At 36.8% G+C, this 72,089-nt stretch overlaps 2 protein-coding genes across 2 annotated transcripts; one reads left to right on the forward strand and one right to left on the reverse strand.

Moving 5' to 3' along the window:
• Positions 1-9,281: 9,281 nt before the first annotated feature.
• LOC150089327 (lysosomal alpha-glucosidase-like) lies at positions 9,282-23,984 on the forward strand. The gene is made up of 2 exons (XM_090389948.1): positions 9,282-9,493; positions 21,392-23,984. The coding sequence occupies exons 1-2, from the start codon at positions 9,282-9,284 to the stop codon at positions 23,982-23,984; spliced, it is 2,805 nt and encodes a 934-aa protein (XP_090246074.1).
• Positions 23,985-27,025: 3,041 nt separating this feature from the next.
• LOC150089328 (lysosomal alpha-glucosidase-like) lies at positions 27,026-52,910 on the reverse strand. The gene is made up of 2 exons (XM_090389949.1): positions 52,843-52,910; positions 27,026-29,669 (listed from the first exon to the last, which is right to left on the reverse strand). Exons 1-2 carry the CDS (start codon positions 52,908-52,910, stop codon positions 27,026-27,028), a joined length of 2,712 nt encoding a protein of 903 aa, XP_090246075.1.
• Between the last annotated feature and the right edge of the window lie 19,179 nt (positions 52,911-72,089).

Below are 72,089 nucleotides of genomic sequence, written 5' to 3' on the forward strand. Positions count from 1 at the left end.
CTGTTTTCCTACCCCATTGTCTACCGGTTCCCCTTCCAACACTTTCTCCTTACACAGTGTATTGCCCCCCGAGTCTAAATTTAAATAACATCAAAATTGCTGCCCGACCTTTTAGGCTTTTAGAATTTATCATTTTAGCGTACAACTCCGTCTGGTGTTTATAATAACTACTTATTAAAAAAAAAAAAAAAAAAAAAACCCAACCGCGATCATTTTATCTTTATTTTATTTTATTTAGGTCCTAGCCACCGAAATCTAAGGAAAATAGATGGCGGGACCTGCCAGAGTAGTATATTGACAACTGGTACACCTGACTAGCGTCCCCGTGGCGAAGTATGGAAACGCTGGGTCTCACTAGGGGCCCGGCGGCTAATAAGTCGGACGAACACTGGGCACAGCATACTACACAACACATGATCAATACACTTTTAAATATCTGGCTGTGACAGCGTACTGTCCTCGATACAATGAACATACGCGCAGATGGGAGAAGTCCCTGGTGCCGTTAGACCCGAAAATACTTCATACTTCATTGTGAAAACCTTCACAACGAGTTGCCATGATACTGCACTACTCGAATAAGTAATGCCTCACCAATGGAGAAGATCACTGTTACTTATTCTCGGCGGATACCACGGCAGACGAAAGGGTATGGGATAAAATCTCTGTTATCCACATCTCTGTTCCTATCAGACATAGGATAGCAAAAAGGTAGAGGAAAGTGATAGCAGGAGAGGAAGAAGAAGAAGAAATACCTATGAAAGAGGAAAGGGGCAGTTACTCCTCAACCTCGCACTCACTCAACTAGATCAATCATAAATCCCTCAAATAGGCAACACTTTCCCATTAGGGAAGACTGTTGTTACCTATTTTCGGTAACTCCGGGTAGCACCAAGCTCCCCCAGACGGCACCGTTTCAAGGCCCATTGGTCGCCCTTTCAGTTGCCGGGTAGGTTCCCTGGTTTTGCAATAGTGACAACCCAGTTATGAAGTATAACTCCACCAATATGAGAGATGCCTGAAGGTGTGCAATAGTATAGACTAAGGCAATTTTTGGGACTAAAGCCTCAAACTACGTGGAAGTTTGAGTCTTCTTCATTGCTGAAGTGCTACTTTTTCGAGGTAATGCAATATTATGGCAACTCGTTGTGAAGGTTTTCACAATATGAGCTGTAATTAAAAAACGTTGCCAATTTATATACTTCGGTAGTTCACTACGTACAAAAATGATGCAATGGCATTAATCTGTTCAATTCTTTCATTTTATATAGCAGCGTTCAATGAATGAGGGTAAAGTTTTCTAACGTTCAGATAATGTCACAATGTCTTAATGTCACCATAGTAACTTAATAGACTGGTCTGACATGATCTCTCCCTTAACGAACCTATGTTGGGATTTATGCAATATATTCAAGTCACAAAGGAGATTAGGCAAGCGAAGGCAGATTACGAGAAATCTTTGGCAAAGGATGCTAAGAAAAACAGCAAGGACTTCTTCACTTATATAAACTCAAGAAGGAGGGGGTGAATCAGATTGGTCCACTTGATATCGATAGTTCGATTGTTGATGATCCTATTTTATATAGCTGATAATCTGAATGAGTATTTTTCATCTACAGTCACACATGAGGAGTTATTAATAGAGGGAAAATGCCGGAAGTTTATCAAACTCTAACAGGGTGCTTAATGATTTTGTAATAATTGAGAGCAAAGTGAAGGAGGAATTGTTGAAGTTAAACATAAGAAAGGCACTTGGAGTGGATGAGATCTATACAGGGTGATTGACTACCAGTGCGACAAACTTGCAGAAGGTGTAGGGGGCACAAAGACGAATCGGAATCACTTAGCATTGCAGGGTCCGAAATGCCTTCGTCATGCGGTAGAGGACGTTGAACGGGAGGTCGCGTGAACAGCGATCTCGCTGGAAGTCAGCATTTGCGAACCGTTTCTGTTGAAGAAACCAAGTAGCAAAAGTCCTCCGGAGTGGATAATCCGCAGGCTCCAATGACTGGACGCGTTGCAGATGGTATGAACTCATTTGGTTTGTTGACAGTATCCTCCATACAGTGGATTGGGAAATACCCAATCGTTGGTCTATCGCTCGAGTACTCGTACTCGGATTGCCTTCTGCAAGACGTAGGACATTCTCCTCATTGTCTGGTGCCCTCGTCGTTCGCTCTCGATTCATGGTACCTCTCGTGAAACAACCAGTCTCACGTAACCTTCTGTGCACACGTGCGAAAATCGTATGATGAGGAGCACGCCTGTGCGGGAAACCTTCCTGGTACAAGCGCAGAGCGGCGTGCCCGGTACAGTCGGCAGCCCATATGCGAGGTGCATGTTGGCCAGTTCAACGTTTGAATACTCGTCCATCCTACTGCCTCGGGAACCGGTTCGCAAATGCTGACTTCCAGCGGGATCGCTGTTCACGCGACCTCCCGTTCAACGTCCTCTACCTCATGACGAAGGCATTTCGCACCCTGCAATGCTATGTGATTCCTATTCATCTTTGTGCCCCTACACCTCCTGCAAGTTTGTCGCACTGGTAGTGAATCACCCTGTATATATATATATATATATATATATATATATATATATATATATATATATATATTAAGTAAGATAGCCTAACCTGTTATAGGGCAAGAATAACTAGTAGAATTGTTATAGTATGCCTATGTTGTTCACCAAGAGGAGGCAAACCCAATGATATAACCAGATTAGAATCTGCTGGTATAATGTTTGACCTGTCTTCACTCTGAGAAGTATTTGTAGATATTATAATTACGAAATTTATAATAAGTATTATATGTACTTATATATATATTATGGCATGTATTAAAGCTGTTTCAAAGGTATTAGAGTTGTTTGTCATTATTCATAGACTCAGACGCTGGCTTGCGGACATAATTAGGTTCTATCAAGACCGAAGGAAATCACAAGCCCTCTGGACCGGAAAAATTCTGATTTAGTTATTGAAGTCAGGTAGCGTAAGTGGGTATCAGAGGTTCAGAGCACTTCACTTTATTACTGTTTATCTCATGTAATTGAGTAAGCAAACCAATAGAGAATACAATAATAAAGAAAAAAAAATAATACCTCCCCCCCCACATCTCCATTTCACAAAGGGGGATCTAAGGGTGACACGAGTAATTACAGACCAGTTAGTTAAACTTCCGTTCCGGGAAAATAATGGAGTCACTGGTTAAAGATGCATTGCAGGATCATCTAGACAAGACTGCAGTAATAATTCAGACACAGCATGGGTTTGTTAAGGGAAAGTCTTGTCTGACAAATTTGATAGGATATTATGATGTGGTTACAAAGGAACTGGATGCAAAAATAATTTTGATATCGTATACTTGGATTTCAGGAAAGCTATTGATACTGTTGCACAGAGAAAACTGCTGTACAAATTGGATAGGTATGGCATTAAGGGTAAGTTGCTACAATGGATAAAAGGGTGGTTGAGTGGAAGAAGACTGAGAGTGTTAATCAATGGACGCTGCTCTTTGTGATTATTAGTGGAGTACCCAAAGTTCGATATTGAGCCTACTTTTGTTTCGTATATTTATCAGTGATATTGATGAAGGTTGTTATTGGCAATGGTTGTTAATGGCAGAAATGGCAGTGTGCTACTGCAACAGGATCTATAAAATTTGGGCAGATGGGCTGAGAAGTGGCAACTGAAGTTTAACATTGACAAATGCAAAGTAATGCAAATGGGTAGAAATAACCCCCAGAGAAACGTATTAACTGTGTGGTACTGCACTTAGGGTGGTAGAAAATGAAAAACATCTGGGAGTAATTGTGCAGTCAGATATGAAGTTTTCTGAGCAATGCAGACAGGTGCCAGAGCAGGTCATGGGGTACTGTCAATGATATACAGGAATTCAATAGAAATAAATAAATAATAAATTCTTGACTGTTGTGACTTAATCTGGTTTTCCCATCTCAATTATGTAATAAACAAATTAGAAAATTTTTAGCTCAAATTTTTAAAATATCTCTGCTTTCGCACCCACCTAATTCACCATCGTGCTGGCTACTTGACTCTGTAAGAGATTTGTTTTGCTACCATTATTGTCAGTAGACATACCATGGGCTCTATTTTTAAATAATGATCTTCATTGCAAAATAAACATTCCTCATGTGTTTTTCTCTCTCTTTCTCTCTCGCAGTTATTTCACTCAGGAGTTAATTAACGTAGATATATTAAATTTTGTCCCCCGTTCTACTCTTTAGTTACAAAGTTCTATCATTTGCAATGCACTGCTTATTAACAGTTATGATATTGATGTCTTAATATCATTTTAGCCTTTTAAAAAATTTGCCAGTGAAGTGTTTCTTAATAGTTTTTACGAGGGTGATCATTTAATTCTCATACTGGTGCAAGATCTTATCTTAATTGTCATCATCTGAATCTTCTGTGGATTTCTTCTTCTCGAAATAATAGGCTCTCCCTTGAACTTTGCACTCTTTCGCCACCGTCGTACCCACGTATTAAATTCTGCTTGCAAGCCATTTTTCGAAAACGTGAGAAATGCTTCTGTTGTGGCTCTGCGAGCATCGCTGTGTCGGATGCGAAACGCTTGCCTTTCAGAGCTTTCTTCAGACGCGGAAACAGGAAGAAGTCATAAAGGGCTAAGTCCGATGAATAAGGGAAGATGTAGCAGAACTTCGGTACCTATGGCAGTGATCACTGCCTGCACAATATTAGCCGTATGGGGCCTGGCATTTTCTTGTTGGGAAAACCACTTCACACCGGAAAGTTCTCGACGTTTCTCACGAATAGCGTCGAAGCATATTCTGAGAAACTCAGAGTATGCTTCTTTATTTATAATTTTTCCACAAGGCACAAAGTGTGTAACAAGAATACCTTTTATGTCAAAAACAACTCACTGAACTCATAGTATCAGACCGACCGAGATTGGCCTGTTGAAGATGTAGCCCTGTGGGAACTGGGTCTTTCTTACTTCTATATTATTTATTTTGCTTTATAATATCCCCAGCTTACCTTGGAACCTCAATAGGCTGTTGCTGTACATTTAAATTCTAGAACAGGGATCCTCACTTCCTTTCAAGGTCCACAAGCTATCTGCTGTTCAATAAATTTATTTTAATTACCTTTTTCAATATCAGAAGATTCCATGTAATGAGGATTTTCTTTTATTTTCCCCCCAAACCAAGAGAAGTCCGGTTATTTACTATAGAGCTGTGTGTATTTCTCTTGAATGATGATACATATATATATATTACCAACATAACAAAGTTTATTTCACCGTTAAGATCATAAAGAAAATACAAACACTAAATAAATCATGATTATACAATTACCCATTGCCTTCTTCTACTTTACAAAATTTCTAAACTGACTTATACCTCTTTCTTTTCTATGCCTTTATAATCCTGTTAAGCGCATGAGCAAAATAATAAAACTACTAAGTTAATCAGCATATACCTTCACTAGATTCATACTTCTTCACAGCAATACTTATGGATAACCTCTCGTACAATCCCTACCCTCACATACACATATATTCATCATATCCACTTTCTTTTATCCCTCCTTCCCCATTTATAAGACAACAAGAGCATTTTCGTTATTTCCTTTCTTAATCAATCCCTTTTTTTAATAATAAAGTGCTTCACAACAAGCCAATAGTGGGAACTTATCCCTCTCTCTCCTTTTACTTATCTTTGACCACTTTTCTAAAGTGTCTTACAACCTAACATATTTTTACACACACACACACACACACACACACACACACACATATATATATATATATATATAATTACATTATATTCCATCTCTCTCTTGATACATGAGAATATCAAATTTGGCATACAACCTTCCCTGGCTCTTCAGAGCCTTCAGTGGGTTATGAACAAACTGGTTGTTCCTTCTGAGCACTGACTATTTGTTAATAACAATAACATCTAATACATTCTTTTACATATGCTTCTACTATAGATGGGTAACTCACTCTCTCTCTTTTCCTCTCTATCTACTATTATTCCTCCCTTTCCTTTAAATTAAAGTATTCAGTTCAATATATTCATTGTCTAACAGTCCTATTCATTTCCCCTGCTTTTTCAGTTAGCATAATCAAAATCTTCAGGACCTACTTTCACTGCCTTTCTCTTTTCTTCGCTCTGTCTCGATGGGTGTTTCAGGCTTCAGGTCTCCTTCCAGCGGTCGTCTCCCTGGCCTTTACTGGTTCACTAGGCGCACATCTCTGGACTGTGTTATTTGTTGATCCTCTCCATAGTACAGAGGCTCTGCTTCTGGGATGCTGCCTTTGGCCATTCCTTAGACTTGCTTACAACTATCTCTGCTACTCGAGCCGATTTTCTTCTGAATCCTTTCCCTCACTCTATTATTATTAATATCCACTGAACTGTGCCGGCCCCGTTCTCACTCTCATCCTATCTGTTTAATATATATAAGAAATTTCAAAAATTTTCCAAAATTTATTATTTCTTTCTGGAGTTGTAAGATTGGGATATTACAGTCCAATTCTACAATGATTACATCCACAAATGTTATTCTTGACAGGCTCTTCCCTAATGACAACCCTTCTGAATACGACCCTGACCATACAGCAATCAAGAAGAGGAACAAAGAATATCTTCCGCAACACAATTCAGAACCATTTACTTTACAGGAGCTGGAATCAGTCTTCAAAAGAATCAACACGAATAAATGCCCAAGTATTAACTGTATTGAGTATGTTTTCGTAATGCGCTTCTGTAGACTTAAACCAGAACACCTATTCCTGCTTTACAATAAGTGTCTCTCTTCCTCATGCTTCCCTAATGACTGGAAGGTGGCACTGATTAAACTCATACCCAAGCCCAATAAACCGCTTATTGATCCGAAGTCGTTCAAGCCTATTGTGCTCTTAGGTAATCTTGACAAAATACTAGAACGCCTAACGGCCTTAACGATCACCACTCTCTTCACTCACAAAGAGCTCATCCCTCTTTCACATTATGTTTTGTTTTGTTTGTTATTTGGTTTTTAGGAGCATTAGCAACTAAGGCCATATTGCTCGGTGAATATGCGGTGGTCATTCCCGACCTTTCCGCATCCTCCGTATTTGGTGGTGACGGGCTCGAACCCCAGTCTAATCAAGAAGCGTATGCTACGCACTGCTGCTCCTTCCCACCTGGCTACGGAGACGCCTCTTTCACAGTATGGCTTCACTCCAGGTAGGTCTTTGAGGAGGCACTTACCGATCTTGTCTTCCACCTAGAAATGTCTCAGTCTAAATACGAATTAGCGATCTTCATCGACTTCGAGGGGGCCTTTGATAATCTATGGTGGGAGAGCGCCCTGGACCGCCTCCGGCTGCTGGATGTTCCCTCAACTTGTACAAATTGTTCAGATCCTATTTCTACAACAGAACAATAATAGTAAAGTCAAGATATCACCAAGTGCAGCGATCCATCTACCGGGGATGTCCCCAAGGTTCCGTCCTGGGGCCCCCTGAGGTACCGTACCCTGGGGCACGGTACTAAGTACCATAGGTTCTAATACCTCTCGAGTTTGGGGTTCACATAAAAAAAAAAAAAAAACCATAAATAAAAAAATAAATGAACTTCTTAGAGGGTTGCTTATATACACGTGCCTTGACTGACCAGGTTTGAAGGCTGTGACTGCTAAATACCGTGCTTGTGGTCTTGGCGCATTATAGCCTTAGTAGCTAATGCGCCAATAAAACCAAAACCAAACCAAACCAAACCGTGCTTGTTTTTTGTATTCTTTCTATCTTGTGAACTCCTCTGAGCGTGTGGTCGTCCAGGAGTATAAACAGATAATTTATTTGTCTTTTAGCATGTGTAAGGGCGCGCACGCGTATATGTGTGTAGGATAAATATCGTAAGGTCTCTGTCACGCCCATTCGTACTTGAGGACAATATTTTAAAGTTTATTTTCAAGTTTTGTGATGCGAACACTTCACGCTGTACAAATCTTATGAACAGTTGATGCGAACCTCAACGGCTCACATCGACCGTAACTATCTTCTTGAGGAAATGTTATATTGAAACGTAGTCATCTAGAAACTAGACTGTTTCATACATTGCGAATTCATCAGATTGCATTTCTTTGGAGGGGAGGAATGATGCGTGTGTTGAAGATAGCAGTAGAGCTTCCTGCTGTTTTTTTTTTTTTTTTTGGGAGGGAGGGTTGGAAAGTTTAATATGAGAATAAATATTAAATGATACTTAAATTCCATTAAAAGTTAAAATATTGTTATGTAGTAGCATTTTATATTGTTATTCTAAATTAATATTTACCTTGTATTCAGAAGAAACAGAGGAAACGAAATATCCAACTGTATTTAGAACTTTAAACTGTGGTATGATAACCTGAAACTTATCGAGAAAGTGGTGATAATATGGCAATCGTAAGATTACAGAATTCGACTAAAGTGCCAAAACCAGGTCATATACTGTACTAACATTAGATCACTGAAATATTAACTACCTACTCTTATGAAATATCTCCTCTTATACAGTATATGACCTGGTTTTGGCACCTTAGTCGCTGATGCGTCACTGAAACCCAAAACAGCAACAGCTAACATAGAAGAGCAATAAGCCAATGGGTTATTTACGATTTGAATTTCTCTGAAAACCTTACTCTACTGGTGATACGTACTTCAAAGTTATAATACTGTAATGACAATTAAAATAAAGGCTTGAGAGCGCCATAGAAGAATGTGATCAAATAAAAGAAGGAATGAATAAATTGTGTTCGCATGAAAGACTTTGCGGAAAAACTTTACTGAATTATCAGAAATGTTTCGGTTCTTATTTTAGAATGTTACGGAAACACAGTTTGTAGAGCTTGCTTTAAAAAAAGCAGAAATAGTGATTTCAGCATCTGAGTACAGCGAAGTGCCCAAACGTGCATAACCTCGATTAATGCATAAATGACATTCAGCACAAATATACCTATTTTATTTAAAATTAATCGAATCGTATAGATTAGTAGATAATGGCTTTACGGTCTGAAAATTTAAGAGATATAGCTGAAAGATATTCTATCCAATGTGTGAAATAAACGATGGTTTAGCCATTGATTGGTTTTAATTCACCGATGATGAAAGAGTGATTTGGTTGCTCATAACTTTCATTTACATAAACAGAAAATATTATCTTATACTTTAATGAATTAAAATTTCTCTGATTTATAATTATAATCCGATGATTTTGCTATATTTACAGGCTGTGTCTGATATTAATTAACGAGACTCTCGATAACAGCTATGCCCAGTGGTAGGTGGAATTTCATTCCTCGTGAAGAGCAGGAACCCAACTGGTGGCAAGTGCTACTTTTTGATTTTCGAATACGGATTATTATATTCCTTGTTTTAGCTACAATAATGGGATTCATTATTCCTCTTGCAATCGACAGCCATTTTCAGAAAAGCACGGGAGACAGCACAGATCCTTCTTGCCCCCGTAACTATGAATTCAGGTAAATATAAATAATGACAATTTTAAACCCTTTACTAATTATTAATTAGCTCTGATAAATAGTTAATCTTAAATTAAATATCAATTAGCATAACTAAACTGTAATCCTTGCTAAATGAACTTTTCAGCAATAGATCTTTCTGAACACAGAAAGAAGACTGAATTAATCAAATTTTTTAATTTATTAGTATTTGAAATGGCACTAGCGGTCATCACGTGATGTTGTGACTCCTGGCTGACTTTGAATTTGCCTTCAAGACACCACTCATCTCTCCTGATGTCATAACTTAGAAATTATCATTCTTAACATGTTCAGCGTGTTCGAATTTTGACTAATGTACCTTACCTTCCAAAAAGACAACTACCACAGTAATTTAACATAATACTTATTTTCTCGTAGAGTAAGTGAGGTGGACTCTACTTATGGGAAGTGGATCCCTCAAGCATAAAGTTTATTCTTTGTGTTGGAGTAGTGCAACAACCACTGCATTCCTCTTAAAAGTTAATTTTTCCACACAGTGAACTCACTCCTATAATATATGCAGGGTATGCAATAGTAAGCTTTCAAGAATGTAATGTTTTCTAGCCCTGCTTTAGAAATCAGCATACGAAGTGAAAGTATTTATCTTTCATAAAATTATTCAAGGAGAATAACAGTATAGTATATAATCTTCAGAAAGAGGAGCAAACATTTTCAGTGTGTTTCCGAAAACAAGAAGTAGACAATGCATGCTGCCAAAAATAAATAAATAAGAAATAAATAACTTATCGTAGGACTTTATAATTAAGGCGAAAATATTTTCAATGCGTTGACTTCAAGCATCAACTGAATTCTTTAGAAAAGCAACGAGATTACACAATTGTAATACCTACCTTAGCTGCCGCTCTTGAGGCTAGCACAATAGTTTCGATCACTGTCCTTCTGCACCTCGTGTGAAAAAGCTAGGGTTCGAGTCCCTTCCAGATGGGAGGAACTTATATGGACTTCTTAGCCAAGTGACCAAGTTAATCGCTTAGATTAGGTTACATTAGAGTTGTATGCCTTAGTTGCTTTAATGCAAAATCAAATAATAACAACAGGATGCTAGGTGACCCATGCAGCCACATTCTTTTCGGATTCCTATTTTATTTGTGATATTCAGTGCTTATTTTCATAATTATTTGTAATAGTTTATTATTTTGTGTTTATTTTAATAAATATTTGTGATATTTGCTTATTTAGATAATTATTTTGTGATATTCAGTGCTTTTTTATTTGTGATTCTTATTAAAATAATATTCTATGATCAATGCTGAATTGCTGTACTCGATGCCTGGTTACTTCGTAACAGTCTGACCTATCAAGTAAGCCTCTTTTTATTTTTTATTCTTATTTATTCTAGCTTCTGACCATTGTATACGACATTAATGCTGCCCCACACGGCCTTCTCTTTCCATGCCAAACTTTGACTTGTCTGACCGACTGCTTAGCTTACTCGTTGTAGCGTTCGTCTGACGTGTAAAAGAAAAGTGGCTATTTGTTGCAAGGGGGAACTAACTTTGGTTGGGGCCGCACAAACCAATAAATAATTGACGTGCGGTTAGTGAAATCGCATCATTTGTATACGTAGCAAACTACCCAAAGTAGGTAAATGGCATCGTTTTAATTATATCTAAAATTGTGAAAACTTTCTCAACGAGTTGCCATGACATTGCACTCCCTCGAATAAGTAACGCTTCACCAATGGAGAAGACTATTGTTACTTATTCTCGACGGATAACACCACCCAGACGGCACCGTTTAAAGGCTTTTTGGCCTCTCTTCGGTGGGTGGGCAGGTATCTTGGTGTTGCATTCGTGACGAGTCAGTTATGAAGTATAACTCAACAATATGAGAAATGCCTGATGGGGTGCTGTAATTTAGACTAAAAAGCATTCTTGGGCAAGGGCCTCGAGCTAAGTAGGGGTTTACTGCCCACTGTACCTGCCCACCACCGAAGAAAGGCCAAAACGCCTTGAAACGGTGCCGTCTGGGTGGTGGTATCCGCCGAGAATAAGTAACAATAGTCTTCACCATTGGTGAAGCGTTACTTATTCGAAGTAGTGCAATATCATAGCAACTAGTTGTGAAAGTTTTCACAATATGAGATATAATTAAAACGATGCCATTTACCTACTTTGGGCAGTTTGCTATATATAAAAATGATGCAATTGCCCCGTACGTCAGTAAACTACTCGTAGCTTGAGGCCCTTGCCCAAGAATGTTTTTTTACCAATAATGTACCTGAATGAAAACGGAGTAGAAAATTTGCCTCACCGTACCTGAATGCTAAAGTGAGGCAAAATTTCTACTCCGTTTTAATTTGAAAGCTTATTGGTAATAAAGTGTTTAAAGTAATGATGAATAAGCAAAACACTTAAAAAGCTCTATTAGAAGTAAATGTGTCTAGTGGCCGTTGGAATATTCTCTGACCGTTTCGACATTAATGGCTGCCTATGCTAATACATAGGGAGCTCAACCTACAACTTTTTGCACTTACATTTTGAATCTGGGGACTTGTAAAATTTTTTTTTGGGGGGGGGGAATTATATTCTTCGTCACTCTGTATTCGTTAGATCTTATGGATGAGAAATTGAAAGATATTGAATTTCTAAATATTTCCATATTTCATATATAAAGTTACGGCAACAATAATTGAACAATTCAAACGTTGGAATGGATGAAGAAGAAACTAGCAGTGCTTCCTCCTTTTGCAGTTATAGAGAAATAAAACATACTATTGTGTTAATTTCATTGACACAATGAAATTAACACAATAGTATGTTTTTTAGGAATACCCCTATATATAACAATAAATTGCTATATATATAGGGGTATTCCAGAGGCGCAGCAAGGGGAGTGCAGAGGGGGGGGAAGTTTTCCCCGGGCGCCGAGCTTGAGAGGCGCAAACCGAAGGACAAGTTCTTATAGGTAAAGAAAATCATCTATAAAAGTATCATACTCAGGGGCGCCAGGAAGACATGTTGCCCCCGGGCAACGATAACCTTAGCTATTGCAGTTGGCCCTGTAACACAGTCACTTATATAGGCTAAAAATTTGGGTGACCATGGAGCCCAATCATAAGCAACAAATGCACAAACAAGGCGAACAGGGGTTCTCTTGGGCGTGCGGGAAAACTTGGATGACATGGCATTCTCACAGCTGGATGAGTTCTTTTCCAGTGGTATCATAGCGGATAATGTTAACCAACAGACTTGTCTGACCAGTCTAACCAGTCTAAGCAACCTTACACTCGGGCAACCAGTCTAAGCGAACGAAAGTTCGCTTAGACTGGTTGCCCGAGTGTAATAATGACCCGGTGGATTTCTTTAGGCCAATGGGGTGGGAGCGAGTGCTTGAACTGGATGCGTTTATGGAGGTGCTCGCTCAGAGGTACAGTAATATGTGGAATGCTTGTCTTGTGGTCTTCACTTGAGAGGACAACGTGCTTCTATGATTACAAACTTTAATTACGCTGAACTGATTTACTTGGCATGTTATGGCGGGTCTCATATTATTTCTGTTGTTAGGACATGACGTATTTGTTGAAGTAGCACTCGTGTGTGGATTTATGACTTGATTAAGCTTCCTCGGACATGAAAAGCAGAACTACATGGTCTTCAATGGTTGAGGGAACCCATTTGAATTATGTACATCCATTTGTTCGCTTGACAGTAGGACCCTGGCCTGGCTCCACATACTAAGGATGGTGACAAACCAGTCGATGTGTAATATATGTGTTAATATTGTTTGTACAGTACTGTAAATAGTGGCGAGGTTGCCAGAAAAGCAGGCTAGGACTGCCTAGTTTAGTAAAAAAAAAAACCTAACGCAAACATGCTATTGTCCGTTCACTTCACATGATTTTATATCTTAGCTGAGCAGCAAAGTAATGGAGAAGAAATTCTCTGTTATTCCAGCAGCAGTAATGTGTGAAAGTTGGCAACAGGTGAGGCTAATCGCTACGTGTCGTGGAGATCGCAACAGAATCCTTTCCAATACTGTTTCATATGCAAATAAGTTTATAATGACCCGTGTCGCTTGTAGATGACAACATAAATCAGAAAAATCTGAAAATTTTCAGCTGCAATGGTGGATGGAATACGACAGCTGACACCCATGAGGTTCAACAGTCCCATTTGTAACATGACTCGTCACGAGGTTGGTCTCATGACAACACGTCGTGTGGAATTAGACATAAGTGAAGTGGATACCAAACTCTCAGATCCTTACACAGAAACATCCATGGAAGCTGAAATCACAAGGATCTCTCTCTCTCTCTCTCTCTCTCTCTCTCACTCAATCTCGAAGACCCGAATATTCTTCCTGAAGTGTATACTGCAAAGGAATTATTACACCACCCCTCAAAAATTAAGTTAAAGTGCAGCCTTGAATACAATCATGATTTCAAAACGTTAAATAGAAATGTAATCTGTCAAACTCAGAATCTACTACTATAACAGATTAGCATGTGTGGTCATCGTGACGTGTTTATATGTTTACAAATTATCCTGAAACAGAAGAATTTTTTCCTACATTAAGCTGCGCATTTGAATCCTAAAGTCCAGTAAATGCACTTCTCTAGATCTGCACTGCCTCTACAGCATACCAAACGGATCTGCTTCTTTTTGCTTCTGCCAGTTTTGAGAATTTTAAAACAAAGCCTGCTACCGAAATATTTGAAGCCTAAAAGCACAGGAGTGCCACTACTCCTGTCTTTTAGGAATAAATCTATCAACTTAACTGTATGTGTACGGCAAAAGTTACATCACTTCTTCGAGGATCGCTTTTATTTTATTTCACACTAAATAAACACTTTACATGATGCTGATCTAGGTGGTACACGTCTGATAGTACCATTTAGATCAGCATGACCAATATACGAAAGTATTAAATACGTGCCCATTTCTTCAGGAATCAGCTTTCAATCATTATGATAACTGAAAGCAGAGCACCATATGCCAACTTCCTTATCTCAGTTCTCTATAATCTCCACAAGCGGTTACATCATCATTGTTATTACAACCAAATGTTACTCCCAATTGGGTCTATTGAAGATCCCACAACCACCTTTTAACACTTACTCCAGTTATATAACCCCAAAGATCTAAGGCTGATATTGTGACAAGTCTTCCTCCGTTAAAAACTTCATTCCTATTCCTTCTGTACCTATTTCACAGATCGTCTCTCAAAAAAATATTTGTAAGCAAAACAGGTATCCAGGCTACAGAACACTGGGGATCGCGATTTCAGGCCAAATCGTCAGAGAACAAGCCCAAAAAGATAAGTATATTCACCCCAAGGCAATCAGCAAATTGTCAGTATTTGAGCTGTTTAGAAACAAAATTAAAATATTGACAGAATGTTATTCAATTTTATCCTATAAAGGGTGAATTATTCATCATTTAGGGCAAAACAGAGTCAACAGAGATTACTAAACCTTATGCAGCTCAAAATATAGCCATGTTTAAGATGCATTCAAATGCAATTAAAAGATCCATGTTTAAGATGCATTCAAATTTAGTAAATGTTTGTATGTTTAGGATAACTTTCATAATTGAGATTCTGATAAAATAAATGATGTATGCTACCCTCCAAAAGATATCTGGATACTTCTGTTTTCGTAGTCATTCCAGTTTTTATTTCAGTTTTTATTTCAGGATAGACAAGTGACTCAGACATATATATATGAGCCACTCAGAGGCCAAACTGATAAACTCCACTTTCTGTAATTTTCTCAATTTTAGTACCAGAGCACATGGTTCGTGCTTAACCTTTCAGAAACCAAACGATTAACCTCGATAATTCTATTTATCACTAGGAGGTCGCAGAACCACGTATGGCTTCTGAATGGCTTCTGAACAGTTAATATATTTCCGAAGCCGTTTCGATTAACTCCTGTTTGGTGTCAACAGTTGCCCATAATCGAGGTTATTGCGAAGTGTTAAACAAGAAACATCATATTAATTTTAAATGTACATTGTTTTATAAAAGAAACAAAATTTATGAGTGTAAAATAAAGATGGCAAATAATTATTATTGAGTAATGAATCAGATAGTGATCCTCCAATACTCGGAAACCCCAATTCAAGGAAACGTTTCCGTATTTATTCGGATTCATCATCAGGTTCAAACAAGGAAAATATTGCCCATAACCTAGCTACCGAACCAAATCGTTCAAATACTGGGTGGAAACGGAGCCGGAATCGTTCAAATACTGGGTGGAAATTAAAAAAAAAAAATAGAAATATTAAAAGTTATAAGTTTATTAAAGTACATTTGCTGCAGAATGCATTGTGCCGAAGTTCGGAGGGACATGGGGGATTAGTGGAGCTGTTTCTTATGAATGGACTAGTGCATTTGATGGTTGTCCGGCTGACCATGAAATTAAATTTTTGGTAAGTGGACATAGTTATTTGCCCAATGATTCAGATTGAGATGGCTCATAAGGACTTTCCACAAAACTATTAGAAGATTCCATCACTAACAGAAAGAAAACAATTACGGGATTATCAGTCAACTGGCTGAATATGCAATGGATTAAATTAGAGAGGTCGAAACCACAAATTATATAATTCAAATGCAAGTTTAACGAAGATATAGGGTTTGATTCAATAAATATTATAAAATCCAGGCAAGTAGACCATGAATACTGAAAAACATAGACCAGCCCTTGTTATATCCTCCGGTAGTTTGTAACAAAAGAAAGGAGAAAAGACATGATGGACCTATTGAAATACATTCCTCCCATTAAACATGACTGTTACAAAATTTTAAAGACAAATCGAGGTTGCATCATCACATTATTCCAGACTGATTTTAAAGATATTATTTATGTTTATAATATAATATAATTAAACAATGATAATAATAAAACAGTTTCTTTATCGATTTTATGTTGAGAGTTCCATAATAAATATGCTATAATGATTTTTGTCGTGTTTATTTTTTCTGCAATTTCCATATTTTCAGTTGCCAAATCGATTAACTCCAAACGTTTATAGAAAATTTTAAAAATATGAACAAATTTTTTGATGTATTTATTTTTATGTAATTTATATCTTGTAATATAAAACCTAGATCTTAAATAATACACTATATAATATTTATTGGTATGTATATTACAAGCTAAATTTAAAAAAAAAAACAATATAAATTCATCAATTTTCTTTACTTTTGATTTCATGCAGTTGGTCAGTTTGACTTTTGAGTGGATCATATAAGGCGTTTGAACGTCTTCCTTATATACAGGTCTGAGTTAAAACACAAGTTACTTGTTCTCTTCATGGCGCGTACCGCCAAGCTGAGTGATTTAGAGAGAGGTGTTATTGTCAAATACCACGTTGCCTGCCTTTTGTTACGTGCAATTGCTGACAGCCTTCACCATCCACAGCCGACGTCGGTGATGTTATCATGAAATGGAGGCATGACGGTATCACCGCCACTGTCCAGCAACGAACAAGATGGTCATGGAAACTCAAAAGGATAACAGTACAATCTTGTCAGACATCACTGCAAAACATCTACCAAGAGTTTAAAACGTCGAGGATTGAGTTCTGTATTAACATAATACTTACGGAGCTTCATACAGACCCCAGTTTTAATTGGAGTGCGGCGGTGCATAAGCCAAACATCACTAACCTCAATAAGCAGTCGCGCCTTGCATAGTGAAATGAACACCATAATTGGCGCACAGAGCTGTATAAATCGGATCTATTCGAGTGACGATTCTCGCTATACCCTATTGTGATCAGATAAACTAGCGACGATGTAGAGGCTGACGCCTGGAGAACATTTGCTGCAGAATGCATTGTGCCGAAGTTCGGAGGGACATGGAGGATTAGTGGAGCTGTTTCTTATGATATGGACTAGTGCATTTGATGGTTGTGCGGCTGACCATGAACGCTGACGAGTTTCTTAACATTTTGGACAATTTCATGCTCTCACGATGTTTCAGTTATTTGCCAGAGATTCATGTTTGTTTCACTCGATAATACCACATGCCATACCGTTCGTCCTGTTTGAGAATGGTTCATGGACATGAATGCGTAAAAAAGCTGGAATGGCCAGAGCAGAGTCTCGATTTGAACGCTGTGACATACCTATGGGATGAACTGGAAAATTCCTTATTTTCCCTGGATGGGGACTAGAACAACACGTCCCACATCGGTATCTCAACTGGTCACTGTTCTGCCGATAAAAGTTTCCACCTACCTTGTTGTGTAGGATTTGTAATGTGTCATAGCGTGTTGCTATTGAAGGGAACAGCAGTGACAGTACTTTGAAACAGACCTGTGCCTTGTTACTTTTTTGGAGGGCAGTTTTTATTTTTTTAAAATTCCATAAATACGAGGTGAGACTATTAAAAAAACAGAATGTGCTTAGAGCGATTTAGAAAACACTGCACTGCGTGACAGGTAAAGATTTTATGATAAATAATTTATACCAATAACTTCTCACGAGAGAGCAGCTATTGGTACAAATTTTTCCCATAAATTAAAAATTTTTGAAATTTGATAATTGTCATGTAATTAACAAAATTAATATTCCCGTTAGCATTAGCAAAGGCACATGATGCAAGAAAGCAAGCTTATATAGCATCAGCTATATAAGCTTGCTTGCATCAGCTATATAAGCTTTCACCCATCCACTCGCTCCAAATGTTTGTCAAATTCTGCCTTGAATATATTTAAGCTATCAACTTCTACAACGACAGATGGAAGTTTGTTCCAGCAATCAATCACCCGCTGGCTAAAGACAACCTTCCACACATCTATCCCACATCTGTCTTTCCTCAATTTGAATTTATGTTCTCTCAGGCGATTATTCTGAGCAAGAGGAAGAATCCCATCAGCATTGAGCATGCTCAAACCATTCAAGGCTTTATACACCTCAATCAGATCACCTCCCAGGTGCCTAGTCTCCAGACACTGTAATTTGCAAAACTTAAGCCTTTCTTCGTAAGAGCAACCCTTTGTTCCATTCACTAATCTTGTTGCCTTTCTCTGTATTCGTTTCAACAGCTCTACATCCTTGAAATGAGGCCTCCAGACCTGTATATAGTACTCAAGGTGTGGTCTGACCATTGCCTTATACAAGAGGATAATTACCTCCTTATCCCTGCTAGACAAAATCCTGTATATCATTGACAAGACACCATGAGCTACTCTTGCAGACCGTCTGCACTGCTCAGAAAACTTCATATCTGACTGCACAATTTCCCCCAGGTTCTTTTTATTTTCTACCACTGTCAGTGTGGTACCACAAAGTTGATACGTTACTCTGGGATTACTGCTTCCCATGTGTAGTACTTTATATTTGTCAATGTTAAACTTCATTTGCCACATCTCAGCCCAACTGCTTAACTTTTCTAGATCCTGTTGCAGCAGTGTATTGTCATTAGTGTCATTGACAACCCTGCCAACCTTCGTATCGTCGGCAAAATTGGACATTAAGCCTGATATACCATCATCAATATCATTTATAAATAATAAAACAACAATGAACCCAACACTGAACCCTGAGGGACTCCACTGATAACATTAGTCCACGAAGAGCAGTGTCCATTGATTTCCACTCTCTGTCTTCTGCCACTCAACCATCCCTTTATCCATAGCAGCAATTTGCCTCCAATGCCACACTGCTCCAATTTGTGCAGCAGTCTTCCATGTGCAACAGTATCAAGGGCCTTTTCTAAGATCTAAATACATGATATCAAAGTTATTCTTTGCATCCAATTACTTTGTGACTACATCATAGTATCCAATCAAATTAATCAGACAAGATGAACTAATTAGACATGTGACAGAGAAGAAAATGCTTCCTTCTAGAGTTGACATAACAAACTCATGCTGTGTCCGAGCTATAACTGAAGTTTTGTCTTGATGATCCTGCAATGCTTCATTAACCAGTGCCTCCATTAATTTTCCTGGAACAGAAGTTAAACTAACAGGTCTGTAATTACCCGTGTCTCCCTTTGATCCTCCATTGTGTATTGGGGTCACATTTGCACATCTACAGTCCATGGGTACCTCCCTTGAGTCCAGGGAAGCTCTCATAATTATGGTTAAGGGTTTGCTTACTTCCTTTGCCGCCTCCTTTAATATAACTGGATAGATTCCGTCCACCTCAGGTGCCTTTCGTGTGTTTATATTCAACAATTTCTCCTCCACTTTACTCTCAGTTATTACAAGATTATCTAGCTTACTGCCAGAGTTGAATACACCTCTGGCATTCCCCTCCCTGAATAACTCCTCATATGTGAATGTCGATGCAAAATATTCATTTAGTTTCTTAGCTACCTGAGCAGGATCATCAACAGTTGAACCATCAATATCAATTGGGTCAATCTGATTGGACCAAACAGAAGAGAGTTCTTTACATAAGTAAAGAACTCTTTGCTGTTTTTCTTTGCATCCTTTTCCAAAGATTTCTCGTAATCTGCCTTCGCCTGCCTAACCTCCTTTGTAACTTGGTTACAGGCCAGCTTATATCTATCATAGGCTTCTGTGTCACATGTTAATTTATATATATATATCACATGCATTTTTCTTTTCTGTCACATATCTAATTAGTTCATCTGACATCCATTTAGGCCTAAATCTTGAACAATATTTCTTTGGTGGTATGAAAAGCCTAGTAGCTTCCAAGATTAATTCTTTGAATGCTTCCCATTTTGAATTTGCTGTTGGTAACATCATTAGTTGGTTCCACCGTATAGAATTTAAATACTGTCTCAGACCACCGTAGTCACGTTTTCGAAAGCAAAAACCCTTCCCTTTACCCCTGATGATAGTTACCTCTTTGAGTAAATTCCACTTCAGCACATTGTGATCACTGCCACCTAGTGGTTCCTTTATCTGCAGATTCTTAATGCATGAAGAATCACTACTGATAACCAGATCAAGAGTATTACTCCCTCCAGTTGCCTCCCCAACATGCTGCTGTAGAAAACAATCATCCAATAAATCCACAAAAGTCTTGCTAGTGTGTGAGTGACCAACCCACAAATTCCAGTCAATCATATTTAAAACACCCACACTAGACGCGCTATCTCGGAGATGGACATGTCTTTACACTTTGCGTCAACAATCATGCCTTTCTGAAAGCTCGTGGTATCGCGGTCTTTTCCTATACTCATCACATGCACGATTAGTACCATCACTGTGCCAGCTGCACCATACCTAAGTAAAGACTACAGTCTACCTTCTCCTGTCCTTTACCCCAGAAACTGTGGTTTTTCGTCCTACAAAACAGACATCGACCATAGAATACACGCAATTAACAGACATAAGACACACTGCACGGCAGATGAATTTAATTATTCGGGTGGCCTAAAAATAATATATTCTCCTGTCCTCGTGGGTAGTACAGTTAGTAAGATCGCCGTCCTCTTCACACAGGGTGGAAAAGACCAGAGTTCGAATCCAGTCGATGACGGGAGGAATATTTATGAGTCCTTTTCACAACGTAGCTCATCAGGTGAGGGTAGCATGGCTTTTTCTCCCGGAAACTCGGATTTTTTGTCCAGAAAACCGAAACCTCAGAACACACACACAATTTACAGACAATATACACGGATCAACATGGCCCTAGTTGCCGATGCTCCTAAAATACAACAACACCTACATTCTCTTGGCCAAGCTTTAATTCCAGTTGTGCAGCCAACTTGTTTTCTTTAGTGTAAGTGGTGCTATTTCAATTTATTTAAGGCTCTTATGTGGGAGACATAATGATTAACATATCATTACATACTAAACCAACATTATTTCAGTTAAGCAATAAATTTGGAAATATGATAAAATCCTTGTTAATTAATGATCTTCCTCGTAGGTTTCAAACTATAGTGTGAATAATAATTACCATCCCTTATTTTCCCAGGCTCGACTGTTTTCCCGGAATTGCGAGTAAGAAAGTGTATAAGGAGTTGTGCATTCTCAGTGGCTGTTGTTGGGATGGTAGTTCAAATTCCGACGTTCCTAAATGTTTCCATAAGCATCCCACAAAATATGGCTATTACGTAAAATATTGGAACTCAAAAAAATTAGGAAAAGAACTGGTCGTGTTGAAGGCAAAGGTCAACAGTACTCCTTTAGATATTTCTATGACCCAACTAATTCATGTTGAAATTGAATTTTGGCAAACTAATCATCTACGTATTAAAATGTACGATCCAATGGTGAACACTTACAATGCTATGCAGTTTTTGGACTATCAGCAGACTATTAAGTTTGACTCAAGCAATGTCTCCTATGCAGTAACATGGCCAGAGCCGGGGAAGGTGTTCAATATTCGTGTCAAAAGGAAATCTTCCTCGACAGACATTTTTAACACTATGTTTGGTCCACTCATATATAGTCAAAATTACATGGAGATTTCAACCGTAATTCCGTCCTTTAACTTGTACGGTTTAGGTCAAGGTTCTAGCCCTACTTTCAGGCATAAACTAAAGCGACCACGTAAATGGAGTCTTGTTAGTCGTTTTGGTTTACTGAATGAGTCATTGTGGTCTAGTGTGTATCCATTTTATTTGGTTATAGAAAACGACGGCAACGCTCATGGTGTGTTGCTAGTTAATAGTCATCCAATGGAAATAGTTACAAGTGGTCTTCCTTCGGTAACTTTCCGTGTTATAGGAGGGATGCTAGACTTTCACATTTTCCTTGGTCCTTCTCCCAGTGATGTTACTCGGCAATTAACAATGTTTGTTGGTCTCCCTGCACTACCTCCCTATTGGGCTTTAGGACACCACTCGTGTAGCGATGCATTAACATTAATTGCCTCTGGAAAATGGTTGAAAGAGCTATCGGCTCGTGGCATACCCATAGAGTCAAACTGTAGACAGTCAGACATCTGGAATCATATGAAGAACGATATAACTGAAATCAAAACTTTGCTAAAGGATATGCAAAGTCGTAACCAAAGGATGATTTTCTTCCAGAAGCCGCATGTTCTAGAGGAGGATTTTAAAACATTCAACCAGAAAAAGATGTACGAAGATACCTTAATAAAATATCCCACCGTCCCAAAGCCTTATGTAGGTCATCTTTTTAATTCTACTAGAGTATTGTATCCTGACTTCTTTCATCCACGTATATCCGAATGGTATAAGGAGCATTACGATATACTTAACGAGAATTATTTTAATTTTACTGGAATTTTTTTAGACATGAACACGCCACTAGATCTTAGGACAGCAACGGCAGATGTCAGGCAATCTTGTACTCTGAATGATTTGAATAACCCACCTTTTGTTCCTGGTGGCAAACATTTAGTTGATGGTACCATATGTATGGACTCGAGGTATATAAACAATACTCCTCATTATCATTTATATAATTTGTACGGTTATGGCCATATGAAATCTGTTAAACTAACTCTCGAAAGGGGCCAAAGAAGAGCTTTTGTTACCAGTCTTTCTACCTTTGTCGGAAGCGGACGTTTTGGTGGTCACTGGGGAGGCAGAAATATAGCTACTTGGGAAATGCTAAAAATAACAGTTATTCAAATGTTGGAATCAAATATGATTGGTATTCCGTTAATAGGTATGCCATACTGCGGTTTTGTTGGTAAATTAGACGAAGAACTTTGTTCTAGATGGATCCAAGTCTCTTCGCTGCAGCCGCTTATGATCACCTATAGGCAGGATGCTGCTGATCCTTTCGATATTAGCCGAAGAACTGAAGCGGTAGCAAAAACTATGCTCCGATTACGTTACTCTCTGCTTTCTTATTACTATACGTTGTTCTACAGAGCTCATTTATATGGTGAAACTGTAATCAGACCTTTAGCTTTTGAATTTCCTAAATATATGAAAACGTATGATATTGATGAGCAGTTTCTAATAGGTGGAGCACTGCTAGTGTCTCCTGTTCTTCGAAGTAAAATTCAAAGTATAATGGCATATTTCCCACCGGGCTGTTGGTATGATTTCTACACAGGAATGTTAAGTAGCAGCAATACGAAAGGTGCGTATAAAGAGTTATCAGCTACAGACAATCACGTGAACCTTCACATACGCGGTGGTTTTATCGTTGTGACTCAGGAATCTGGCATGACAACAACAGAGGTACGTAACAATAGTCTAACAGCAACAGTTGCTATAGGCTTTCATAAACAATTCAATAGTAACAGTGTAAGTCACGATATGATCAGTAGAGGAGAAATATTTATAGATGATGGCGAGTCTGTGGAATCAATTACCAATCAACGTTACCTTCGTGTAGACATTATATTGCAAGGACAAAAATTGAAATTTATCTCTAGCTCAACACATACAGACTTTCTGAAGAACGGCAAAACATCAACGGTTTTAACTTCCATAAAGATTTACGGCTTTCCTGAAAAACCTTTAGCTCTAGTGATTGATGATGAATTCCGCACAGATTTTATATACAACGAAATCATCAGAGTGCTGACAGTTAGAAGGTTGAATTTGGAATTGGAGGCAGATCATATTATTTACTGGCAATAGCACAGGATTTTCCCCGATCGTCACGAGTTATTTGTCACGTGAAAGGTCCATGACAGCAAGAACTCAATCAAACATCCATCTGTTCCTAGCTCTATCAGTCTTCTTCAGACCTTGATTCTCCACAACACTCGTAATTGAAAAAGAAAAAAAAAAAATTATATTCTCTTTATTACTGAATAATAAACATTTTGTTTACTGTCATTGTGATAGTTACTACTTTGAATGTATTTTCCACTAGTTAAAACATTTAATGATGTATCATATTATTAAAAAGATTCTTGTATAACGAATAACCATCATACCACTTTCTTGTATACTCCTATGCCACTGTGACTAAAGAACTAATTAAGAGATCACACAATATACTATTATAAAAATAAGTTGGGACATTATATTGTGTGGAATCTTAATTATTTATTTAATCAGAGTGGCATCGGAATATACAAGAAAGTGATATGATAATAATATATCAGTACACATTTTAGAACCTGAAAAAGAATTCACGCTAAACAGTTAATCTAATACAAAGCGGATAATGAAAAATTCAGCGCTTTTTTCTTATCTAAACTTTGCAGTTTAAATAAAGTTTCTAAGCTAAATTAACCGGAATGAAAATCCCACTCTATATACTTTCTTAAGTGGGGTTGTACAGATGTTTATTGTAGTGAAATAGCTACTATTAAAATCTCAGAACTGGCCACAGCTACATAAAGATCTCAGAACTGGCACAAACAGGAAATTTTTGTCATTTTCCATAAGAAGGATCAATTTAATTTTCTACTTAGTTGTTAGCTTTTTAGAGAGCGGATATGTTTGTTAAATGAATGGCAGCCAAGTACTTCAAGTCGTGAAGCATTGAAGCTTCTTTCTTGGCCGTGAAATTTTTTTTAATATCAAGAAATAACCAGTAACTATATCGCAAAAATATATACTTATATTTATTCTTCTTACTCTTTATTAAGACATCCCTTCAGTAAGACTTTTATACTGTTATAATAAATAACATCGTGTACTGTTTTTAACGATTATTATCAGTAAATATATTTCTGTTCTATTGATCACCAAAAAACAACACAGTGATACCAAAAAAAAACGAGTCTATATTAAAATAAGTACAACTGTTTTTTTTAAATGAATATATACATAATTATATGATTGATACAAATATTTTAAAAAATAGGCATATATGCATACATACAGTGTAATGAAATGTTGCAACTGTCAGGTGATAAAATACATGCGTCATTGATTTCTCTTCTATGTACAAAAATGGTTAAATTATATTTATAGATATTACACTGATTCAATGAATATAAGTTTTGTAATTGATAACAGGAAGTGAGCAAAATAATTTTCTCAACTTACACTAGGAATGTTCTTTAAAACATTAATCACACGAATAATACTTAGCTGACAAAAGTGATATGAGTGATCACAGATGCCCCATTGGGAGGTTAAAAATACACGTGTAATCAATTTAAATCTTATTTAAGAGGGAAAAAGGGTTATACTTTCTTCAGATTAATAAAATTTGAGGTTGTTTTTTTTTTTCTGTTCTCGCACCTTTTTTTCGCACCTTAATTAAAAAAATCCTGCATTAATTCTTGCATACTTTAGTAATTGAAAATCTCTCAGATTTCTTCTTGGAGTATTAAAACTGCCCGGCCTCAACATCTCATTGCGATTCACTTCATGTTTAATAGTTTGTTTAACGGAAATTAGATTAATTTTAGTTCTTCTTCGAAGTGTTTCTGAACTAAGACTATCAATCCGGACCAGGTAATCCTTCTCATTGTAAGCCATTTACGCAACAGTGGTATTTAATTTCAGCCTTCTGCATTTTTTCAATTTAAATTATGATACAAGCAATGTGGAGAGACCAAAACTGGAACCTCATAATTTTAATTTAATAAGAATGCATGAAAGTATTTGACCTTCTAAAGTCCACCAAGGCTCTCAGATACTTAGAGAATAAAATGAAACTCCATAAGTTATGAACAAAAATTGTTAGTTTATTGGGTTAATCTCCTATACAATTTACTTATTTAAATTTGGGGCATACGTGAAATTAGTCACGGGACCCAACTATTTTATACAATCCTGCTCTGTTATTACGTTTCGACACCAACTTTAGGGAATGTTATCAGATCTGTCAAACGAACCGGCATGTACTTGAAGCGACTGCGTTTCCCAGTGTCGGATAGGACAGTCTCATAATGTCTAAAAATGAGCTAAAATGAGGGTTTCTTAACATTAGTTTGTGTTCCAGTGATACGTTTAAATTGGCCTGATGTATAATCCATGATGGTGGAAGGGTTTCTTGGAACTGTTTAACTGTCTAAGGATTCATTATTTTTTTGCAATGAAGAATCCATAAATAACTTTTTCTGGTGAGCGTTAGGGGGCAGGGACCATATTACTAAAGCGCAGTGGGAAAACTGGGGCAGGCATTTCAGGATGTATTGCGACGTATAGTTATCCACTCCCTACTAGCTTTTGCTTAAGGCTCACTTAGTAGCATAGGTTTTGTCCATGACAGCTTTAAAGCCGTCGACCGGGACTGATGAACTCGAACACTGATGAACTGATGGACTGATGAACTCGATAAAAGGTCATAGAAATCTGTCCTTTCGAAACGGGATTCAACCCATATCTTTTACGCGTGGTGTGGAAGAAAGTCCGTTTATAACCATTATGATATCGGGAGGTCTCCAAAACAGGTAAACCGAAGAAATATGGGTTGTTTGTATACACGATACACCTCATGTCCTTAGTTTATCTAGAGGAAATTCTAAACAACCTAACCCAATCCATGTTCATTTCAAGTAAGTTAGATTAATTCATGCACGAAGATATTTAATTCGATTAAAAAATTTGCAAAGTGCCTGTCTTCATAGTCCTCTAGAAATTCTATCGTTTTTCATAAACAAAAAGGAAAATCGTAAATAACAAACTATCAAGTAAAATTTATTACGGTATGCGTGCATCAATCCACATACAGGAAAAAATAATTATGAAGTACGTTCTGAACTGATTGTTCGTCATAATTTCCATGTGAGAGTGATGTGGTTATTTTCTAAGAGATTAAAATTTATATTTATAAAATTAACGGTTTCATATATGCTACTATATGTTATAGTTACATTTTGAGGAACTGAATTAATTCTAAAATCAGATGGGGTTTTCCTCATACCGAATATGCTAATTTGATTAACCTCAGTTGATATGTTTCTCTGAGAAAGAGTATTTAACAGATCTGAAGGACCGGAATGCATAAAATTAATGCTTGTATCTGATGCTATAATTGTCACGATTGTGGAGTTTCCGTTATGTGTTTCACCATCATCAAAATATATTTGCCCTCTTGCGAATGTTTTATGCTTATTACAATCGCCACTTTCCTTTGCTTTATTTGCTGGTTCCTCACATGTCAATGCAATAATCAGATTCAGTGGCTTTTTTCTTGCTTCTTGGACATTGACTACATTTGTGTCATATCTGGGAACGATGAAACCACCCCGAATGTGCAAATTGACGTGGTATTCAATTGCAAGAAGTTCCACTTCTTCTTCTTCTTGTTTAACTCTCTTACCACTATAAAAGTCATACCAACAGCATGACGGAAAATAATTTTTTATAATTCGAATATTATTTTGAAATACTGGTGATACCATAAGAGCTGGTCCAAGTAAAAACTGTTCGTCTATATTATAAGTTTTTTTATCGTTATAAAACTCAAAAAATAGAGGTCTGGCAACAGGGGTTCCGTTTATGTGAGCTTCGTAGAACAATGTATAGAAATAAGGCAAAAGGGAGTATCGTATTTGCAGGGCATTTTTTGCTGCAAACATGGTTCGCTTGCCAGAATGTATAGTGGAAATATTATCACCTCTGTACGTTATCATAAGGGGTTGAAATGCGGCCAGCTGCATCCATCTGGAGCACAAACTTTCTTCAGGCTCTCCCCAGAAGCCACATGCAGGTGACCCTACTAGAGGGATTCCGTATAAGCCGTAATCTAACATACTGACCGCAGAATATTTTAGCATATCCCACGTCGCTACATTTTCTCCTCCCCAGTATCCTCCATAATGGCCACTCCCAATAAAAGTAGACAAACTTATAATAAACGGTCGCTTATTTTTAACTTCACCGGGCATCAAGATATCGTAAAAACTCATCATATGCTTGTGGCCGTATAGATTATGCAGGAAGAAGTGTTCATAAGATTCGGTATGCAACGAGTCCATGCACAAAGTTCCATATGATAGATTACCACCTCCTGGAGAGAATAATGGGTTGTTAAATTTGTTTGGAGAACAGAACCCCCTTAAGTTTCCGGTCATCGTTCGCAAATCCAAAGGCGTATTTTGATCTAATAACACCCCATCAAATGAGAAGTTAGAATCATTCAAGCACCCCTGAAAAGTATCAAATATGTGAATTAGAGTAGAACTTCCGATGAAAAAGTCAAGGTATTCCACTTCCACATTATTTTGTGATAAACCCTGATAATTTTCTTTGCCGCTGGATTTCTTCACAAAAATATCTCCTTCTGGGCGCCTTAAGCATTCATCGGACGACTGAGTTTGGTTAGAGACGAAAGGGGTATGCACCACCATGAAATTTAAAGAGCTCGCACGTAGTTTCCTGGAAATCTTTTCGACTGCTACAACATTCAATGTGTCAAGGCGTGAAAAAGACCAGCTACCACAGTCAGAGTCATATGGAATAAGATGATCTTGCATTAACGTAAGGGATTCGATAGCATCGTCCAAACTGTTTGCCTCGCGACACGTGTGGTGACCCAGAGCCCAGTACGGAGGCATCGACGGTTTTCCTACATAATCGGTTAACTGTCTTATTACATCATTCGGTGAAGGTCCGAAGAAGAAGTGAAATTCTAACTTCGGTTGAGGAGTTGGACCTAATACTCGAAAGGTGACAGATGGTAGACTGCTTGTAACGAATTCCATGGGGTTACTGCTAGCGATAAAAACCCCATGGGCATTTCCATCTTCTTCCAGAATTAAGTAAAAGGGATGTGCTCCATTCCACGAGGATGTTTCGTTTAGTTTACCTGAACGGGAAAATAATGGAACTTTTTGAGTTTCATCTAATTTATGAAGGAAACTTGAACTGTTAGATTTGCCCAAACCATAGAGTTTGTGATTCCATAATAAAGTAGTAGTAATTTCTATAAGCTCTCTGGAAAACAGTAGCGGACCATGTTCGGTATTAAAAATATTTCTCCCTTTTTCTCTTCGCATAATGGTAATTGTAAACTTCTCTCCTATTTCTGGCGTCCGCACTTCATACGCGGTTGAACTCACTGACTTCGAATTGTTATATTGGTATTTCAAGTATTTTTCAAAAGGATCGTGGGTGCTATTATTGGCGAACAGCGTTAATCGCAAATGATAGTTTTTTAAATAACTTATTCTCACCTTGATCGATTTATACAATGAAATAGGCAGCCGTGTTGTATTGGAGTCGTAATTATATGCTAAATGAAAAAGATTTTTATCTTCTGTTATGTTAGTAACAGTGTAAAAATATTCAGAAGGATTCCCATGAAAGCAAGCCGGTACATAATCATAGGAAGAATTATCCCAACAACAATTCTTTGACCTGCAGAAGGTTTCGTTGAGTTCTTGACGGGCCAGGCCTGGAAAGCAGTCAATTCTAAAAGAAAAAAAACAGAAGGAAAACTTGTATATTCTCATGAAAAAGTGTAAACATATAATTTAAAATAACAACCAAAAGACTGAAACCAAAAAAAAAAAAAACAGACAAACCAAAAGTTGATCTATATATATATATATATTACGATATCGCTTCTTATGTGCTGGCTTGGGTTGAGTTTTTCAAACTGAAAGCGCAAAGGCACGTTGTCTGAGCACAAAATATCAGTAGAGTCAACTGTCAATTTTGATGGCTCAATTTAAAGGACGAAAAAAGTGACTGACACCAGAGCGTATTCTGAGGTGCTGATGAAATAGAGGAAAGTGGGAACTCATGAGTCATAAGCAAATGTTCCCGTCTGTTCATGAATAACTCGCTATGATCACCTATGCCCTTTTTTGTTTTTAAATTATAACCTCACTTATTGGTGAAAACAGAAATCGTGCGCATTTGAATGTTGCATAGAAATTAAAGCTGATAGAGAAGTTAAAGTGAAGGGGAAATAGTTATTGTTGAAACCAATTCAATCAATGGTGATGGAAATGGTTAGGGAAATGTTGGTTGGCATTTCACTGAATAGCGAAATACAAACAACTATTATAGCCATCGGTATGCTTAGCTACGCAATTTTGAGATTTTGCTTAAAGTAACTTTCATTTTTTAAGTTTCTTTTTTTTTTTTTTTTTGATTACCAGTTCCTTATTCAACGTTCTTATTTCACATAGTATATCTTATGAAATGTAATAATGTTTTAATTATATGTATAGGAATTCCTTTGCTGAATTCACTACTGTACAATAAGATTACTGGATGAGTGGGTTACAAAATCAAATGCCGCGCACAAACAGAGATGGACTGAAACATAAGAATCAATAATATAGATTAAGTAGGTGTTCAAAAAAATTAACACGCTGATTACGAAAAATTCAGCTACCAGCTTATATAGAATAAACCAAACAACAACTTGTAATATTTTTTTTGTTAAAGGAGAATCGTGAGCATTTTTATTATTCGTAATTATTTAGAAATATTGTATATGTAGCTACCGTGGAAAGTTCGATCTGCTGCATACTGCATACTTAAGTAAGGAGTAGTTATGCAAGACGGTGAGAAGCGTAAGCGTCCTTGCGGAATTCTCTATTAAAACTGTATCCCTGATGAAGCAAGGAGTATTAATAACCCATTGAAGTAACTTTGGCAGGCGGTTGACGTGTGCTACATCATCCTAGATAAATTGAAAAATGAAGAGTCGTCAAACTTTTACCCAAAATATTTCAAAGGGATTTAACCAGCGCTCTTATTATCTGCTGGTATAGCTTCCTCTGAGAGGCGTACACTGAGAGGCCACTTTATTAGGCAGACATACCAATCTTCATGGAGCGCTCCTCCAGTAACAGCATCTCGTATCAGTACCGTGCGATATAAAATGTTCATTCGTACACTAGTGTGCAAAACTTAAGGACCAACTCTAAAGGTTACAAACATAAAATTTTTACTTAAAGTACTCTTTACTGATGAGAGTAGATTCAGTCTCAGCAGCGATTCTGGATTAGCTAATCTGGCGAGAGGTTGGCACGCGGTATCACCCCGCAAACATCACTGAAAGGGATCGATATGGCGGTCGAGGTTTTCTCTTCTGGGGAGACGTTATCTTGGATGGACGTAAACAACTACAGATACTAGAAGGCAGTACTGTAACCGGTGCACGATACTGTACTGAGGTAATCTTTCCCCATGTGGTGCCATTGATCCCGAGTTCGTGTTTATGGATGATAACGCCACACCCCATCGCACTGCAGCTGTTGGTATGCTTTTGGAAAGTGAGGACATTGTTCCCATGGATTGGCCAGCCCGTTTCTGCCGATCTAAATTCCATCGAACACATATGGGACGCTCTGGGGAGACGCCTAGCGGCACGTCCACACCCACCAGAAAATGTTCACCAGCTGAAGATGGCGCTGAGAGAGGAATGGACGATGTTACCGCAAGAACTTATCAACAGCATTGTTTTAAGTATGGACAGGCGGTGCAAAGCCTGCATCGACATTAAGGGTGGCTACATCTCCTACTGGGGGTTACTTCTTCCCTTAGTTCCATCTTTGGCAGTGATGTATCTGTATCATGGCAGCCAGAGCTATGTTGCCATTTTTGAATCAAGTCCCTCTGTACCGTTTTGTTTCCGCTGTTGTTTCCTTCATCATTTTTGTACCCCACGAGATTCTTTTGGTATGCTTTTCCCATATCCAGGCCACTCGTATGAGAAGCTACAGGTGAAAACCTGACTGGTCCTTAAATTTTGCACACCAGTGTACATTTCATGTCCGGAAACTGCGTGTGTTCTCTGAACGGATTGCTTATTTTTCTGGACGAAAAAATGCAGAATTCTGGAAGAAGAAAAAAAAAACTTGCTATCTTCTCTCGAGACCTACAAATTTAGCTACGGTGTGAAATAGGCCCATAAAAGTTCCTCATGTCAATGACGAGATTCGAACCCAGACCGTGTGGAGAGAGCGGCGTTATTAACCACTGTGCTAACCGCCACAGGGACATGATAAATAGTATGCAGTGTGTGTGTGTGTGTGTGTGTGTGTGTGTGTGTGTGTGTGTGTGTGTGTGTGTGTGTGTGTGTGTGTGTGTGTGTGTGTGTGTGTGTGCATGCAATTTAGGGCGGGACTGCGCAAGGCGAAAGATTTAAGTGATTTGAACGTGTCACGGTGGGCGCCAGACGAGACGAGACGATATGAATATTTAGAAAACAGCAATCCTGCTTAGTTTTTCAAGTACGAGTGTCTTGGATGTATCGAGACTGATCCAATAACTAAACAGTATCCAACCAACGGCGATGTTGTTTTAGAAAACAGGACTAATGCCAAATTCATTTTAGGAGCATCAGGACTAATGCCAAATTCTGCAAATTGCGGAAGACTTGTGCAGGCTAACAGAAAGGCTACACTCAGTCAAATAACAACCGACTACAACAATGCACTTCAGAGAGATATTTCGGAACGCACAACTTGTTATTCTTTGTCACGGACGGAGTATCGCAGCCAATAGCAAAACCAGGTTCCGCTTCTATCGCCAAAAAAAGTGGGTACGGTGAGCTCAGCAAAGCAACCCTGGAAAATGGAAGATTGAGAAAACTATTGTCTAGTCTGAAGAATCCCGGTTCTTACTATTTCACGCTATGGGAGGACCAGAATATGGCAAAAATAGCGTGAGTCCAATCTTGCCAGATGTCAACAATGCAGGCTGCTACTGGTGGTGGTGTTATGGTTTACCAAGTGTTTTCGTGGTGTGCTTTGCGATACTTGACACTAATAGTCAATTCTTTGATGCCACAGGTTATTTGGAAATTTTTCCGACCAGTCACAGAATATCATATTGCAGCGTATCCATCTGCGAATGGGCTCTTACACTGTAATACGTTATATCACGAGGACAGCATTGTACAAATTGGCTCCAGAAACATGAAGTTGAATTCATTTGACTGCGGCGGTCTCTCCAGTAATCAGATCTCAGTTCTGAGGACCTGTAGGATGAGGTGAAACGAAAACTTTGGAGCAGTGATCCGCAATTTGAGAGTAGGAGTATGTTTGTTCAAAGAAAAAAATGTATTATAGGGATATAGCAAAACGGTGGAGCATAACGAATAACCATACAGAGAAAAATTGTGGCAAGTAAATCAAAATGCCATTGCAATGGGGGATTTTAATTTTTCCAGATATTGACTGGAACTTGTGGATTGGTCATTTGCACACAAGCAAGACTTTTGTGGATTTATTGGATGATTGTTTTCTACAGCAGCATGTTAGAGGGGTAGCAAGAGAGAGAGAGACTCTTGACCTGATTATAAGATCAAGAGTGTTCCTGGACAAAGAATAGACAAACTTTTGGGGTGAACGGATGGGTGAGATGGGAAATTTTGTTTTTTTTTTTTGGCTGATGCTGCATAAGCTTGCTTTCTTGCATCATATGTCTCTCTACTAATGCTAATCAGCAGCAGTCATTCTTCGTGTATTAAGAATACACAGGTAAAAGCACTATTGGCTGCAGTGATTACAAGTGTATTGATGTAGGATTTACTTAAAGGTGTAAATACCATCAACGGTAAAGAGAAGGGCTTTTGCTTTCGTAAAGATAATTGCTGATGGTCTCAGACAGTTTTTAAATTCTATACAGTGAGACCAATTGAAGATATTATCAACAGCAAATTCTAAATTGAAAGCATTCAGGAATGCAATTATAGAAGCCAATAAGCTTTTGATAGATTGAAGCCTTGAGCAGTATGTAAATGGGTGTCAGTTAAACTAATGGAACTCTTGGTAAAGAATAAATATGCATGGGATGCATAAAACTTATCATGCGATACAGAAGCCTATGGTAGATATAAATAAGTCTGCAATCTAGTCACGGAGGACGTTAGGCTGGCTAAGGCAGATTATGAGAATTCTTTCGCAAAGGATGCACTGAAAGATAACAAAGACTTCTCTAGTTATGTGAAGACTAGAAGACAGAGGATGAATCATATTTGTCCACTAGAAATGAATGGTTTTACTGCAAATGATCCTGCTCAGGTTACTGACAGACTGAATAAGAATTTTGCACTTACCTTCACACATGAGGAATTCTTTAGGGAAGGAAGGGAATGCTAGAAGTTTATTAAATTCTAAGAGGGAGCTAAATGATTTTGTGTTAACTGAGAAAAAAGTGAAAGAAAAATTGTTAAAACTAAACATAAAAAAGGCATCTTGGGTGGATGGAATCTATCCAATTATATTAAGGGACGCAGAAAGGAGACAAGCAAACCGTAAGCCATTACTATGAGAACATCCTTGGATTCAGGAGATGTCCCTATGAACTGGAGATGTGCGAATATATTTCCAGTTCACAAAGGGGGGTGGATCAATGGGTGGCATAAGTAATTCAGAATCATCTAGACAGGAGCAGTTATATTTCAGTCATAGCATGGATTTGTTAAGGAGAGATTTTTTGGATGCTATTATGTAGTAACAAAGGAAATAGATGCAAAAAGTAATTTTTATATCATATAATTGGATTTCAAGAAAGCTTTGGAAAGCGTAGCATTAAAGGCAAGATACTGCTATGGATAAAGAGAAGGTTGAGTAGGAGAAGAGAGAGAATGGTTATCAATGGACACTGTTCTTCGCGGACTAATGATATTACTGGAATCCCCCAGGGTTTATTGGTTTGGCTTATTGTTATTTTCTGTATTTATTTGATGAATGTATGTCAGGCTTAATGTCTACGTTTGCAAATGTTACAAAGGTTTGCAGGATGGTTAATGACAGTAATCAAGGTATGCTGCTACAACATCTAGAAAAATTATGCAGGTGAGCCGAGAAATGGCAGTTGACGTTCAGCATTGACAAATACAAGGTAAGGCATATCGGTAGCAGTAATCTCAGGTTATCATACGAACTGTGTGGTAGTATACTCAGAGCAGTGAAAAATGAAAAAGGCATGGGTCGGGTAACTGTGCAGTCAGATGCTAGCAAGGATCATGAGGAGATTATGCCATCGTACAAGTCGCATCTTGATTACTGCATACAGATCTGGAGTCTCATTTTAGGACGGATGTAGAGCTGAAAGAGAAGAGCAACGAGATTGGCGAAGGGAACAAAGTAGTAAGCCATAATTATTAGAGCTTGATACTCTTGCCAAGAAAGGCTTCAGTTCTGGAAATTGCAACATCTGTAGATTAGAACCTGCGAGTTGATCTGATTGAGGTGTTTAAGGTTTTGAATAGATTGTGCAAGCTGAATGCTAATAGCATTCTTCCTCTTGCTCAGACTATGAACATGAGGGGTCATAAATTCAAATTGCAGGATGGTTGCAGAACAGAGTTCGGATGTTTGTATTCAGCCAGTGGGTGGTTAATTGTTGAAACAAACTTCCATTGTTGTGGAAGTGGATAGTTTGAAAAAAATTGAAGTAAGGACTAGACAAACTACTGGAACCTATTGGAGGGGATGGACCTGTGATGATGTGGGAAGGTTTTTTTGGCCGATGTTGTATAAGCTTGCTTTCTTTCATCATTTCCTAATGCTAATTTGTTAGACCTGTGGAAGAAGTTGAGTCAGCGTGGAGCTGCATTCCTGTTACACGCTTTCGACACCAAGATGAGTCCACGCTGCAATGAATCGAGGCTGAGGGATAAAGGCAAACCAATTCACTATTAGTGAATTGGTTTTAAGAAGTTTGAAAACTGGATACCATATAGGGGGCAAATTTTCGTAGGTAACCTCTCCGTTCTTATCGTGTTAGTTCTTAGTTCTAAAATTTTACCAGAAGTTGAGAAGTTGTGATTTAATGTTTATAATCGTAATATAATCATCGTAATATAAAATCAAATATTATCGGTATTTGATTTTTGTACTTGGTAATATCAATTCTAATATTGTTTGGTTACTGCATATCAAATGAGGACAGGTAAACCTAGTCATATTTTTTCTTGTAATTCTTCCAGTATTGTAAATAATCTCTCTCAAGAAATATTATAATTATAATATAAATTTATATTCTAAAAATTTGTTTGGTAAGTATTCTGTTTTTATGTAAAGAATGATTAATTGCAAACCTGAACTACATGTATATGTAAAAGCTTTATTTGATATCAAATTTACCTGCGTACTAATAAAACTGTACAGAGATGACATCACATTAAACGAAAATAAAAGTACTACGGAAAGCTTTTAAGTATCGGGTTCTCTTGATCAACCTCAAAATAAGGCAGCGAAATACAACAAAGGCAATTCAAGACACATCACAAGATACTGCCCTCTCCCCGTTTTAACGTGATTTGTTTTTGTTAGTTGTGTTCCCCCTACCCCTTGTCATATTTTGTTCCATGCTTCTTTTATGTTTCCTCTGTTCTGGATGCGTGACCTTCCTGTCATCTGTCTTGACTTGTTTACATTCAACTAAATCATTCCCTCTGTGTTTAGGCTGATAAAGAGTACGTTCTGTCTTCGAAAACGGTTTTGCAGCAGTTTTAGTTTCTTTTAATACGGTTTTATATCTAAACAGTTCCATTTATATATAGTAGTGTTACTTTAAATAAAGCCTTTACGCTTTGTGGCTGCAACAATTCATTATTTATGGCCTTATAGTAGCTTTTTCAGTGATTTGTTTTATTTTCAAAATTTGGTCAACCGAACTGAGTAATACAGAAACTGGGGGCAGGTGTAGGAGAATTCATGTACTGTACTTCTAAGTAATTGGATGCTTTTTTGGGATCATTTTATTGATTGAATGGACAGCAATGAGTTTATTTGAGATGAAGAAATAGAAGCCTCGGGTTTTCAAATATAAAAGAAAAAAAGCTACGAGAGAAGTAAAGAGAACATTACAAAGATAAGTTTTAAACCTCTCATTGAAAGACGTCTAAACTTAAGCAGTTCGACATTGGGTAGTGATTAAGTAATATTCCGGCTGGTGAATCCTCTAATGATCTACGCATCCCATTCTGAATAGAAGTCTTATATGCGACGAAAGCTGAAGAACCTACAGTATTCTCTGTCACTTTTATTCAGGTAATAAATACTGCATATGCCATTAAATTATATTAGTTTATATTTGTTATGGGTAATTAAATGTGTTTAAAAATGAAATTTGACTTCATATTGAGAAAGCCCTTAAGTGCACATTTTTATAAGTGTGCAAAGAAAGCTTATAAGTGCAAATTTTATGTAACGATGTTGTGTAATGACTTCTACTCTATTTGTTACACTATATGGCTTACAGTGGCGTATCATCTGGAGCTTGAGCCCTGATTCTATGTATTTATTTATTTTTATGTAATTTTCTCTATTCCTTTTTATTCGACCCTCCCCTCTCCCATGAAGTTGAATGATATCACCACAGAATAAGCCACTGACACACTAACGCCCGTCAAAATTTTTACCTGTGAAATCATGGAAAACATAAGTTCGCTATTGTTCAAGTACAAGTTAATCTAACCCGAGACCGCTTTCAAGTATTGCCTTGCATATGAATTTTTTGAAAAGAATACCAAAATTATAACTATAGTTTTTATTATAATTTTTTTATTAAAGTATTTATAATAGTTATGAGAAAAAAATAATTTTTTTTATTCAATAAATGAAAAGTTTTTTTTTTTTTTTTTTTTTTAAATGAACAATACTGTACCCTCAACGAATGAGTTCCAATTGATTTTGTTATCAACAGCCGCAGCTGAGTGTTGAAATTTGAGGGTACATAGCCGTTTGAGTTGAGTGGTTCAAGCTAGCATAATTGCTAAATATGGCGATGTTCTAATATTCTATTTAATTTTTTAACTCTTCTGACGTTATGGGTCGTCCCAAAGTAGAAACAATTTCTCTTTCGCTAGAATACATTACTTCATATAACCTCATGATAGACAATATTTTAGCTGTTGAATTTTTCTTGGAGGACTGAGTCCACATTGTAATATACATGTGTAAATAGCTGTCCATATACCTCGCCCCCGCTCTCTTCTATCATGCCATATGAGTCGTGTATTTTGAGATTGATTGTTCATGGCATAATTCAACACTTCTTACATTTCTAGGGTACAGTTTGTAAATTGCTTTTGCAGGCCGGCGCTTAGTCCGCTAAACCAAGCCTATTGGTAACTCTTTGGGAGGTATCCGATCATGTAGTGTACAATCTCGCTGCCTTTCGTCTACCAGGTAGTGACTGGAAGGAGTCCGAGTAGTGTGCATACGTGAAAGGCAGTATCGTGAGCACTTTATGTGAAGGAGCTGAGTGTACGCCATATCCAAATATTTCATTAATTCATACGTAGTGTCACTCCCTACTTAGTAGTTTTAATACAGTAGTCACAAATGATGCAAGAAAGAAAGCTTATACAGCATCCAAATATAAAAAAAGAAACTATTTCCCATATCATCTGCCCTTCCTTAGTTTCAATTTATGACTCTACATATGCGTATTCTGAGCAAGAGGAAGGATTCCATTGGCACTGAACTTATTGGAAAAATTCCTGGATATCTTTAACAAAGTCCCAGGGCTGTCCTAGACCTGTTTGCACTGCTCAGAACTTCATGTCTTACTGCCCTTATGGGTAGCACAATTGGTATAATCACCGCCCTCCCCATATAGGGGGGAAATACCTCAGCTCGAATTTTTCGTCAAGCAAACAGCAAATCGACGAACACATGCAATTTACAGATATCCTGAATTTTTTTGTTCTCCACTGCCCAAATTTGGCGTATATCAAATGTGTGGTACCACACACTTGATACGCTAATTTGGGATTGCTGCTACCCATATGAAGTACCTTACATTTATCAATTTTAAACTTCAATTGCCACTTTAAACTCATCTGCCTAGTATTTCTAAATCTTGGTGCAGTAGCATACCCTAATTACTGTCATTCACCTCGTAAACCTTCGTATTATCTGCAAACTTAGACATCAGGCCTAATATGCTTTCAATATCATTTAATAAATACTGAAAACGACAATGGACACATCTGCACATTCATTAGATATGGAAAAAGTAGAGTCCAGCACCGCGTTCATTACTTTACCATATCTAATTTGGATTCAACATGAATAATCAAACGAATAGAACAAACTTCTCTGAAAAGATCTAAACATCGCAAAATCTTCCTCCTTCATTTCACAAATATACGTAGTCTTAGTTTAAATCTAAATGATGACCATTTCCGCTTCGTCTGCCAAGGCCCAATTACTTTTATGGCAGAAATTATCGGTTACCTCAACCATTACTGGTCTCAGTAGCTCTAATTATTTTCTCTGATTCCTTTCGCATCAAAGGTGATACTTGACCCGCCAGAGACTTCTTAATTTGGAATCTCCTCTTTGAGTTTGGCTTTAAGCCAGAGGACTATAAAATCTGTTTAAATTTCTTTACTTGTTCTAATATAATCTCTTGAAATCATTCATCTGTTGCCTCTATCGTGTTCTCAACTCTACAAATCACTCTGAACTCAGTCGTCTCAACCTTTAACCGGTGCACGGTACTAAGAACTATAGACTCCAATACCTTTTTTGCTGGGCTTTTTATAAAAAAAAATCGATTAATAGCAGCTTTATTCTGCTGTGTGTGTGTGTGTGTGTATATATATATATATATATATATATCTGAAAAATAAATATGATATTTAAAATAAAAACATCAGCCAATAGTACGGCAATAATGCGAGCGAAACGAAACGTAAAATAATATAAAATAAACAAACAGGGAAGGGAAAGTAGCGGTAGTAGAACAAAAGGTAGTCGATAATCCCCTGTATAATTTAGTCAATTAAGTCATTAAACCCAATTAATAAAACATGATGTAAATTTAAAATAATGCCAATTATACATAATTTAGCGGAACCCCCTCGAAGGTACCATTTCCAAAAGACGTGAAATATCACCAAAAAAGGGTTAAAGAAACTACCAAAAAATAAAATATCAAAATAAATATCAAAATGTCAATTTGACTTAATTGACTAAATTATACAGGGGATTATCGACTACCTTTTGTTCTACTACCGCTACTTTCCCTTCCCTGTTTGTTTATTTTATATTATTTTACGTTTCGTTTCGCTCGCATTATTGCCGTACTACTGGCTGATGTTTTTATTTTAAATATCATATTTATTTTAATCATCAGATATAATTAGGCATCATGTGGAGGATGTGCATTTGCTGCCTCTAATGATAGCTACATAGCAATATTTATTTATTTTTATCACTTTTGCCTAACTTTTACCTCACATAAAATATATATATATATATATATATATATATAAAGTGTAACCACTTCCTTGTATTAATAAGTGATAATCACTATAAAACAGAAAGTTCAAATTTTCTTTTACACATTTCCTTTGTTTTAATTACTTTTATTATCATGGCAGTCATTTATACATTTAACAATTTTTTGCGCATAACTTTCTATGTTATTTAGTCGGTAAAGTACTCGTTTAAAAATAGTTAAATTCTATAATCATCTGTCATTACCAGCCAGCAAGGAGAATAAGAGATTCTCACCTCATAGCAAATTCCTGGTAGCATCTCAACTCTTTGGAAAATGGGTTCATTTTGTTAAAATAGTTGATCACAATTAATGGGCCTACTGTTCCGAAAACAGTACAAATAAGTACACCTAATCCAACACCAACACGTTTATCAATCAACAACTTTTGCCACCATCGGAGTTCAATTTTTCTGTAAACCATACTGAACTCTTACTTTCCTATTTCTCATCAACACTAAAAATCTGTCAACTTTACTGCTACCATTGTTTCGTATTAACAAAAATGCTTATAGATAAACTTTTGCTTATCGAAAAAATAGTCCTCGTTCTTTCTCTTCCTGGCAACATTCTTTGTGATTCGTTGTACTATCAGTGGAATAACGTTTATCCAAAAAGCTGTTGTGCATATCAGGTAGATTATTAGAAAACTGTTGTTATAGCAACAGGTCCTTTAATTTGATATGTAAGCATATTTTATATGAGCGATAGAAGCGCTATCTTTTCATAATAAAAATGTATATAATCATTTTGAATGCATTCTTATTACTTTCAGTTTTGAATTATAACCTTGATAAACGATTTCGTTAAGGATACGCGTATATTTAGTTGACTGAATCAATCTATTTCCTCCATCTTATCTGCCTGGAAATCTTGTTTTATAAGCAAGTTTTAAAGGTATAAGTTAATTCTTAGAAAATAACTTCACCACTGTATCAGTTACGAATAATACAGCGGCACTATTTCCAAGGGTTCTCCTGGACTAACATACTGCGCATTCAATACATTTCTGAGGATACTGCTTCTCTTACTGGAGATTTAAACTACATTATGTTTAGTTGAGTCACCAGGTGGAGGAGTATTTTGAAACTGTCTTTATTTTACGAGAATAACGACAATTCAACTAAAATCAAGTTTATAATAAAGAAACTAGCAACTGGATATGAACGATACCAAAGTTAAGTATAAATGCATTGACCTGCATTATGGTGTTCAATTACAGAACTGTAAAAGCTGTTGGTGCTGCTTTGTATTGCAGTTGTGCTGCTATTCACAACGAAGAGAACTACTTAATGGATTGGCCGGGCTGTTGGATATTTTTAAATGTTGTCAATGCTTTATAGTGTTAGGGGTATTGAGAAAGGTTGAATAATGTAATGAAGCACTTTTATATTACTGAATAATTTCAAATTAGTTTATTAAGTGATTGTGAGCTAAGTAACCTAGATTTGAAAGAACGGTGACAGTATAAGTTTTTTATGTTATTTAATCTATGGATATCACGACGTATCATCATTCACAAATTACATTTAGATCTAGGTACCCAAGTTTTGTTTCAGACTGGTGTTTATTAAATGCTCTTCATCCAGTTATTAAACTTTAGCATAAAATAATACTAATAATCTGAACCTTAATTACAAAGGTGACCAATATTGATACTCGGATATAGTCAAGGAGGGTCTTTAAAAAAAAAAGAAAGTAAACTGCGGTTATTGCACTCATACTTTGTTATTCGACTCCTTCCTTTAGGCCTTCGTTGGTGGAATCGCCATTCTCCTCACGCCAGTTTTTGGAAAAGAATTGAGTCGAATCCCGTCGATGACGTGAGGAATTTTTGTGGGCCTTTTTCACAACGTTTCTGAGTTGGTCTCAAGAGAGAGGGTAGCATGGTTTTTAAATCCAGGCAACTTGGGGGTTTTCGTCCATCAAATCGAACAAACTTCAAATGTAGCGCCTTGTCAGGAGAACTGACTGAAATCACTCAAAGAACACGGCGGGATTTTGTTTCCGTAACTGGCAGCAAAGCCCTCTGAGATATTGATCATTGCTTGTAAACAGTTTAATGGAACCAGCTATGCGAATTCAGTTTGTGGAAAGAATTGCTATAACTCAGAAACAAGGAGAAATCACTTATGTTTACATTAACTTTTATTGTTTTTAGGTCCTAAATCCATCCCTGAAGTGGGCTCCACATGTTATGATATACCCTGCGCGTTCGTGCGCACGCGCATTATACCCTGGGTGGTTACTTCAGGCCACTTTATTAGGATAGCATTTTCATGAAATGGGTGACGTTTCCATCTCAGAAACACGAAAAATCCGAGTTTGCGGAGATGGGGGGGGGGCTAGAAACCACGAATCCACCATCTGAGACCGATTAGTCACATTGTGAAAAAGCCTATAAGAATTCAGGAGTCAATCATTTATAGAATTCAAAGTCCTGCCTTGTCCTTCCGATGTGGAAGGACAGTGATTTTAATCACTGCGTTACCTACAATACACATTATCAATATAATGCGCTACAGTACACAATATCACAGGTGATATTGTGTACTGGCCTAATAATGTGTAATTTTTATGTTGTGCGATAAAGGTAGTTAAATAAAATCTGGTAAATAAGTTCCAGTTATTTCAACGTTGTTGTATTAGGCTAGAAACGTGTTCCACAATAACAGATAAAAGCATTTTTTCCATTTTCGGTACAGGAGAACAGATTGTTACTGCTACAGGATAAAGTAATAAATTTCCAACGCTATAATTTGTACAGAAAGAAAGAAATACCTGTTACTATACTTTGGCCACTCTTACATTCATTCTTACATAACAAATATACGTAATCGAGTAAAGCTCCAATTGGTTAGTTGCCAAATTACCAGCGACAGTTTTATCCGATGACGTACATTTGTTTATACCAGGATGAGAGCGAAGAGTAGAAGAATTAATGCTCCTACAGTAAATGTTAGGAAATAATAGATATTTCGATTATTCTCAGTAACAATCTGTTCCTGTTTCAGCTTAGTAGCAGTTACAGGAGATACTTCCCATCTTTGGTTCAGAAGCAATATTGATCCCAAGCAACAACTCGGTAGGCTTAAAATACTGACTGACAGGAGCCAAAGCTCCTTGAGATCTTCGGTTACCTCGTGTCGCTAGAGCAAGGATGCGGAAACTTTTTCAATCCGAATTCCACTCTTCATAGCAATTAATAATGGCTCCTTTTGCGATGTAATTCGAATTTGATACAGATTTTGGTTATTTTCCCATAAGAAAACTTCAACGTACATATGAAAATAACTGTTTACGATTTAAAAACTATTAATCATACTATTGTTTATTTATTTAAGAATAAACGGGTTAAACAAACCGATGTGTAGCAAGAATAAAATTAAGTGATAGTTTTTTTAGCCTTTGTAGGAAAAAGAAACTTGTGTAATGGAGAAGACGGTGGTACAATAAAAATATAAATTTAAAGTTTATAAAGCAAATATACATATTTCGCAATATTATACCAACATGTACCGGATAGTGATTTTGAAAATTTATTTCACGAGAAAAAAACATAAATGGATCTAATATATGCAATACATGTATAAATAAAGGGAAAACACCTACTTAACCTGTTACATTAGTCAAGAAAGTTACGTGGCTTTTTTCTGGTAACAAAGTGTACATAAATCTTAACATTGTTGAGCCAACAACATTTACCATGAATTTGGAGGTTGCAACTATCTTAAACTCAATGCATATTCGTTTCAAGTAAGACGTAGTTATTAACTGTTAAGTTAATGCATACTAATTGGTTAAATTCCATAAAATAATCACTCAATCAAATTATCTTGTCACGTATGCGTGGTCAAAGAATGAATTATATGCTTAATCAATAATGAACTATGTGCGTATTTAAATTTTTCTATTCTCCGATTGCCACCTTGTAGATAACGTCCATTTTCTTATCCCTCACGAAGCCTGACAAGCATTTTCAATGGAGTGAGTGAACTAGCACCAGATGTCTTCATTGTCTAATCTAAGCAACGAAGCGTGAGTGTGTTTAATTAATTTAATTTCAAACCTTGTTCGATTAATGATTTGATTGATTAATTTATTTTCTAATCTTGTTTGATTAATAATTAATTTAATTTGAAACTCGAAATTAAAATGGCATATACGCCATAATTTAAAAATAAAGACCCATTATGCACAGCACTATTTTTTCATGCGAATCCAAATCTTATCAATGTCCCTGAGTGCAGGTAACTCTCCTTTATACAGCTATCCTGCGGTAGATATGTTCCAGAGAAAAAATGTAGTAGTAGTGGCATGTGATGCAAGAAAGCAAATGTATGAGCTTATGCAGCATCAGCCAAAAAAAAAAAAAAAATCACACCATTCCCTCCAAATGCCTGTCCAGTTCCTCCTTAAATTTATTCAACCTATCAACTTCCACAACGACAGATGGAAGTTTGTTCCAGCAATTAACCACCCGCTGGCTAAAGGCAAATTTCCGCACATCTAATCTACATCTGTCTTTTCTTAATTTGAATTTATGCCCCCTTAGGTTCGTAATCTGAACAAGTGGAAGGATCCCATCAAAATTCAGCGTGCTAAACCCATTCAAGGCCTTATACACCTCAATCAGATCACCGCGCAGGTGTCTAGTCTCCAGCCACTGCTATTTGCAGAACTTAAGCCTCTCTTTGATAAGAGGATCCCTTCATTCCCCTCACCAATCTTGTTGCCCTTCTCTGTACACGCTCAAGTAAATCTACATCCTTCCTAAAATGAAGCCTCCAGACCTGTACGCAGTACTCAAGGCGTGGCCTGACCATTGCCTTATACAGAGGGATAATCACCTCCTTTTCCCTGCTAGCAAAATTCCTATATATCATTGACAAAACCCCATGACCTGCCCTGGCAGCCTGTCTGCATTGCTCAGAAAACTTCATATCTGCCTGCACAATTACTCCCAGGTCTTTTTCATTTTCTACCACCTTAAGTGTAGTACCACACATTTGGTACGTTTCTCTGGGGTTACTTCTACCCATATGCAGTACTTTGCATTTGTCAAGGTTAAACTTCAGTTGCCACTTCTTAGCCCATCTGCCCAAATTATCTAGATCCTGTTGCAGTAGCACGCTGCCATTACTGTCATTAACAACCAGAGAAACGTTTGTCATCCGTAATTCAGCCGCTAAATTATTATTTTGCGATAACCATATTGAACCCTGAATGTATTAATCCTTACAGAAATCGAAAAATTTAATTAAAAATAGTTAAATAAAAATTAACTGCAAATTAAAGGAATAAAACTGTTCAATACACCAATATGAAGAAATTACTGCATAGATTTAAGTTTGTCCTGGAAGCGGCCTCATCTCGAAAGCGATGACCCCCGTATCAGTGTGTTCTATTAGAGGCATGTTTATGCTTGGTATCGATAATGAACTTTCTCTGAAAATATAACCAACGTATTTTGCTCAGTACGCTATTTCTGCTTCTTCCTATAAAATTTTCATTCAATCGATTAAGTCCCTGAAAACATGCGAACTCCAATTTACTAGGGATTCATCTCTTCAATAATTAACTGAGCCTCCTCAATTAAAGTAAAAACTTATCCTAGTTTCTTCATTGTAATTTGAAGAGGGATTTGTCCTTAAGAGGCTTTTTCGCTTTCATCTTTAGAGGTTGCTATCGTTCTTCCCAATTCAAGCAAGTCTTTATTTGATAGAACTTCAACTCCGCGAATTTAACAGCTCCTTCCTCAATCTCATTGAAACCAACATCTTGTGAAAGTTTAACAATGTCCGTTATTAGAGCTGTTTGTTCATCGAAGCCTTGGAAATTATACACACTTTCGGGTCATTTTTCGCCATAATAAATTCAGTGTTGAACGTTTTATCTCATCCCAAGGTTCTCTCGTATTGTTATTGGCATGCGTGATGCTGTACTACACTATAATTCTTCAATTGTTCACTTTCCTGCACCTTCTGTTCGGTGAATCATTTGGGCTAATGTGTTTTATTTTTAAAGAAAACATTAGCCCAGATGTTTTAAAGAAACTAGTTCGCCTTAAATGTGCAGACTGCGCCTTTATACACAGGTTTGGCTCAAGGTTGTTGCATTTTTCTGTGAGAAATTCAACTCCATTATTACCGGAATTCTCGTTTAAGTTGATTGGATGTCCAGTGTCATTGCGCAGAAGAAACTACGCTTTGTGCGCGACATTTTTTGAAATATTTTTCTATAGCGAAGCAGAAGTAAGAAGTAAACCATTTTTTTTTTTAAATCGGCCGTTACCATCTCCTAATTAATTCGCTACACAACAGGAAGGGAAGTTTTTTGATATCCTTTAAGAGCCATTGGATTCTCTCTGTGATATAATCTAGCATTGGCTTCAACTTAAATTCCCATTCAGAATTTGCTTCTAAAAGAACAGTTAACCTATCATTTGCAGCCTTAAACTTAGGTGTAAACTTTTCCTCTTGGGAAATAAAGGTTCTTCTGGTCATTCTTCAAAAAGAGACTTCTCATGTATTGAAGATTTGACATGGCAAATATCCTCCTTCTGCAATAATTTGTAGAGGTTTACGACACGCTTCTATGCAGCTTCAAAATCACTTCCATCGCCAATTAATTTGAAGTTGTGTAGCTTAGCTCTTAAGAAAATAAAATAAAATGCTCGAACTATCCAGAGCATGCATTGAAACTTTCAGTGGGACTAGTTTCGATTCACTTTTTAAAATTTCAAGGAGACGCCTGGCTTTCTCTTAAATTATTAGTTTAACGGGAATTGTGCTTGGTCTTTAATCCAAATTAACTATTTTCTCTATCGTCAACCTATGTAATTGCTGAAATTCTGCATCTAATGATGGAATTAGATGCTGAATTCCATCATTAGAAGTGCTGTTAAGATGCCGTTAGATGCATCATTAACAGCACTTCTTCATTTGGTCTTTATTTATCCTAATAACATGTACAATAGATTCAGCTAATCCCACTGATTAGCAACATCAGTCACAAGATCACCATTTTTTAAGGCCCCTAACTGCTGCAAGTTTTATTTCTAAATTAATACATTTCCATTTACTAGCACAAGGAGTTGAAGAAGATTTTGTCTTTTTGAAGACTACTTTACTTTCTTCTTGATAGCTATAATGAGGGATAAATTCCTTTAAAATATAATAAAAAATAATTTTTAAAAAATTCACAGAATAGAATTACAATAAGCAATTGACAGCGTGACACACGATAAAAGACTGATTGATATGAAAGCAAGGAAAGATAACACGAGATTTTGTCAATTTTGATTATGAATAGCGTTTTTTTCCTATATTTTAGTATATTTGGCTACTCGTAACTATCACAAACCCACACAGACTACGAAGAGAGCACAGACCACATTGACCACAATGTACACAAAACTCTCCATATTTACAAAAGTATTTGGTTATTATTATAATATTTTTTCATGGCTGAGTATGTTACCAGTGACAAAGCGCAACCTAGCACTTGATCTCGAGCTTAACTAGCTTCGATTGAATTCCTTTAGTGCAACAGTAGTCGTAGTGATGTGCAAATTAATCTTAAGGTTCAGAATAAGCATCTGCAACCATTCACCCGATGTAGTGCATATGAAAAAAAAATAGAGCTACATAAACATTGAGAATAACATAGTAAGGTCCTTGGCAGGAAAACAGCGCCAAGTGAAATTTTATATAATGATGAACAAAAAAAAAGTTCCTCTTGTGGGGAACAAAAGGGAAGCAAAAGCAGAACGCTTTTGCTTCCCTTTTTTCCAGACCTCCACCCTACTGAGGTCTCAAACAGCCCACAAAACTCAAATCTGACTGCAATTCACAGAAAATTCTAGGGTGTGTAAAGCGGGTGTTAGCAGAACATTAAAGACACATTTATTCAATAAAAATCTCAAAAATTTAATGAACATTGAACATTATATACAGCATTTACACAAACAAAATAATAATTACATGCATACCAATTTCCATATATATATATATATATATATGAACCATACTAGTAGAATACACTATCTCTCCCCCATCAACTATTCTAGATTTACAAATTATTAACACCAGTTTGTATCAGTTGTATGTGACTTATTATGAATCATCAATGATTACTCCATCATTCTCTGCCATTACCAATTTTTATCACTAACATCAGTAAAACCCATTACAACTCCTATTACTCGTTCTGTATACTGTATATATTTTTTCTAGCCTTTAACGCATGAAGTGTATTGCAACTCATGCCCTCTTACCTTAGTAATGTTCACTATAAATCACTCACTCCTACCTTAATTACTCTAGTTATCATCTTAATCATCCCTCTTTACTCATGAGGTTTCTCTATTAATAAAATTTACACCTCATCTGGTATGTAATGTTGTGTTGGCACCGGGCCTAATTTAATGATATAGGTTAACATACCCTTACAGTACCATCCCTATAAATATAATTTCTTTACTAATTCCTTTGTTATTTTCTTTTTATTACCCCTGTACCACCTTTTACGTTATTTCATAATCATTAACATTCATAACAAATTATCTCAACCTTAGTAACTAACTTGCCTATTACAACATGAATGCTTTTTTTTTTTTTTTTTTTTATAAAGGACTATACTCAGTTCCTTACAGGACTAGATTGAGTTCAGGATTCGAGAAAAAAAAAAAAAACAAGAGCAGACTTACGTTCCAAAATGGCCGCTACTTCCAATTTTCTTGCGTTCAGGCTTTCTTCCATTTCTTGGGCACTGTGCTTCCTTACTAGCGGACAGGCATACGTTCACTTCTGGGCACTCCGGTTTTCCTTCGAGACTGACAGGCATGCGTTCACTATTGGGGCACACTTGACATGATATTCACAGGTGTATATACTTGGCTCATTCTCTGCGGTCAGAACTAGAACCCATGAGCAGTTCCTTCGAGTTTTCCTTCAGACTCTTCACAAGGGCCTACATTACTAAGCTCTCCTATCTAACTCTGTCCCCTGCACTCAAAAATAAAACCACAATCCACTCTCTCCCATGTATCTTCAATATCCACTTCAATCCCACGTATCTGCCGGAAAAATGCCGGCATTAATTACTTGATTTAGTACTAAACATGAATAATTGAGGTTAAATAACAAATATATAAAGTAAACTTGTTTTACAATATTTATTACACAAGAATGATTAATATATTTTTATGTAATAAATATTCAAGAATCATTCTTTTCATCCTGTTATATGAATAATTAAATAACTGTTGCTGTTCACAATATTCGAAACAACACAGGTTTTAGGCCAGGAATTCTCAATGGGAGAGAATTTTTGTTTTTGGGAAGGGGGAAAAAAAACATGGGTATTACAATGTTTGTGGCCCTCCAAAGTTCAAGCCTACCCGACGACATCTTATTACTTAATATTTAATTTCTCTCATTGGGTTTTCTTTCCCCTAAGAACTGATTTTTAACATATAGTTATTATCTTATCTTCCTTCATGGATTAAGCGATCCGCCTGTTCCGATCTCGAAGAGGTCTGCCTATCTTTTCTTTGGTCTTCCTCTGTCTCTTTTTCGTTTTGCTCTATATGTATAAGCTAATTTAGGGAATCTATTATCTTCCATTCTTTCTACATGTTTTTTCCATTAATTGAGTAAATCTTTAATTCCTTTTTAATATTTACGTTTGGTATTTTATCTAATTTTGTACATCCTTTAACATATCTTAAATTTCATTTCTGCAGCTTGTATTCTATTAATGTCTCTTTGTTTCGGTATTCATGTTTCAGAACCATTTATGGTTCTGAAACATGGATTCAAGTGTTGGTATTGCCATTACTTGGTAAAATTTCAATTGTTTCTTTCCATGTTTTCTTAACCAGAGTTCTTTTTGTTGTTCCACATATATTTTGAAATTTCGCCAATTTCTGGTTCATATCTTCTTCGGCATCATATGTTATATCACATCCTAGATATTTAAAATGTTTTACTTGTTCTAATATTTCATTGTCTATAACTATTTTTGTTCTCGTCGTATTTTTCCCCTTTAAAAGCCATTGTTCTAGTTTTGATCGTTGATATTTTAACTTTATATTCTTCCGTTATTTGGTTTAATTTAAATACTTCTCTTTGTAAATTATCTTAATAATTACTTGATCATCTGCAAATAACAGTGTATTAATCCTATTCTTTGTATTTAAATATATTCCTCTATTAATTTCTTCTTTCCATTTACATATATCCTCGATTATTTTTGTAAGATGCTTTGGGTATCCTTTATTACTCAATATGCCCCATAGTTTTCGTCTGTTTATTCGATCAAATGCTTTTCATAATCTATAAATGCTAAATGCGTTTCTAAATTAAACTTCTCGTTTTTCTATTATTTGTTTTAATATAAATATTATCTGTACATGATCTTCCTTTTCTGAATCCTGCCTGTTCTTCTATTAATATTTCATCACAGTTAATTTTATTATTTTGCTATGTATTTTATATACTGTATTTAGTATGCTAATTCTTTGTATCATTTCTATTTCCTTTTTTTAAATATTGAAATAATTTTTGCTATCTTCCATTCTTCTGGTATTTTATATTGTTCCCAACATTTATTAAATAAATTTGTATCCTGTCTTTTAAAAAACTTCCTCCATGCTTGATCAGTTCTGCATTTATACCATCCGTTCCTACTGCTTTCCTATTTTTTGTAGCTTTCAATGCCTTTTCCAATTCTTCCTTCGTTATCGGATCTATGTCACTAACTGGGTCTAACTGTATCTCTTCTGTTTGATGTGTTGGGTCTTTCCACAATTCTTCATAATATTTTTTCCATTGTTCTTCCTTTATTATATTTATTCTTGAAGTGTCTTTCTCTGTGCTATTCAAGTTTTTCATCATTTTAATGCCAAATTTGTTCTTCCATGAACATGTTCTACTGTGCTTATAAATTTATCCCATGACTCTGCTTTAGCCTTCCTTATTATATCTTTAGTTTTATTGCGTTCTTGTTTATATATTTCTTCATTCTCGCTTGTCCTGGTTTGTATATATTTATCTTGTACTGTTTTAGCTATTTCTTCATTCCATATCTTTACCCCCCCTCTTTTTATAGTTTTTCCTGAATTGTCCTAGTGTCTCTTTTGCTATCTTTTGAATTATATTTCGTATGTTATTCCATTCTTCTATTTGTTCTCTCCCCGATGTTTTACTTATTTCGGCTTTAATCCTTTTTTTTTCATATAAATTTTGTATACTTCTTGAAGTAGATATAGTTTATAACCCAACTCCTCCTTCCCCTGTTTAAAAGCTTTTTCTCTTCTTCCATTTAGCCCATAACTCTATTTTTGAAGCCACTAAAAATGATCTGAATTAATATCATATCCTCTAAACACCCTAATATCTCGACACTGTTTTGCTAATTTTTGATTTACTATTACATAGTCTTGTACCCCTTGCCGACCATGTATATTTATATATATCACGTTTTCTAAAAAAATGTATTTATCTTTAAATTGTTAAATGTTGCAAAATCTCTTAATTTATATCCATTTACTTTATTTTCTCCATAATATTTTTATTGGCTTATTCCCTACCCGAGCATCATAATCTCCCAAAATAACTACGTGGTCCTTTTTTATATTCTTATCTAGTTCTTTTTGTAGCTCTAAATGAAATTTATCTGTTTCTTCCTCTTTTCCATCTTCTCGAGCATAAATTCCAATTATACAAAAATAACCTCTGTCTATTTTAAATCTTACTGTTATTATTCTATTATTTATAAATGTGTAGCTCTGTATTTTGGTTTTCCATTTCTGATCTATTAATATTGCTACCTCTTTCCTTTCGATCTACTCCATTGTATAAAAATCATAATCTTTCGTACCCTTTTTAATTTTTTCTTTGTTTCTGTTATTACTGCTACATTTACTTTCTTCTGTTTTAAATGTTTAAGTAGTTAGACTTCTTTATATCCTAATCCTCCTCTTATGTTCCTTGTTACAATATTTAAAATGTCCGTTATTCCTTTTCGTTTCCTTTTTCCAGTCCGAGTCGCATCCCTTTGTCCGTCCGGTTTTCCTTTTTGAGTTATTTTTTTTTTTACATGGGGAGGGAACCAGCCTCCCGCACAACCCCCCAACCTGGAGGACCAGTATGTTACTCTTCGTCTGATCCCTACCCTTTGACCTGCCTGGCTAGGGTGGCCCTACCGGTAGTCTACCTACCGTCAAGCATAGCTCTCTGGGTCATCGGGATACTCAAGCCTCCTCACCGCGACAAGGTGGTAACATTTCGGGGAGGACACATAGGTATATTACTATATATTAGGAGTGAGTGAAATTTTTTTACAAGGAAGATAGTGGACGTGATTCAATTACCTGTGAAAGCACTTAGGCATTAAATGCCTAAGTGCTTTCACAGGTAATGTCTCCACAATCCTTGACATTTGCGCCTTTCCGACAGCTGCTACCTTGGTGGTGGGTGGAGTTTATATTGTTTTGTTTTATTGGTCAATACATGAGGCATGGATGGGATGAGGAAATGTTTCAGTGTATTGTTTCTACTTTCTAATCGACAATTAGTATTGTTTTATAGTTTCCATGTGGAAGTTGTTTATTCTTGATCTGCTTTTGTGAGTGAAATGGGCTGTGAGAGTTAAATAAAAGTAGTTTATATTTAATTCTTTGTAGTTATTCGACCCATTGTCAATTGCTGAAAAAAAAGTGTCGACAGTATCTGGATGAATATTTAGCTTGTGGTTTTATTGAAAGCCCATGTCTTATGTGTAACAGTTCTTAAATGATGATTGAGTGTTAGCCAGTAAAATAATTTAATTACAAATAGATACTGAATATCTTTGATTACAAATAGATACTGTAGCTTTCGAGACAAATCGTGCCTCTTTTTCAACAGAAAAATTGGAACTTAATTATTCTTACGGACACAGTTATGCGTGCAGTGAGGCGTGCAAGGGCACGAGGTAGGTCATTCAATCATTAAACTGGTGTTCATTGTTGCTGCACGGACGTCCGCAGTTTTTCTCCAGCGCTTGCCCGGACATAAAACGGTTGTCTCTAAGATGGTGTAGTCTCATGCCTTTGCAGCGGTTCATGGATCTTGAATTGCCTAATATATTGAGTGACTCTAACCAGAGGCGGTGGCGAAAGTGTCGGTAGTGGTCAATTATTTCATAGTCCTTCTTGGGATTGAGGTCGTGGTGGTTGGACCAGAAGTGTTCCGCGATTTCGGACTGGTCGGTCTCAGCAAGGCGAATCGCTCTGTCGTGTTCTGCAAGGCGGTCTTGAAGACGTCTCGAAGTCTCTCCTATGTAGCAGCTGACACAGTCTTTACAGGCTATGCGGTATATTACACTGCTGCGTAAGAGAGGGGTGACAGGGGTCTTTACATAGGAAACGATAGAACGTAAGCTTCTACCAGGCAACTGCCCGCATTTTATGCGGTATTCTCTGAGGATTTTCGAGATCTGGCCCGACATGCTTGGATAGTAGGGAATGTAGGCAGTAGGTATATTGGCCTGAGTTGGTGGTGGTCTCGGGTGGACTGTCAGTTCCTGTGCTTGCAATAAGCACTTGTCTAATACGTGTGTTGGGTAGCCACAATTGATTAAGTCTGTCCTCATTCTAGAAATCTCGTTGCGCCTAGCTTCATCTGTGCTGGAATGGCTCCAAGCTCTGGAGAATAGAGAGCGGGCAGTGCTGTTGTGATGACTGGGAGCATGGCCGGATCTGTAGTTTGTGAACTGTCCACACCACACAGGCTTACGGTATACTGAGGTTTCTAGATATGGGCCCACGCGTTTTACTAGGACATCCAGCAACGGGAGAGATCTGGCTAACACTTAATCATCATTTACCATGGATCCCAGTACAACAGGCCCATTTGTCCTCATGTAATAGTTCTTCAAATGAGGTTATGAAACCATCAAGACTGTTAGATCACTTAAAAAGGAAACATCTTGATAAAGTTAGTAAACATACGAATATTTTAAAAATTTAAAACTGAATTTTGAGCAATGTAACAGTGTTTCTTTCTTTCTTATTTAAGAACACACAAACAAATGACGAAGGAATGATTGCGCCTTATAAAATTGCAGAAATCATTGCAAAAACTGGTAGTGCTCATACAGTTGCCAAGACTGTTATACCACCCTCAATTAGAGACGAATTTCAACAGTGATGCTTCAAAATTCTTCCAGTGTTTTAAAAGCATTCCAACTGAGCAACTATTCAATTTTAAGACGAATCGATGAGATGTCAGTTAACATTGAAGAGCAGCTAATTGACAAATTAAAAACGACAATTTCTATTCAAATTGATGAATCCACAGTCACTGACAATAAGGCCCTTCTGATGGCATGTGTTCCTTATTTCGATGATGATTGTAAATTGCAAGGCGGGATGTTTGTAAAATCTATAGAAACTGACTTACTGGAGCATCCATTTTTGCTTCTGTAAAAACATGATTTGATGAAAAACGAGTACCATTGGAAAATTTGATAATTATCTAAAAAAGCCATTTAGAGGCGATAATTTTATAGTTGAGAGACACTGTTTTAGGCTAAGCGGGAAATAAATGATCAGAATTTGTTCGAATTGTTGCCACTAGATGTCGCGACAATGCGAGAAAGAAAGAACAGCTTCAGCAAGTGATCTGAAAAATTAACATCTTAACAGAAGTGTATATTAATTTCGTAATTCAATATGCATGTGGATTTAAGTAATGGGAGACTGCAGTTTTTTCTTTTTTTTTTAAATGTAAGTTAAATGCTTTGTATAGTATTAAATTTTAAAATGGTAAACTACAAATGGAACACCGATCCGGCACATTTCGAGCACTGAATTGTTAAAAAAAAAAAAAAAAAAAAAAAAAATGCAATTTAACAAAAGCGTATGTAAAGGCTTCTAACCCTAGACGTAGCTAACATCTTTTTAGCGGTCTGCCAAAAAAAAAAAAAAAAACAATTCTTCGGTTGCTTATTCTCTTCCAGTCGATTAATACAGAAGTAAAAATAATAAGCTTTATTGGAAAAAAGTGTATATTGTTTGAAACATTCCAGTACCATTTCGCTTTTTGTTAAAAACAGAAATAAAATTAAAAGCGAAACCTTTTAAATACAGCGAAACCTTTGGTTAAATAGTATTTTTGAATTTCATCGTTATTCATTTAATAAATCCTCAATTAAGCTTGATAATTTTTTGACATTGATAGTACAAATGAATTTTCATCACAGTTTTTATGTACATCGGCATTTTTTTTGTTTTTTTATAAACTTCAATGTTCAAACCGTATTACACAAATTGAAATCATCTGGATCTGCACACGAATAGTCAAGAAAGATCGTGTTTTGTTTCTGGAAATCTTGCTCATGAACAATTTATTAAATCAGTTGAAGTAGGTGATTTTTGAAAATTAGTAATTTTCGAAATTTAGATTTGTTTCGTGTGTGATTTCGAATTTCAAAAATATCCAAGTGAATTTTGGTTGAAAAATTTTTCTATTTCAGTTTTTTAAATGAGTTTTTTAAAATATTAGCATGTTTTCCATTTCATCTTGAAAACGAGACATTGAAAGTAAAATTTTATTTTAAATAATTGTTCGAAATGACTTTAAGTAAAGGGAAGACGACTCTGATGAGTACGACAAAAACCTCTTTTAGGAAAACTAACTCTGCTAGTGAGTGATTATAACTCGAACCTACCTCTTATAAAGGGAACCCTCCGAAGCAACAAAATCCAGAATTGTAAATGGCCATAGGCGCTATGGTTTGCTGGGTCAGGAGAGGCGTACCTTCCAGCAGGCATAGTTGCATGGGCAAATAAGCTGAAAGGCATTACTAATACGTACAAATCATAACTTGTATGGGTTGGTGAAGAGAAGGAGGGTGGAAATTTTTAAAATTTAAAAAAAAGTTTTAATCCTTACAAAGCTCCAGAGACAGGTAGTGTTTACTTTTTATACATTATTTCAAAATGAAAACGAATTCGCAAATTAAACAATTAAATATTTTCCCTCATTATTTATTACCTCTTTCGACCTATTATTAACACTATTTTCAGGTCTAAATTTATAACATTATTTTGTATGGTGTCGGCACTATCCAGGAGCAGCAAGAGATGTCAGCAGCACCGGACTTGGATTGTAAAGGTGAACCGGAATCCGGGAGTGTTATGAGGAAAGATGGGCAGTTCCGGCAAGACTATTTGATCCAGGTCCTATGCTGGATCATTTTTTTTTTTTTTTGAATGTATCTCCGAAACGCGAGAGGTATTAGAACCTATAATACTTAGTATGGGTTGGAGTTGAAAAGATGAAATATATTTGTTGACATTAGATTTGAACTTCTTTAGATTAGATTAATTTTCAGTTTTGAGGGAAGGTTGTTCCAGAAAACGGGAGTTGAAAGAATAAATGAGGAAGAAGAAAAGTTGGTTCTGTGAGTTTGAAGTTGAACAGTAAAAGGATGTTGACTGGTTGCAGTACGTGTTCGGACTGCGTTGAAAAAGTGGGAATTAAAGAAGCCAATTCAGAAGAACAGTGCCCATGGAAGTATCTATAGAAAAGGCATGCAGCAGAAACAGAACGGCTGAGACAGAGTGGAGAGACTCCGTTAGAGATGAGTCATTAATTAACCTAACTGCTCTCTTTTGAATGGAATCGAGAAACCTGAGAGGTTTTTGGGGGGCACCGCCCAGGGTGTGGGAACAATATGCCATGGTAGGGCAGATTTGCGATTTGTCAGAGTGAACATCTGTTTGGAATTGAAGTGACGCCGAGAGCGAAAGAGAAAACTTTTTTTTTTTTTAGATGCAGAGGAAGCAGTATTCTGATGCCCCCTGACTCCTGTTCTCTCATAATTTTTGTGACCAATATGATTTGAACTGCTTAATGCGGTACAGTGCAATTACCACAGTGGTTACGATCACCATCTTTTTACACCGGAAAAGGTACCGTTCGAATCCCTTTTCGACCGGAGGAATTTTTTTTCCCCCTAGCAGATGACAGTGGTCATAATCACCGGTATTCCACATCGTGTGAAAATCACTTTGGTTAAAATCCCACCAATGTCATAAGATACTTTTGTTTGCCAACATGCCCTAGTTAATTGACCTAGGGTCGTACTTTTTAATATTTCTGAAACTCGGGTTTTAAAAGTCGATCTGCAATTCTCTCTCTCTCTCTCTCTCTCTCTCTCTCTCTCTCTCTCTCTCTCTCTCTCTCTCTCTCTCTCTCACACACACACACACACACACAGTATTTAGCATTAGTAGAGGCATACGACGCAAGAAAGCAAGTTATGCAGCATTAGCTAAAAGGAAAAGAGTGAAAAATCCGTGAATAATTCGCAAGGGAAAAACTCCACTTCATCCAACTCAGACCGAATAACTATCCTCTATTAAAGAGGACTTTAGAAATTCCTCCAATAATTGACTGGAATCGATCCAGACTTCTCCCAACAAGTGACAAACGGCGATGTATAGCTCGAACCTATTTTTGGTAATAGGAAGGTGGTACTTTGGTTCTTTCCTTCAATACAGCAGCCAATTGAGCAATACTTGCAGGTGTGTTGATCCAGCACGTAGCTGACGTTCTAGTTCATTTCAGTTGTTCATTGGTGTTGTAGTTTTTCTGTAATGGGACAAGCAGATTGCTAACATTGTTTTATGATGACTTCCCGTTGGAAGTCGTTAACCTAACCGCTGTGGCCCATCTGTTGTAATTTGTTGATCCGCTTACTTCTAACGTAAATGCCGTGGCTTTTATCTGTTCGTATAGCCGATGTATCTATTTCTGACTCGTGAGTTGCAGGTATAGTTATTTAACCAAAATTTCGGGATGGCCGTATAAGTGTGCTTAGCTTACTAGCTACATTTGCTAAGTTTAGTTGCATAATTCGTCGAAAGTGGATTAATGAGTCACTGTGGTATGTGGGAGAAAAAGGGAGACATTGAGAAGGTGAAGAAAGGCACGATTATTTATATTTTTTGGCTCTTGACTTTTCAAATGCTTAATAAAATCCGGGAATGCAATGAAAAAACTAAAACCATATTATAATCAGCCTCTTCAGATTCTCTAAAGGTACCAGCGGAAGCGACACACCTATTGATATGCAAGCTAGATCCTTGAGAGTTCTTGATGGCCAAGAACAACGTCCGTTGATTATAAACAGTGAATTTTGATCGGAAACTCTACTAGGGACAAGCAATTGTGTGTCAAAAAAAGCTATTCTAAGAACGGGATCGAAGATTGATTTTTGTCGGATGAAGTCTCTCGCGTACAAGGGCATATTCGTTATCTACGCTGTGGTGAATAACGACAGCGGTTGTTGGGAGATCGATATGTGAAGGAAGCCACACAAAGCAGTGGGTCCAGAATGCATCACAGCTTCTGTTAAGGCATCCAGGGGTGATGTTTTACTGGGACATTACTGGTTTCTCTTCGTGGACTCATTCAAACTGGATGTTTTGCTGAAATCACGACCTAACTATCGTTGCGAACCGAGGCTTTTTCTGCATTCTTGTTGCTTTCGTTCATAATGAAATTTTTCAAGACAACGTTTGGCAGAGCAAGGGTTGTCCGGGTTTAAAGAGCACTCTGAATATAGTCGGCATCTTCTCTTTTATAGTCCATACATTCTCTGAAATTGAATACAACGCGATCCTGTGGGATCATTAGAGAACGTAGTGTCTAACAGTTGGACGCTAATATAGACAATCTGTGAATCATCGTGAATATCTCTGCATCCTGTAAAATAGGTGTCAAAGAGGATTACTCTTTTTACCGATTAATTTTTAATTATACTCTCTAATAAATTGGTAGGGTAATAAGTGAACTTAATTTCACTGCAGCCCATCCAAGCTTTGTAAAACTTTAAGTTCAGTGGAAATTACTCAGCCTTTTGATTTTCTTCTGTTTAAGACTCGAGATTGTCCTAAATACAGTTATTTATTCGGTATACCTTTATTGTTGTCGGCATCTAATTAAATAAAAAAACAATTTTTAATTACAAATGATTTTTTAGAGCTGCCAATTTGCAAAATGATGCCATTGACAAATTAGTGTAATTCGATTTAATACCCTCTTCGATTTACTGATGCTTTGAATAACTCATTAGTAGGCGGGAAAACTTAATCTAAACCCATATGATCTTAATCCCAAAACTCTAAGGAAAATTAAAGCTGAAATGTAAGTATCGTCCGTCTGTCATCTCTTTGAACTCTTGGCTGCCCAGCCCATACAAAAATCAATGCTTTCCTTTTTTCTGTTCGTTGACATATCGGAATTTTATTGTTATATTTCTGATTGATGTTCCTTGCAGTGATAAGCCCATCAGGTGGTCGCTCACACGAATCTTACTGTCGTGGGATTTTCTACGATCATGTGATGTAAACAGAGTGTTCAGCTAAACAAGTGTTGACATGGAGAGTTTGTAAGGACTTGCACCAAGTGCCAAGAAAGACTAGTCAGATGAGAATTGATGACAAGAACAGAGGAAAAAGAAATGGCGAATGACCGCAGTGGGGTTTTGGATCGACTGTTATAAGGAAATAATAATGGAACATACATGTCAAGGAAAGATAACACGTAGTCCACAATGAGAGTGATGACACATTGTGGTAGATACAGAATGACAAAAGCACCTCAAGGGTTTATGCAGGCGGTGACAGCATGAAAAGTAGTCGGATGGGGTGGGCTCCTTCAAGATTATCAGCGAACAAAAAGGGTGTATCGAGAGCCTGCATACAGTCGATCAAAACTGTTCCCTTAAGCTTTAAGCAGAAGTACGAATATTAAAGAAATAACGAAAGAAATTTTGTTCGCTGTTCACCAAAGGAATCACTATAAACAAATTTATCTACTTTTGTCTGTCTTTTATTCAGCGCAATCAAAGTTGAAACTCGCGCGTGCACACACACACACACACTCTCTCTCTCTCTCTCTCTCTCTCTCTCTCTCTCTCTCTCTCTCTCTCGTAGAATAGTTGTATTGCAGTTCTCTGTGTATGGTAAAGGCCTGGGATTACATCTCGTTTCGACGGGAGGAACTTGGTGTAAATTCAAAACGACCAACACAAACGTCACTAATCTGCACTAGAAAACTGAGAGACACTATAACAGCGTGAATCATTTTCCAGCGGAGATTCTTCATGCCTGTTTGCACTATTTTGCAAAAAATCGATATTATGCGAGTATTCTGATGAAACCTGTTGCATAAAATATAGATTTAATATAATTTAAAGAATAAGTTCAATGAATATATCCTTTTTGTTAAACAGGAACATTTCATATAACTTTGTCTCAATCTCTATCAGCGACTACAGAAATCGTACTGGCTTCTTTCTCGATAAACTTATTTTTAAAACAGTAATGATACCATTAAATTAACAAATTTAAATGTTATAAATATAAAGTTTCCCCCTCCTTTTATTTTAAGTTCCACACTTCCCGTACCAAGTTGATCAGATGTACTTACATCATTATATGGTAATGAATATACATTGTGGCCATTTTATTAGGTACAGCTATCCTACCTAATAACGAGTGGATTATTCCCCTTCCCTCATTTTGCACTGGGTTCGTCGTGGCATGGATTCGGCAAGGTCTCGAAAGCGGTGTGTCAGCAGGGGTGTTCCACGTTGTCTCAATTGCTTCCAACTGTTATTGAAATACTAGCAGACTTTAAGGAAGACTGGAATGATATTTTTCTAAATATGAATACATACTTTAAAGGTTATTTGAAAGAGTCGATGGAGCAGACGAGTCCTGAAGAACACTGCTTTGAATATACACACAGAATATTTGGCCTAAAATTTATTCTTCACATTTCATTTTCTGCGAAATTCAGTGAAGAATTATTCTTACGAACGAATTTTCTTCCTTTTCCAAGGGAGAAAATTTTCTCGTGGATAATCTGATAATAAACCTCTTTTTTTAATGAGATCTCGCTAAGAAACGATAGTACAACGGTGGGCAAATGCGGCTCTTCGTTGAGTTAAGTGCGGCTTCCATTGAAAATTTAAATCCGTTTTTTTTTATTATTTCAGAAATTTTTTCAGTGAATCTTGTTAAATTATAAAAATATAACTAAGTAACTAATATTTTGTTATACGGATTTTATGTTGTGTTTATTTTTTTTTTTTTTGTCTAGATATCTTGCTATTTTTATTTTGATTATAAATAAATCCGTGCGCATTTACACTGCTGGCGCCATCAGTGGACTTGTGCGTAAAAAGTTACGAGTGTAATTTTTCCGCGCCGTAAATTAATTTAATTATTTTTTTTCAATTTCAGACTTTGGAATTAAAGTTATTTAAATTTTTTGATAACATGACCTCAGAAAATATCAAAAAACGAAAATACGAACAAGAAAATAGAATCTTTCAAGAAGAGTGGGTAGAAAATTTTGCTTTTATTGACAATAATGGAAAGTCGTTGTGTCTTATTTGTAAAGTTACAATTGCAAACTACAAAGTAAGCAATTTACGTCGACATTACGAAGTAAGTCATCCCCACTTTTCAACTCAATATCCATTAAATTCAAAATTGCGAACAGAGAAACTTAAGTCCTTGCAATCTGGTCTTCATAAGCAACAAGGACTCTTGTCTTCTTTTAGTCGCGAAGATGACAGAGCAAACGAAGCTAGTTTTTTGATAGCTTGGAATATTGCTCGTGCCAAACGTCCACATGGAGAAGGAGAATTTATTAAAAGAAACTTGGAAGAAGTGGTTCAAGTTTTGGATCCAGATAATACAAAACTGCATAAATTGATCGCACAGGTTCCTATGTCACGCCGTACAACTGAGCGTCGTATTGGTGCAATTAGTAAAAATGTTGAAAATAGTTTGATGTGTGATTTGAAAAATTGTACAGCATTTAGTTTAGCTCTCGACGAGTCTACAGACATTCAGGATGTTCCACAATTGGCCGTTTTTGTCCGCTATGTATCTGCAGACGTAAATGTGAAGGAAGAAATGTTAGACCTAGTAGCTCTTATCGAAACAACTCGCGGTATCGATGTTAGAAATGCGCTTGATGAAGTAATGAATAGGTTTGAATTGCCTCGTGATAAACTTGTAAGTGTTGCGACTGACGGAGCGCCTGCAATGGTAGGGAAAAACCAAGGTCTCATTGGTCTTTTAAACAGCGATCCTAAAATTCCACGTTTCTTACCTCTTCACTGCATAATTCACCGCGAGCATCTCATAGCGAAGTACTTCAAATACGAAAATGTGTGGAAGATTGTTTTGCAGATTTTGAATTTAATTAGAACAAATGCCAAAACACATCGTCAATTTAAGAACTTTTTAGAAGAGTTGCGAGGGAATGACGAAACAGATGAATTGCCCAGTGATTTATCCCTATGGTGTGTTGTAAGATGACTGTCAACTTACAATGTTTTGGGCCGTTTTGTGGAACCCCTAAATCCTATCATAACATTTACAAAAGAAAAAGGTAAAAAATACCCAGAATTAGAAAATGAAACTTGGCTTTCTGACTTAATGTTCCTTACAGACATTATAGAACATTTGCAAACACTTAATTTGGCTTTACAAGGAAAGGAAAAAAATATTATTGATTTGTCACAAACTGTATTTAGTTTTGAAGCTAAACTTCGACTTTTTGTGTACGATCTTAAGAACAAAATATTTAATCATTTTCCACGAGTAAAAGCAAATATAATTAATATCAAAGAAGAAAAGTTAGACGAATACAAAGAAAAATTGGAAGAATTGCAAGCAGATTTCGAACATAGGTTTGAAGATTTGAAAAGTTTGAAATCTACATTTGCATATTTTGTGAACCCATTTATTTGTGATATTATTGAAGATGGATTTCCAATTTCTGAAATAATATTTGTTGAAAAAGCGGCTGGGCAATTGGAGTTATTAGAGATGAAAGAGGATCAGACATTGCAAATGCAGCACAAATCTACTAATGTAATTGAATTTTGGAAACTCGTGCCAGAATCAAAATATCCACATTTAAAGAAAGCTGCTTGCCGTCTAATTTCAATTTTTGGTACAACATATTGCTGTGAATCTTTGTACTCCACAATGAAGTTCGTGAAGTCGAAATATCGTTCACAGTTGACCAATCATCATCTCGCTGAATTGCTGCGAACGGCTTTAACAAATTTTACACCAAATTTCAAAGATTTGACCAAAGGTCTTCGTTAAATGTTATACTTTTTATTAATGCATTTTTATTATTAAAATTTTGAAATAATTATTTTGTATTTTCTTTCTCTTAATTATATTTTCTTATATATGTATACTTTACATAGCACTTAAGGCTTGTGTAGAATATGTAATCATATTAATTAAATTAAATTTGAATTTGTGTATTTAATACTATGTAACTATGGTGTGGCTCTTTATAATATATGAAAAACTGGAATGCGGCTCTCATTGACCTCATGCGTGCCCACCCCTGCGATAGTACATTAGTTGGTATTAAAATTTAAATATAAAGATGTGAAGGCGAAAAGTTAAAAACTTAAAATATCTATAAAAACAAAGTATTTTGTTAAAAAAAAATACACTGCTGTACAATTAATTTAAATTGCGTCAGTAACCTCCAGGAATTCGAAAGTTTTCAAGTTAACGTTATACCAGCTGTCATTCGTCATGAAGGTGCGTATGCACTTAATAAAAGGAATACTGAAGATGACAGAGTTCTCTACCCTTTCATGGAAATATGAGGAAATAAAGTGGATAGTTGAATACAAGTAACATTCTTATTTATTGCAAGTGTTTCGTCCAACTTCATTTTTCACGAAGGTTCTAATTTATCTACAACACGTCTCTTCAAGAAGTTGTTTTTGGTGATGGTTTTACGGCATGAGTGTCTTGGGCCGTATTGTGTGTGTTCAAGGGTCAATTGGTATCTTCAAGGAAAAGGTGAATTGTTTGTTTGACATGCTTTATAAACTGGGTGTCGTAATGCTCCCTTGAAGCTAAGATAATGATAATTTTCTATCTGAAAAACGATGTTCTTGTAGTGTCGGTGTATTTTTGTTGCATACCTTTTTTGAAGTCAAATATGCTCAGCATGAAGTTTAAACGCATTTTCCTATTAAGGAATTTTTTAAACGATGAGTATATCATTAGCATGATTGCAGAGCGCAGAAGATAAATAAGCAGCGACGACCAATAATCATGATATAATAAAAAATGTTTAATATGCAATTGGTTTCTCCCCCACCCATTGAATGACCATTTGATTTTTTTTATAGATTTTGTCATGCTTTGTTCAAAGGTGATCCAAAACACTTATTACCTGTCACAAAACTAGACTGTTCAAACTTGTTTTCTGACATCAAAATTGTTGGTCTCTCTCTCTGGGAATTTTAAAACCGAATTTCAATTTAATTGAACCCTGCACAGTAGCAAAATACCACTTTTATAAAATCTCACACATAAAGTACGCTGAGTAAATTTGCCAAACTCCATCTTGTTTGCCAAATTTTCCGTTAGGGTGCTTCTTAATCGGTAAAAAAAAACTCCCCTATGAATGTTTCATGGTACTGAACTCACTAACGCAATCTTAAAACATAAAAAATAAAACTGTGCCATTTCTTGGGGACCCTGTGACGCAATAAGCAGGAGAACGTTGTTGCTATCATCGTTTTAGAAAAATTATTTCTTTTACGGAAGGAATCATATAAGAGGTAGAAAAAGGAAACTTAACAACGTTTCGAATAGATCGTTCCAGTTATACGAAAAATGTACACTTCAGCTGGACTGGGTTGTTTTAGAGCACCGTTTCCTAATTTTATTTTATTTTTATTCGGATACCAACCACTTCTATATTTGACGTGAAAACCATGGACCACCCTTATAATTGAAGTAGAGGCCATGGACCACAAAGTATTAAACTATGTATGCAAATTAACTAATATTTAATATATAGTACAGGGTGTCCGAAAACACCTTAATTATTAGAAAAGGCCATTACTTCTGCAACAGATGGATATTTATATAAACTGTTTTTGCAAAAATTACAGGTAATAACTGAAACGTTTTTTATGTACACCAGTAAACCTAGATTGTGTGGCGCACTATATCCATAGCAGCTAATGCGCCAATAAACAACCATACCCCACACACACATACCTAGATTGTAGGTGCCTTCCTTCAGGCTCTGAGGATATCAAATCTCTACCCGATCTCCTGTTATACATTGCTTAGCATTTCAAGTGAGATCAAAGGTTATTCTTATCTTTAATGTTGGCAAATCAGGACAGTTGTTGTTGAATACCTTAACATAACTCTATTAAAAAAACAATCGAGTGGAGTTACATCAGGTGAGCGAGGTGGCCATTCAGTCGGTCCGCTGCGACCAATCCAAAGATATGGGAAAACAGCATCAATGGTTTAGCAGAGGCAGGGCCCCGTCCTGTTGACAAAACTATTCAGCTGATATTCTTCCAGTTGTGGACATCCGCACATACTTCTTTAAACAATCAAGATAATTGTTCTATTAACTGACTTAAGATTTTAAAAAAATGGAATGGACCAATAATCTTGATCATGACTTAATAGGGAAATAATGGAAGCCTTTTATGAAAGATATCGTGTGCTCTTGATATTGGAATTTGGACATCTTCACGAACATCTGTCGAAGTTCTCCTGAACTTCGGCAGATGTTCGAGACTGTCCACTCCTTTATCATGCAGTAACCTTTCAGTTTTCTTAATTTTTAAACCGCGCATAACAGGTTCGAACACTTGGTCGATTCTTTCTAAACATCCGACTATAATTAGGAAGAACAGGAATCAATGAATTTGTAGCAGCGAGCCATAAAACACATTGCGCTCTATTTGAACTGTACACCTTTTGTTTTATGGCAGACTGTAGCGCTGCATTCGAACTAGTGATCTATGAAGTATGTGGGAGGGGAGGAACTTCCGAGTTATTCTTTGTAATGGGGAAGACTACGTCTATCATTTCATACCAAATTAAATTATATACAGTGAGATCAAATGATGTTACCAACGGTGGATTATAAATGGAGAGCCTTCCGGGACTTAATCTTGCAGGGTACTAGCCTTTTAATACAACTAAGAAATACTGTTCAAGGTTTAGGCCTAAATGGATATCAGACGAATTAATGCGGCTCGTGGCAGAGAAGAAAAATGCACGGTACGCATATAAATTATCAGCGACACAGAAACATATGGCAGATATAAGTTAGTCTTTAATCAAGCCACAAAGGAAGTTAGGCAGGGAACGCAGATTACGAGAAATCCTTGGCAAAGGATGCAAAGAAAAAAAAAAAGCAAAGACTTCTTTACTTTTATAAACTCTAAAAGGGAGGAGATGAATCAGATTGGTCCGTTTGATATCAATGGCTTTACTCTAGATGATCATTCTCAGATAGCTGCCAAACTAAGTGAGTATTTTGCATCTATATTCTCACATGAAGAGTTATTCAAGGAGGAGAGGGCCAGATGTTCATCAAACTATCAGGGAGCTAACTGATTTTGTAATAACTGAGAGCAAAGTGGAGGATAAATTGTCGAAATTAAACATAAAGAGGGCACCTGGGGTGGATGGCAAATGTGTTCCCAAGGGGGAATTAAAGGGTGACACGAGTAATTACAGTCCTGTCAGTCTAACTTCTGTTCCAGGGAAAATAATGGAGTATCTGGTTAGGGAAGCGATGCAGGATAATCTAGACAAGACTGCGGTTATAGTCCAGACAGAGCATGGGTTTGTTAAGGGGAAGTCTTGTCTGACAAATTTGATTGGATACTATGAAGTGGTCAGAAAGGAATCGGATGCAAAGAATAATTTTGATATCATATACTTGGATTTTAGGAAAGCGGATGTCCACAACTGGAAAAATATCAGCTGAATAGTTTTGTCAACAGTATGGGGTCCTGCCTCTGCTGAACCAATGATGCTGTTTTCCCATATCTTTGGATTGGTCGCAGCGGACCGACTGAATGGCCATCTCGCTTCACTGTGACACATGGAAGACTACTGTACAAATTGGAGAAGTATAGCATTAAGGACAAGTTGCTACAATGGATAAAAGGATGGTTGAGTGGGAGAAGACAGAGTGGTTATCAGTGGACACTGCTCTTCATGGACTAATATCATTAGTCGAGTCCCCCAGGGTTCGGTGTTGGACTCATTATTTTTTTCGGTATTTATCAATGATATTGATGAAGATATATCAGGGTAATGTCTAAGTTTGCAGGGTTGTTAATGACAGTAATGATAGTACGCTACTGCAACAGGATCTGGAAAAGTTGAGCAGATGGGCTGAGAGGTGGCAACTGAAGTTTAACCTTGACATATGTAAAGTCCTGCATATCGATAGCAGTAACCCCAGAGTAACGTATCAACTCTCAGTGTAGTACCACTGAGAGTTGATACTACATTGAGGGTAGGGGAGAATGAAAAGGACCTGGGGGTAATTGTGCAGTCAGATATGAAGTTTTCTGAGCAGTGCAAAAGGTTGCTGGAGTAGCTCATGGTCAATGATATACAGGAAATTTACTAGCAGGGATAAGGAGGGTGATTGTTCCCTTGTATAAGGCAATGGTCAGGCCACATCTTGAGTGGCGTGACTATTGCCTTATACATGTAGGAAAGATGTAGAGTTGCTGGAACGAGCACAGAGAAGGGTTAATGAATTTGGTGAGTGGAACAAAGGATTGGTGTTACCAAGAATGGCTTAAGTTCTGAAAATTGCAAATTCTGGAGACTAAGCACTTGCGAAGTGATCTAATTGAGATGAATAAGGCCTTGAATGGATTGAGAAAGCTGAATGCTAATGCGATTCTTCCTGTTGCTCAGATTACTCACCTGAGGGACATAAATTGAAATTCAGGAAAGACAATTGTAGAATAGATATGCGGAAATTCGCCTTTAGCCAGTGGGTGGTTGATAATTGAAACAAACTCCTATCTGTTGGAGTGGAGGTCAGCAACTTAAATAAGTTCAAGGCAAAACTAGACAAAGATGTGAAGTGAATGGATAGGTGGAATAGGGTGTTTTTTTTTTTTGGCTGATGCTATATAAGCTTGTTTTCTTGCATTATATGCCCTGCTAATGCTAAATCAACAGTTGTGGACTTCTATAATAAATGGTGTCGCAGATACATGTATTAAGACGTTTTAGGTTTGCGGTTAATATCCCATTAACCGGGATTGTTGTCATTAACAGCAAAAGATATGTTTTATTTTCAAAAGGCACCTCCTGGGTAGCACAGTTGGTACAATTGCCGGCTTCCCCGACACCCGGTTAAAAAGACCAGAGTTCGATAACGTGAGGAATTTTTATGGGCATTTTTCACAACGTGGCCGAGTTGGTCCGTCTCAGGCGAGAATAGCGTGGTTTTTTCCTCCTCGAAAATCAACCACAGAACATACGCAGTTTACAGACAGTATATACGAAGCAATATGATCTTAGACGCTAATATCATATACTTGATGCTCTAAAACCCATTACAAAAACAAATTTTTTCAAATCCTGCAGATAAATTTTATTAGTTACATGGACCACAGTTTGGGAAACTGGTTCAGAGTTTGATTCGAAGAAAATAAGACTATAACATGTCTGTAAAAAGTGTCAGTAAATTGCGTGTTTTATAGGATGATAACTCGAAAATATTATAATATTACGATGATAACTCAAGTCAAAATGCTCGAGTAGCCTAATAAAGCATGTATCTTACCTATGCTCTCCAAATCCGTGTCCACATAATTTTCAGTCTTCCATAATGAAACATTTTGTTTTCTTGTCCACTTCAGTTGTGAATACAGCTGAGCAGCTTACTCAAATCATTCATTACGTCTGTAGCACACCCCTACTCTCGGTTTTGTTCTGCTCTTTATTCTAGAGCAGGCAGACTGCATGTTCTCCGTGAGAGTATAATATGATTTTGCCGCTTTTTCAATTGTTTGGAATAACCTGGGTTATTCCAAAATCTTGTTAGAGCCTGGAGGAATTGTTAGAGGTCTTTTCAATCTGGGATGTAGTTCGCCGATTTTACGTTTTGGTAGTAGGCGTTCCCTCCGAGTTATTGCGAGATTTTCAGTCCAAACAACAGACAAGGTGGCTAATGAACAACCACGCTTGTACAAACGCGATGTGCATGTACAGAGCAGTATGACCTTAGATGCTAATGTGAAATATACAAAGCAACTGACTCAGTCATTCGGATGCTCCCCATCCAATAGATGTAGGTCTTCTGTTCTCAAATACATGTTCGTTCAGCATCACAATGATTCTTATTTTCTTGCCTGGCCATTTACCACTTTGTACATGCCATACTTAAGTCCTTAATCCATTAGACGATAATTGTAACAGGTTCCCGATGTCTTTATCATGCTAGAATTCATTTATTTAGCCAGTAATTAATTTAATTTTATCAAATTTTTTTTCTCTCATGCACGCTCTGATATTTCAGCAAGCACGGGTTTGCTTTTTTCCATTCATCTTAACTCTAATTCAGCCTGTACAATGACCAAGTCCAAATCAATTCTCCAAGTACAATTCTGTCTTCAGATATACTCCTTTACACACCACACTGTCCACAGCTGTTCTGAGCTGTAATTCGACCTATCGTTACCTCTACGTTAGACTTCACTATTGTTTTCGGCCTCTCACATCAATCAGCTGTCTCAGGCCATTAGATCGCCTTTGGCTGGATGTTTTCTCTGTGCTTTATAGACGCTGTTGTGACTGAACACCCTAGCATAGCGACAGTGTCCATAACTAGGGGCCCGGCGGCTGTCAAGACGGACGAACAATGGGCACAGCATGTTACATAGTACATACTCCACACACTGTTAAATCCCTGGCTTGTCCGATACATAGAACATGTGCAGAGATGGGAGAAATCCCAGGCGCCTCAGACCCTCAACATACCTAATAATAATAGTTGTAGAGGCACGTCTTCCTGTGAATATCATAATGTGCTCAAAGTCACTTAGGTGTTGCTTTTGGCGTATTCTCTTGTGTGAATTGCATACGAAATCCCTCCGTAACTGATTACCCACCTGATACACCTCAGAGACACTATCCACTAAGGGTGGACGCCTACGAAATTGGGCTTAAAACCTAAATACCTAAATTATCTTAAAACTTAAACCCCTCTAACCTAAAACTTGGAACAGCACTTGTAGAAATTTCAGGACTTTTGGAGTGGTGCAAAAAATTTCATGTCATATCGACACAGCAATCCATTTCCTCTGCGCTGCCCTCATGGGTAGCACAGAGGAATAGGTTGCTCTCCACGAAGGATCGGAAAATACTCGTTATAATCCTGAGGAATTTTGTCAGTCTTTTCTTTTGGCTGAGTTAGTCGGTCTCCGGTGAGGGAAGCATGGTTTTATTGCCGGAAATTCAGGTTTTTCGTCAATCAACCAGAAAACACGCAGTTTGCAGACATTATATTCAGTGCAATATGGCCTAAAACCACTACAACGATAATAATAAGTCCCTCTGCACTCTACTCCTTAAGAATTACTGTTAATACATCCTATTTCATGGTTATTTATTATTCTAATATCATGTAATGGCGTTTTCATGGAGTACAGTTTTAACCGCTGAGGTAGATTATTTGGATAATTGAATACATCTGAAATGTAAAACAAAGCTTTATTTTTTATTTTTAAATTTCAAGCTATAATACAAACTTCAAAACTTTGAGGTTTTTACCCTTTGCCCAATTTTAGAATGGGCAGTATTGTTATACTAAGCACTATCCACCTTCGATAATAGATGTTTTATCGTACAACGTGAAATTAGCCATACTCTCTCGTTCTTTGAAGTAGTACTCATTTTTTTTCTATTATAAAACACGTTGAAACAACTTTGTCTTCACCCCCTTTTTTCTGTAATAACGCGAAGTTGTGTTACTTAACATATTTAGATAGAAAAGTGTCGTTTGTATAAATATCAGCTTCTTTGAGTGCGTAATTCCTCTTCCATGTATTTCGAAATGTCGATAATGGATTGGATGAAGAGTTAAAAATTTGATTGGCGCTCATTGTAATGCAGTACCTGATTCTGTTCCTACAGTTTTCTGAGGACTTACACATCTGCTTAAAATTAAGCTCAAACGCCCGATTACTCTATAAGTGGGTAATAAAAATGTAAGTACGCAATTTTGGTTAATCAAAGCTGCAAATGAAACTTCGACTTTGACAACATCCGATATTATAGTGCTGCCATCTGTTGTGAAGCAGATCGTTAACGATCCTCTTCAATAAAAGTTTGAAATTTGGCAATAATATTGCAAATGGCTTTATATTCGATTTATTTAATCTTTTAATTTGCTATCTCGTAAGGCCACATGAATTTGAATTTATCAAGTTTTCGTAGTTCAGAATTGTTTTTAAATAACAAAAATTAATGAAAAATTCTCCTGTAGTAGATTATTTCTGGTAACGTGTTGTTGAGGCAACTAAGGCCATGATGCGTAAATATACTGTGTCTGTAAATTGCGTATACTCGGTGGTCAGTTTGCCAAGACGAAACCAAAATTTCAGGGAGTAAAATACGCCATCCTCTCCCGAGGAACTCGGCCACAAGAAAAGCCAATAAAGGTTGTCTTCTATCAGCTTCAGACGGCAACTGAAATACAA

The sequence above is a fragment of the Mastigoproctus giganteus genome, chromosome 2 (genome assembly GCF_048544385.1).
Source record: "Mastigoproctus giganteus isolate SK-2022 chromosome 2, ASM4854438v1, whole genome shotgun sequence".
NCBI classification, from domain to species: domain Eukaryota; kingdom Metazoa; phylum Arthropoda; class Arachnida; order Uropygi; family Thelyphonidae; genus Mastigoproctus; species Mastigoproctus giganteus.

Bases quoted from the DNA above. Each gene is read 5' to 3' on its own strand.
- LOC150089328 (XM_090389949.1), bottom strand. From the start codon at position 52,910: ATGTCAAGGATTGTGGAGACATTACCTGTGAAAGCACTTAGGCATTTA. The intron at 29,670-52,842 runs GTAATTGAATCA...TTTTTCTTTTAG, and splicing joins ATGCCTAAGTGCTTTCACAG to AATTGACTGCTTTCCAGGCC.
- LOC150089327 (XM_090389948.1), top strand. From the start codon at position 9,282: ATGCCCAGTGGTAGGTGGAATTTCATTCCTCGTGAAGAGCAGGAACCC. The intron at 9,494-21,391 runs GTAAATATAAAT...TTATTTTCCCAG, and splicing joins CCCCGTAACTATGAATTCAG to GCTCGACTGTTTTCCCGGAA.